The sequence below is a fragment of the Homalodisca vitripennis genome, unplaced genomic scaffold (genome assembly GCF_021130785.1).
Source record: "Homalodisca vitripennis isolate AUS2020 unplaced genomic scaffold, UT_GWSS_2.1 ScUCBcl_1033;HRSCAF=4142, whole genome shotgun sequence".
NCBI lineage: Eukaryota > Metazoa > Arthropoda > Insecta > Hemiptera > Cicadellidae > Homalodisca > Homalodisca vitripennis.
This window is the reverse complement of record NW_025777154.1, coordinates 19,254-91,342: the sequence shown is the minus strand read 5'-3', so window position 1 is coordinate 91,342 and position 72,089 is coordinate 19,254. Positions and strand designations below refer to the sequence as shown.

General features: G+C 33.8%; 1 protein-coding gene across 1 annotated transcript; it reads left to right on the top strand.

Annotated features, from left to right (window-relative positions):
- Positions 1-12,296: 12,296 nt before the first annotated feature.
- LOC124371172 (epidermal growth factor receptor substrate 15-like 1) lies at positions 12,297-67,875 on the top strand. The gene is given in 16 exon segments (XM_046829485.1): positions 12,297-12,354; positions 17,383-17,553; positions 19,292-19,467; positions 20,669-20,828; positions 26,357-26,485; positions 26,487-26,513; positions 26,769-26,861; positions 43,022-43,084; positions 44,703-44,900; positions 45,753-45,923; positions 50,878-50,965; positions 52,745-52,830; positions 54,771-54,828; positions 60,183-60,253; positions 65,268-65,519; positions 67,477-67,875. Coding segments are annotated over 16 exon segments (1,809 nt in total). The 5' UTR covers positions 12,297-12,312; the 3' UTR covers positions 67,501-67,875.
- Positions 67,876-72,089: the final 4,214 nt, after the last annotated feature.

The following is a 72,089-nucleotide window of genomic DNA, read 5'->3' as shown; positions in this document are numbered from 1 at the left end:
GCCAATTAGTGTAAGACCATGAATTCCTCAAACAACGTGTTGATTTATGCTTTGCCCATCTTAATAAGCCTTGTTGCTTTCTATATATAAAAATGTGTTATTAATTCAAATTAATTTTAATTAATGATGGTAAAAATGTTGAATAGTTTAAAACCCAGCTTGTGATAATTGGATAATTCAAATAATAAATTTTTAATACAATTTGATTTATAGTCTATCTTAGAGGAAATACTGTGCAATTGCTTGGTTTGAACAAATACTTTACTTAGTAGGAGTAATGACTTCATTAACATTGCTCTAGTCATACCTCAATCCAATTAACATCATCATTTTAGAAGAAAACCTACTTATAAATAAGTGAAGTTGTTCAATGGTTTGTGCAGAAAGCAAAATTTTTATGACTCTAATAATTGTATTGTGTGGTATGTTCAAACACACTTTATATTAACTAAGTATCGTAATATGTTCCTATTTTGTATAAAATTTACGGTTAATCGTATTTTATAAAAAAAAAATATAAAAAATAAAGAAAATAAATTTAAAAAAAAGGAATTTATTCAAAATTCAAATTTCTCTATATAGCCGAGAAAACAAAAAATTGCATTTGCCATGAAGGTGTAAAAATAAATATTAAAGTGCTGGTTTAAAAAGGTAAACATGTTTTAATTTATTATTCATTTTAAAAATGTTTTCAATATACATAAAATTTAATGTTATTCTTCATTCTCAAATATGAATTCGTGTGAACAGTGAAATTTGAATGTGCGTCTGGATTTCAAGGAATTGATTTGTTATTTGAAAAAAAAAAAAAATTAAATATACAAAGCTAATCAATGGCTCGTTTCTTTTATTCTAAGATGAATGCATGCAAAGTTTTAGAAAAAAGAAATGTTGGCACTGACACAATCAATTGCTTTGGCAATAAACAACCAATCATATTCTCTTCAGGATTCAGTGCATTGATTTTAAAATAAAAGAATCAAGAAATGTTATTGTTGAATAAGCATTTACAATAATTTGCAATTAACGATAAGTCAAGTGTACAATTGTGAAAGTAAAAAAGTATAATAGAATTAACAATGAACCTAAAGTGGTATAATAATAATTTAAAAAAGAAACAATCTGTAAACTGCTTACTTTAACAAGATAAACACAATAACATATAGATTTTCTATTAAGATAAAAAAGAAACAGATGAAAAGAAGAAACTTACGTTGACCATTAAAAACAGTTAAGGATTACTCATCATTTTTCTTTTAACCTTTTTCCCTAATGTCTAAATTGAAAATTTGTTTGTGGGTAACAGACCATACTTTCTCTGGGAAGTTGTTGAAAAGTAAAATTTTCCATATATGAAATATGGTGTTATTGGGGTTTTTGTTACTAGACGTAACTGGTATTAAATCTAACAAGTAGTTTTTTATAGTTGCAATTATAGGTGTTATTTATGTTTTCTAAATATATCCAAATCACTACCGCAATATCGTTTATTTCTGTTACGACAAACAATAATATATAAAGCTTGGCAAAGTTCAAACAACAAAGTTGTAATTCCTTTAAAAAAATAGGTTCTAAATGAAAAAAAACTTTTGCTGGTTGTATTATTTATGAATCAGATGCTTTTTTTTGTGACCAAAATCAAGACTTTCTTTTGAACCTTGTATTATTGCCTCATAGGAGTGATTCCCACTTATTTTTAAAATGGTGTATGTAATGAAAAAATGGCAAAGAAGTATAAAGCAAAATATTATTAACGTTCTAAAAGTCACATTGTTTTAACCAATTAGTGCCAAAGAAAAACATATTACTCTAGATAAATTTCTACAGGCTTGTTGAGTTGTGACAATGTCAAATTTAAATTTTTACTAACAAGATGTATAACCGTATAATAATTTAAAACTGTTTATCTTATCTACAATTTTTAATATAATAAATTTGTTATTACTTTAAAGAGATAATGATTTTTCTGGTTTTATTGCCTTATTTACATACAAAAGAAATCTTATTAATTTCAACATGTTTTATTAAATTACAGTATGTGATCGGGGGACTATATAACTTTGATTTGCAATCACTTTCTGGCTTACACTATAGGGGCATCAACTTTATACTGTGCACGGATTGTCTGTTAATATGTCTAGGTAAAAGGGTTAATATATTAACAAAACATTTTCTATATTTTAACGGATATTTATACTATTCCTCCCTTAAATTATTGGATCTTAATTTACCAAAATCATCTTCTAAAAAAAAAAAACATTTGAATAAAATTTCGTCTGTGTAAGAATAAAGATGTAGTTTAAACACAATATTGTAATTAGCCCATTATTTTAAGTCTGATTTAATTTGAAAATAAAGAATGTGACATTTTAAACTTTGTTTTTAGGTCGACGGCAGGTCTTATAATTCCATTATACGACGTCAAATATTACCAACTGGTAAAGCATGTTAATCTACTATACAAAAAATGTTTTATATGAGCTTATTAAAAAAGTATTGCTGATAATAAACATTGTTCATTGTTGAATTCTTATTTGGTTACCATGCATTTTACAGTGCTATTTGTTTTGGATTTTATTTAGCACACTGAGCTCCATAGTGTTTGTAGTGAATGTGTTATCTCTTGGGAAAAAACAGCTGCTTTAAATGAATAAATCAAAATTGCTTTTGTGAAAAAAAGGCGTTATTACTGTTGTCTTCGTGTGTATAGTTCTTTAAATTAATGGGGTTTCTCAAACGTGGGGAAGTCGCGGGAAGGACAAAATAGCTACGTTTTTTTGATCAAAGTAAAAGCTTACTAGTCTTATCCTTGAAATCCACGAATATCGCGTTGTGTGTGCATGAATCCAAGATATCCAAACAATTTTTCTGATTATTTTCATGAGGAAAGACAACTTTATCCATTACAACGGTTTAATTAACTCAAAATACATCAAAATTATAACACGTTAAAAAAGAGTAAAAATAAAGTTCCTGGTTAGACTTGGGCAGACAGAATACCAAGTTATGGTACCCTGAAGGCAGTTCATAAAAATCTTCCTTATATGTAGCAGCAACTAAGCTGAATCACTGCTCGACCTGCAGGCTTTCATAAACACAACCAATAAAACTTTATATTTTTATTTCGTTTTTGCGTTACATATTTTTTGATTTTAATGCTTGCGGAATGTTATTAATTGGAAGAATAAGAAAATTTAGTTTGGTATAACAATATTTAATGAGGGGAATACCATTAAATAAAATCAACACAGCAATTTAACTGTATATGAAACCTATTTAATTTTACTGCTTTTGCAAAATACTAAACAAAATTTAATATGTCGGAGGTCATCGGAAAATTTCAGACACAGAAATGGGATTTTAAAGAGGTTCAAAAAGATTGAGAAAAACCACTTGCTCCTAATTACCCAATTTGAAACTTCTGTAATTGATGTGAACATGGCACACTTTTTTAAAATTTCTTTATTTAAGAGTAAAAATATTTAAATTAAAACTAATGTTTGTGGATAAGTTTAAAAGGACCTCTTTTAATGTAACTAGATTTTCATTTAACTAGTTAATACATTTTCGTAAGTTTAAGTTTGACTAATCTTAATTTATATTTCCAGGTTGATCCAAAATAACCAAAGGTAGCGTTGGTGCTTTAGTCGCTGCTAGAAATTTCTTATAAGAAATCTGGGAGGATACTTTTCAGATGGTGTTCTTTAGTAAGGTAGGCGATTCATGTTTTATCATTACCCGTTTCCGAATTTCATATAAATGACTAAACAATTGTTTGAAAAGGTGTAAAAAAGGGTAAATCACTGTAACATTTTGGGGTTGGTTAACATGGGACAAACAATAAAACACAAATAAGTTCACAAAAATAATAAAGGAAATCTGGAGTCGCACAAGGTATAACCATATACTGAACCAGTTACTATTTTTATTAACATTCAATTTAAATTTTAAATTCACCATATATGCATGTTGCAATAAGTGTTAAGAAAATAATATTTGAATGGGAAAAACAGAAACAGCCTTGAAACATTTTATTGGCCACTGACACGGTTTAGTGGACTAAAGCCTATCAATCACCAGTAGTTTATAAAATTTTTCATACAATATTAAGAAACTTAACTGTTTCAAGAATGCTGTATGTTTTACTATAACAAATTGGTTTGTAGTTTATCATATTTGCAAACCCATGCAAAAACAAAAGTATTTTACTGTTACGACTATCACGGTCAAGCCAAACTCACTGCACAGTAGTAGTTTCATGTGAATACCACGTTTTCACGTTACAGATCAGCTATTTCGTTATGCAATCTATTAGTGGCTGTCTAAACTATTTTTAAACAGTTTGTTTGCCTCATTATGATTGGAGAAAACAAATATTCATTTCTATATCTTTTTAATTTTCTTAAACCCTGCGTTAGTCGCGCTCCGCCTGTGGAAACGTCAGTTGCTCATGCGCACGGTCTGTGAGACCGTGACTTTTGAATAAATCCCATTGGAGAAAAAAAAAACACTGGTTAAAAATTGAAAACAGCTTCATAAAAATTATAAAACACCTTTATTTAATAATGTATTTAGAAAAACACAAATTTTATGAAAGTGAATAAATTTATGAGTTAGTTTTATGTTTTTATATAAATGTAATTGAAATAGATGTGTACTTTAACTTACCATTACAAAATTATAAATTTCTATATCCAATATAATATAATAAAATAGTAAAAAAAACATTATTTAAAAATACTAATAGAACTTAATTAAAATAAAACTAATCATAGAATGTTTAAGGAATACTGAGTACAGTAACATTATTTTTTATAAGCTTAGTAAAGCTTAGTAGTTCAGTGAAGTAAATATAAAAGTTGGAGAAATAAAATTATAAGACTCTGATTTAATCTGATTCATCAGTGGATCATGGTTTCTGGTCAATCTAATGGGCAGTTCAGGACAACAGCTTTAGCCCGTATGTTCGCCGCAGATGTAGATTTGCCATGAGGCCTTTGCTTAGTTTCTAGCAAATAAAGAACCCACGGGTACCTCTCTCTTATTTTTCCTTAAAGCACCGAACAAGTGATAATCTATGCTGATCTCTTCAGTTCCCTTCCTAAAGGAATGGAAGGTGAACACAGTTTGGTCCACAGTGACATTTCTTTCTGTCCCGAGATAAGGTTGAATTAATAACTAAGAAACCAATTTCAGATGGTGAATTTGTTAAACTTGATATGGGCTCTGGAGGCTGTTTGGCCCCCAAAGAATTGAAAAAGTACATCTATGAAAAAGTAATAGTGTCTACAGTTACAGAGAGGAAGAGGAAAAGCCTGCAAAGGAATCGAAAAATGGAGTTCCTATTTTTAATGTTTGCCAATATAATATTTGCATTCCTAGATATAGGGTTCATAGGGGTTGTTGCAAATATGTGGATTTTCCTTAAAAACATCACAGACTTTCTAATTGAAAGATTCTCAAATTAAAACCTTAAGTACTACCTTGTTAAATCTAGAAACAACTGGAAGGGGTTGGCTGCAATGCCTGCGCTTAGTCTTATATCCTTAAAAAGATATGGACATGAAGTTGATACTTTTCTTAATTGAGCTGGAATCGATATCTTGATGAAGGAAGAATAATAAATAATTCAGTGCTTTTCCTGACCACGACACTAATTTATGTTACAAATGGACAATGAGGAAGGAAATTGGATTTGCCAAATGTAAAACCATAAAAGCTGTAAGGCAACCTGCCTCATATTCCCGTAATATATCTGGTACTTAGTCTGCAAAAAAGATTATGCACAAGTTCCCCCAAATTTTGGAGGTAAGAAAAAACACTAAACAGAGCAAATGTGAAAAGAACGAAAAATTCAATACTTAGTGTATCCAAGGAGATTAGTAGGCATAGCTAAAAACAAAGTGACTTTCCTTTGGCAAAATATGTAGTAAAACAATTGTGGGTTATTAAGCACACAAAAACTGTTTTTGAGGAGTGTTTTAAACCTGAAGCTGAATCAGAATATGGACCTAATTTATATAAATTTTCTGAATAAGTAATTCACAATGAATTTTTCCACCCTGTAATTTCTGGCCATACTTTTTATATTTTGATATTTTGCTCTCTAATTATAAGCAGTAAAATTTAGATAAATTATAGAAATGTATACAAATAATAAATGTGGTGTTTTGTATGGTTTTTTTAACCAACAAAGGCCATACTTTAAAGTTTCCACAAAAGCCAAAGTAATTTTTCTGATTGAATCTATTTTTTAGAACAGTAGCTGCATGATTTTTTGGGGGACGTGGTCTGAAGCTTACTAATGGAATGCTAAGTGTGCATACAGTAATTGTAACTTTAAAGAAAAATTTAATTTTGTTAATAAAATCTGACTTGGATTCTAAACAAAAACTACCTGCTGTAGAAAAAATAATTATAGTTGTACTTTGTGTTGGATTTTGAAACCCTGATTCTTCAGTCCACCCAAAACTTTTGGAGGCAGTAAGTTTTAGCCCTTAGGGCTGAAAAATTTGATGTATTCTCTCATCATTTTAGCAACTGTCTGAGGTGTGAGATTTAATTGTTACATTGACAGATGCAGGTGAAAACAGTTATGATAGATTATGAGAATTGTGAGTGGTCTCAGTTGTTTATTAGCTTTGGAGCAGGCAATTGAGATATTCCCAGATTAGAGGAGAGAAACACAGTTTTCGTTATCAGTGCTGATTAAGGCTTGAGATAAACAGCATCAGTTATCTGTTATTGTCGACTACAGGAGAGTGACACTCGCCCCACAAGTGTAACTGTGGACTAAATTGTACCTTGGTTTATTTTTTTAAAAACCCCCAATTTTTTAACAACTTTAAATTTATTGAAAGCTTTTAACAAAACAAGATTTTTTAGAATACTTTCATAATATCTGTTGTGTTATTTTACCAGCAGCAGAAATAATAATTAATTAAATTTTTTCCGTTAGTTAGAAAATGAATTAAAATTAAGATCAGTATTTTGGCAGCATCTTGAAAATAAAAAAAATATCTCAATTAATAATATATTACACCGTTAGTAAACATAATTGTTATTTTATTGTTCATTCTCATTTCTTTATTATATGGACACAGTTTTAATTTTTCATAGCGCAATTGTAACAAACCACTTACAATGTTCTAGTTTAGTGTGAACTTCCATGACTGCCATTTCATTTTAATTCTCATATTGGACCCGGGTTCCAATGAAGGCCAACTATTTTTTAGGAGCAATTGGATGTTTTCTCTGTTGCTGATCCATTTGTCTTTCCACTCAACATTTAAAAAGTAAATAAAGTAGAATAGATTTAAAAATCATTTGTTTTTTAAAAGGAAAGAAAATACTCTATAACAAAAGATACGACGTGCCTAAATATTTATTCCATTTATAAATTATGTGGATAGTTATTTTTTCTAAATTTGTTTAATCTGAAAAAATATTTTTTCAGATCCTGGGATTTATCTGAATCCAAATGGTAAAAGGATACCTCAATCAAGTGCTGGGTTCTTTGTGGCGTTGAAGCTGGTGTGTCACTGGCGCAGAATGGGACGAGGATACCAACATTAGCCAACATTGCTTATGGAATGTCCCTCCTACCCACACGATGGTATGTTTTTCTGTTGCTTTTTTGTATTTTGTTTACCTCTTCGATAAATTAAATTAATGTAGTTGAAAGATAAATGTGGTAAAAGTTAATAAACAAAACAATAAATAATTCAAATTTGCTTACTAACTCAGTTTTAAAATACAATAAATCAGGTTCATACTTACAAAATTAAACATGTTGATGGTATTAAAAGAAATCCAAAAATAGGAACAAACATAACAGTAGAGATCAGTACAATGGAGATTGTAAATACTCGCTCCATTGATTGTCTTCTCAATAACTTTTCGCAAACTATAAAAAAAAAACCTCCCTTAGCAGTAGACTCTTTTTTAGACCTAGGAGTGTCAGTCAGAAGTCAGCAGGCTGATTTTTGCCTTTGTGCATAGGTTCACTAAATTGTTTATAAATGACACATAATATGATAAACCCTAGAGTGCTATATTTTTTGCAATCTGTTTAGTCCATAGGTTATGAAACTGACACAAACAAATCTATTTATCATATATATATTAATAGTCACATTTCAATAAAAAGAAAAAAATCCTGCTTTTAAAAATGTCAAATCAATAACATATCAATCAATAAAACCAAAAACAATAATAAAAAAAATATAATCAAGTAAAAGATGTACAAAACTTTTGAAACTATATTTGTTTCTATAGGGAAGCATTTTGTTTTGTATAGTTCAGCCACAATTTTTTTGAAATGGACATAATAGATTTTTTACCACAATAATAACAGTTATTGAAAAACTTCTAAATTACCACAAATGTCACTTTTATTTTAAACACGTGGTAGAAATCTTAACTAAAGTATATTGCGTATACATTTTTATGTAGAAATACACAGGAAAACAAGTTAATATGATTTGTTTTTAATTGTTTACTAATTGGTAAAACCTAAATAAAATTGGGATGGAAGCATGAGTTGCTTTTACTTCACAAATTGCAGAAAAAGTATTAAAGGTAGTAATTAACTGATTATTAGAATCATCAAAATAAACTATATTTATAATTTCAAGATATCGATACATTTTGTATCAAATTTTATTAAGAACAAAAATATACATATTATACAGAAAAATTTATATATGGCTATTTTATTACTATATCAACATGTGCAGCAAACAATGAATATCTTGAACTGGCTGTGCAACAACCTCCTACAAATATTTGTTATGGTCCAAAAAGAAAATTTTTGGTTGAAGAGTTACTGACGGTAACATCTAGAAAAATTCTTCTGGAATAATGCTCATAACACTTTGTTAATGATGTAAAAGTTCTGTAGAAATGGAATAATTCATCAAAATTAACCCAAAATTCTTTGTTATCAAAATTGAAGTGCTGTTGTTTATAAAAACAGGATCCATTGTAATTTTTTTGAATATAAATTTACTAAAAGGAAGTATTTCTTTTTCTATTGTCGAACTTGCTAGATTTTTAAAATCTTAATGATAACCCAAGTACTATAAAGAGGAACTCCTCTCTGCTACCTTCAAATCCAGGCCTTGTGCACTTTATTTTTCTACCTGAAGTTGAGTTTATTGATAATATAACAAGCCAAGCTGAACAAAAATATAATTGTACAGCAATTTAAATACAATCTTACCATGAATTATTATGTTATTTACAAAGAAAACAGAAAATCACGATGGAACCCATCAAAACACTAAAATTGTATCAAAAGGAAACTACATAAAGTAACTTTACTTACATTAAAACATTAAACCAATATTTAACACTTTTATTATTTTGTTGCCTTTCGATATCAAAGATATCTTCTTCAGACACATCACAAAAGTTATCTTTGATATCGAAAGGCCTCACAACAAATAATAAAAGTGTTTAATATTGGTTTTAATATTTTAATGTAAGTAAGTTATCAGTACCAATATAAGCTCCATCTACAACATTACATAAAGTAATTATAAATACTAAATCAAACAATTTTATAGTGTTTTAAAAACTTCCAGAAGAAAATAAACAACAGGGACAGTAAGAGTAATGGAAGAGGATAATTTTAATTTAAGAAATTAAATCACTTTATTGAATAGTCACTCTGACAAAATAGGAACAGACAAATTGATTTTATAGTAACAAGTTTTCACTAAAAAGCCAAGTTACCTTTAACCACTAGTTGAAAAAGAAGAAGTTGGGAGGGAAGAAGAAGGGACCTGGATTTATCACTGTGTTTAGTGTATATAATTCCATATTATGTCTAAGGGTGGTGTAACACTTTTATGATATTGCTAACAAAGTATATTTCCTCACAGGCTGATGTGCCAGCGGTCATTCACAACAATGTGATTAACTCAGTGCCTGCGACTCTGAGTGACTGGGCCATCAAACCTCAGGAGAGAGCCAAGTATGACCAGCTGTTCGACTCTCTACAACCTCTCAAATGGTGTTATAACCAGGGAATAAGGTTTGTTTGTTTCTTTACTTAGTTTTCCACTTGTATATAAAAAACGAAACTAATTATTCAAAATGGGAACATGTATTGTTTATATGCATTAAAACTCATTCGGTTGTATAATAATTGCCTCATTATTGACACGAATAATTTTTTATGTAAAAAAAAAATTTCTTATGAAGTTAGTTTGTCAGGTACATTTTTTTGTACTAAATCAGCTTATTACATTTTCCCTTTCTTCTTCTACGGTTTCAATTTCGGCATTATTACAATGCATAGTTGAAAACCTGTGTAGTCTTTATTTTCAGTCAACCAACGACTTGTAGCGTCTGCTGCAGTTTGGGCAAATATTTCTTTCGAAGTTTTTTTGTTTAGGAATAAGTACACGTTTAAGTTATTATAATTATTTAGTTTTCAACAAATAAATGTTTAAAATGGAGTTTTCATTTTCAACTAAAATGACGTGAAAGAGCCAAAACGGTAGTGATGCAAATGTTTTGCATGATGAAGACCTTGAGGATTGCACTGTTTGATTTTGATAGTGATATGGGGATATTGATTGATTTGCTATTTCTGAGGATGAAAGTGTAGTAAGTGATTGCGATTTAGATGACAACAAAGTTGAACAATAAACCCTTCAGCACCAGGTAGGGTTAGGCCTAGGCCTAGTTTCCATGCAAACCTGGACTCCATCCTAAACTCGTGTTTTTGACAAGTATCATACTACAAAAAAACTATTAAGAGAAGGCCTAAGCATAACTGGGGAATGATGTTGTAAAATTTTGTAAATTAGTCCAAACAGTAAATGTTCTTCTGTTTCATTTTAAATTTTATGTAACAGTTCAAAAATCCATTGTTATAGTAACAACTTGTGTATTTTTTTACTCTCATACTGATATAATATTCAGTTTTGAAGTGAAAAAAGAACCCAAATATTTTATGTAGGCCTACTTATGTTTCAAGTTGCCTACTTTGTTCAAAAGAGCACACCAACTAATGCACTTCTACAGTTTTATCAATATAATTAGTTCTACGTACTTTCTAATGCTACAATGGGTTATTTTAATGAATGCAATACGTTGTATATATATATATATATATATATATATATATATATATATAGTAAAATATACATTTTTATTTTCAAATTATATGTTTCTTAAGTAATGAAATTAATTTTGTAGGAATTTATAATATGAATAATACTTATTATGGGTACTTCCTTGCAGTTTTGACTCAAAAAAGAAATAAAGTAAAGTAAATAGTAACATAATAAAGTAAGTAGGTAAAAAAACATGAACATAAAAATAAAAAAAAATAATGAATACAATTTTAAATTGCATTACTTAACTTTTTACGATAATGGTACAAGGGTTCTTTCTTGATAAAAACAAGAACTTATTGATTTATAGTGATGATGTTTATAAAGAATATTGATATATAGGCATATTCACTTGAGATTTATTAGACCTGATGAGTCAACCCCAGTGGGGAATAAATAGGATCTCCAAAAGGTTAAACATCTCAGCTTGGGTGTGCCATTTCAATTTTGTGGACATAAAAAAATTCACAGTTTTGTGGTATATGGACCCTAGAAAAATTAAGTAAAAAGTGTTCTGGAATGCTAATAGCATTTCCTGAACTTTTAAAAATAAACAATGTTTTTTGTCCTAAATGGTTTTTAAGATATTGATTACTTCATGTAAATCCTAAAAGAAAATAAATTATTAATACATATTTATGTTGTTACAAGACCTACCTACTTCATCCGACTGACCTGGAGGGACTATTTGTTCTATGTACACTCATGTGAAGGAAAAGTGTTTATCTGTAATTTGTTTTTCTTTGCAAATATTTCATTGTATATAGGTTTTTAACTGAAGCCAAAGAAAGTAACTCGAGATCTAATGCTCTAGTTTGCAAAAAGTGTACCTTTATGAAAAGACTACTTTTTTTTACCCATGATATCCATTGGAACTGAATTTTGTTATTTTGCCTCAAATCAATTTGGGGGAAAGAAGGGACAAAATAAAGGAAAGGTTGAGGTCTACTCTGCAAATACATTTGGGTTTTAATTATTTTTATCATGAGCACTATTTAAGTACTGTATTATTTGTAAATGTAGAGTGAATAGTAAACGTATCACTCTTGCCAAATTATTTCTGCTCAGATTGTAAAAACTTTCCCACTATTATGCTGTGTTCTGTTCCAGGTGAAAGGTTCTCTTGATAGATTCCAAATTACCAATTGATACGTTTAGGAAAAAAATTTGGGATCTCGCTGACATGGACAAAGATGGAAGCCTGGATAGGCATGAGTTTGTTGTGGTAAGTTTATATTATGTTTATGAGTATAATTTTAAAAATATTGTAACTGAACAAGGGTCATCGGGAAGTAAATCATTTATTAAATACATTTTTGATAGTAAATTTATATGTATACATGCAACAAAATCCTCGGTTGAGAGATATCACACTTGACCGAAATTAAGGTTTATCATTATCATACAATAATCTATTCAATGTGATTGTGGAGTAGAGAGATACAGGTATGTGGATTATTTTTTAAAAAAGTAAAAAAATATCTCTTAGAATAAAGTGTGAGGGATGTCCAAAAAAGTGTCCTTATTTTTGTTCCTGCAATATAAGTCAATAAAAAATATTACTTTACTTCTGAGTGATTTAGTATGGGTGTATTGGTATCGGTAATGTCTGTTTTGTAGGTTTGAACTGACCCACTGTCTTGTGGCAAGCCGATAGCAATGGATACACATAACATAGCAATGGTGGAAAGAGTTAATTCAATGTGAATGTTGAGTTAAGCTCTATTTTACCTTCCGCTCGGTTCAGCATCTGAAATCTAACACTATTACAAACTTGACTCCTGGAATCAGAAATCCAAGTACGGAGAAATTAAGAGATCCTAAAAAAGTCAATGATGAAGATATTTAAAACAAACTCTTTGCATTGTTTTGACACCTTGAATACAAAGAACTCTGTTTTGTTTACTCAGCAGCCACTCAGTGTAATTTAAATATAGAGGTGTTCTCATTGTCTTAGCAGGTGTACAGTTAAGTGCACTACAATATTTTATACACAATCTCAAAACATGGCAGAGCAACATGGTCTAAAAGGAACTATGTGCGTCCCTTTCTTTTTTTTAACCCTTAAATCTAAGGGGTTCTGCCCAAAACCAATTAGATTTGTGAGCTCCTGTTCTATGATTTCCTTTGAACTAAATAGATAAGATCCTAGGAATCATTTCCTGATTTAAAAAATAGTAGGACTGTTTTGTCTGTATGGGTTTCGTTAATTCTGCCTCTCCTGAAGACTCTTGAGTCCTGAGACCTTTCTCTAAGTCCTGGATTTGATCCTTATGTGCCAGACATTTACTGTAGAGGTTTACTGTAGGAGAAGACTACTCCACAGCTCATCTGTATCCTACCAAAAGGCTTTAACAGTCTATGGCTAGGACTTCTGCCGTTTAATTTCCAGAAATGTCTATGATCTGGCACCCAGCCAAGACAACAACTTTGAAGAATAAGAAAGTCTTTTACAGTTCCATTAGTGCATTATTGTATTCTTATATTACCTTGAGTCAAAGGAGAAGGCGTCAACCACCTTTAAAACTGCCCGATTGCCTAATAGTATTAGATATTCTGCACCTGTAGGTCTCCTCTGTGTGAGCTGTTTGGCACATGTTTCAATTTCCATGACATCTGCTAGGAAGTCCGTGGCATATTTTTCCAGCCCGGGGCATTGCCAGTCTGGCTCCTAACTCATATATACCAAACCATGCTCTGGAGTCTAAGTATGATCCATCAGTGTAAAATTTCAGTAAACACCTTCAGTAGGGTAGGCCTTTGTATTCCATTTATCTGTACTTTCTATGAACACGGAATATGGCTTATCAAAAGAAGTAATTTCTTTACCATGCACCTCAGAAACAGTTAATATTTTGGCATCAATCAATTTTGTTTGTAGTGGGCACATTGAATTCACAGTCATATGAAAAGCTCATTAAAATAAGCTAATTTGTTTCTGCAAAGTTTCTGGATAATAAACTCCTTTTACCTTTTTCTATAAGTTGCGGTCAACATTTTTCCAAACATCAATGCTTTTGAAATATCATAAACAAAAATAAATCAACAAATAAGGACGATCTAACTCATTTCTCTATCCTCTTGTGTCGCAAAGTGTGAGTTAATGGATGCCGGAGCTATCAAACCCAATTCTTGGCTATACCACTGCCCTCCCCCCCCAACAGATATTGTATCAATTTTGAGAATAGGTATCAAAGTCAGGATGATAAGGAAGATGGTTAAAAAATCCAATTTCTTGTTTTCCAGTTCTTTATATATTTTGGGACTTGAACCTTAGTGCAATCATTTATTCCATGTGTCTTGTTTCTAAATGATCTTAGAACTTTTTTTTATTTTTTTCTGTGAATCTTAGAAGGCAGAATGTTTTGAATATTAAAAGACTGAATACTAACAATGGATTTCACTCTAGTGGTGTTTTCTACTATTTTGGTAAGTATTTAACTAAGGCATACTTTACTTCCTGGATGTCCCTTGTAACATTTGTCTAGTCCTTATCACTGTTGTAAACTAACATTCAGTGTTAAAAATTGTTTGTTTTTTGTAACTGCACTAAGGTATTAATATGTAATATGTCTGCATTAATATTGTATTGTATTAATGTTAAAAATTCGGGTGATCAATAATTTCGATTTAATATAATAAAAAATTGCAAGAAGTGAATAAATAAGAACACCAAAAATAATAAAAAAAATAAAAACACAAAAAAAAAAACACCAATGCAACTACAACTTACCTTTGCTACAGATAAGAGCTGTGTGCAAGTTATTGTGCTGTGTTGGGGAGTGAAGTAAATTGAAAGCTTGAATCTCAGGCCATTCACTTGTTACAACACGCATTAAGAGTGGATTACAACCAATTGATTTTATCTGTGTCCAAGATGTTTACTGAACCTATTATGGGCTTATTATCTTAACACTGGAAAAAGTTTGTCTGCATTTAATCCAGATTACATAATGACATTTTACTGTCTGTAATCATTACTGTAGTATATGCATCACTCCTTGTAATTTCAGTTGCCTTAATTTTATTTTTTTATCCACTTAAAACATTGCAATCCAAGTCAATTTTATTTGTACACAGTGAAAAAATAAATTTGATATTATGAGAACTTCTCAAATTTGTAATAGTGATTTAAAACGCAACAATGTAGGTATTTATTACACAATTCTATAGTTCTAAAACTTCTTTGTTTCAAAATATGAGCATTGGTTACTTTTGTACAAGTATATTTCCAGAAATGCAAGACAAATCTAGCACAGTATTGAAACCATAATATAATATACATCTTATTTTTACATTAATTGAAACAACACCTTAAAACTATATTTTTTCTAATAAAAAATTACCATTTAACGTTTGTCTTAACCCTTTTTGTTTAACTTTTACCGCTTAATAAATATCAATTTTGGATCAATCTTATATATTCTGCATTTGTTTTTGTTGAAATATTGATTATGTTCAATAAATTCTTGTGCAAAATTGTAACAGAAGTTATATAATCATGTATAATGCAGCTTTATGCATACTTTCAATTTTACTCAAGGATCACAGTTAAAACTTGTATTTCCGTGATCTTATGATACACAAGCTTAGGATGTACAATGAAATAATTTAAAACTAAACTAAGTTGCTTGCTTGAGATCTAGATCTACAAGGAAGTACCCAACAAAAAACTGGAATTTTGTTTTAAGTATACATATGTTTATGTTTTTTACAAAACAAACTTAGTATTCAAAGTATTCTCCATTGCACTTTATACACTTATCCCATCGTTGTTTCCACTGTTCAAAACATGTTTTGTACTCCTCGTCGGTGATGGCTGTCCTGAATTGACATGTCACCATTTTTAAACCGAGAAAAACCATTCATACACTTGGGTTTTCCCCATAGCGCCGTCTTTGTAGGCTGTCTTCAACATTTCAACTGTTTTCAGAGCGGTGTTTTTGCCAAGCAGAAAACAAAATTTTACAGCTGCACGCTGTTTACTCAAACTTGCCATCGTAAAAAACGGCACGATCACAAACAGCACTAGCAAAACCTATTACTGCACGGGGACAGAACACATCAGGTCAACACAACAGGCGGCACTGAGCTGGCAAAGACCAGCGCTACAAGAGCCAAGTGGTGAGAATTTGTACTACGCAAGCTCCGCCTAAGGCAGAGCTATTCCGGGAACTTTTGGGTACCCCCCTCGTAAATAGGCCTATCTATAAAGGTGATAGTTGTTACCTTAATGTGTGTCCTTCTGTAATGGCTCCTAGTACTGTAAGAATATAAGGTGTAAGTATGCTTAAGTGGAAAGCAGGGTTTAAGCCGCTGGATGACAAAATGTCTGGTTGGAAAATGCCTCCTACTCTCAGATAAAAAAGTATAGATAGCCAAGTGTGAACGTTAACCACAAACTAACTAATGGAGCTAAAATTATAATTATAGGAGTTACATTAACCTTAAGATTGTTTATGTCTGCGTATAAATCAAATTATTTATAAATAATAACCAAGTGTTGTGTCTGTAAGAATGAAAAAAGGTTTACTACTAATAAACTGGAGTTTTGATAGCAGGCTTGTAGCATTTTTACTAAAATTATTTTATCTCAGCTTAAACCTGGGTGGGAGAACTTTATAAAAACTTGTCCGTTTCTAATCTGTCCATTGTTTTCAAAATCTTCCAACTCTGATGAAGCCATTTGAAGCTTATTAACTCTTAAATTAGGTTATCTAAATTCTAGTAACTTTTTTATTAATTCCAGCTTTGAGGCAATACGGTAGTTGTTTGACGAACAAAGCAACATTGATTGCTGACCCAATAAAATAACTTTTCAAAATGAGTCTCTCTAGGTAGGAAATAAATGATTTTGTACTGAGTTTAGCTAGTCAGGCTGAAGATCAGTCCATTGATCGTGATGAACATTACCCATGTGGTGAAAGACCTGTACCTGATTACTGTACCTAATAATTTTAGTATTTTAAACTTGGGGTTTTTATTCTCATATATATAAACATGTCTTACTTTTTAAATTTAACACATAAAAATTAACTTTTTTGACATACCTTGCTCAAAATGTCCTCCATCACACTAAACATGTAAATTTTTCCTGAAATGTGAACATAACAACACAGGATTTAATTGAATTGGTTACAACGAAAATTAAAATATTATACATTTTGTATTGGAAGGAGAGGATGTTGAATTTTAATATAAAAAAACAATTTGTCTTATAATATGTTTTGAGTTTCCAAAGCTTGTGTTTTAGGCAATGCATTTGGTGTACAAAGCCTTGGAGAAATATGCAATTCCGAACAGTGTTCCTCCAGAACTTCTGCCCCCAGGGAAGAGGAAAGACCCTCTCCCTCCAGCCCCTGTCCGTGCTGCCCCGGCCCCCATCATTCCAATAGCTCCTGTTATTAAACCTGAGCCAGTTAAGGTATAGCAGCAGTCTATTTTTTTTTATCTGAAAATAAATATGTTTATTTTCATTATTAGAAAATCAATATTGGGAATACTCAAATCCTCTGTTTAACTTGATTTTTCCATTTATTATTGTTGTAGTTGGGGATAATTTTGAGATAAATTCATTAAGCATCAGTGCTGAATTAACAAGGGGTAAAGGAAATTATTGACATAATATAAATATAAATTAAGTTTATCTATAGTAACCAGATGTACAAGAATAAAAAGATGTCTTAATATAAATATGTAATGTGTATTTTTGTGTAAATCTTATTTTTTGGTTCAACTCAGAACTAACTATGTTGTTAGTTCAAACTAATCATGTTTTCTGGTATATTATTATTTTACATGATTTTGAAATATAAATTACAATGAAAAGATATAAAATAATTTTTACAAGATGTAAATTTTATTTCAAAAGTGTGATGCTCCCTGCCAGAATACTATGTAATTGTGTTTATTACCTAATATTATATTTTGTGTGTACTTGTTTTATGTGGGTTTTATGTTGTTCTTTTATAACTAATGTTTGATGATGAAAACTTGTGTTGATAACATATAAATGTTGCATGTTGTTTTAACACTGTAGAAAATTTTATTAAATGTATTCTAAGTTAATAAGTAACTATTTTTAAGATGACAGAATATCTTAAATGTTTTATAATAAATATATGAACACAATGAAATTTAAACACTAGTAATCATACAACTAGTCAAAATCAATTATTAAATTATTAATGATTGTTTATTTTATTTTATTGTAAAACAAATTTTGTATTTAATAATGTAAAGTAGTATAGCTCAGTTCATAGTTTCTAAATTATTACAAGCAGAGATCTGTGTTGTACCAAAAATCTTGATTCAGTATGATATTAAAAAGAAAAAAAAAATTAATTCAGGACAATAATTTGTTTTTATGAGGTTAGTTTGACATAATAAAAAAATTATAAACTCAGACAAAGAAACCTGTTATAAGTTTCTATTTAAACCTTGTTTCAGACATTACAGGTATTAAGTTTAAATGACTGTCAACACAACATCTCATTTGAAGGCAATACAGGTTTTTATATTGTCCATCTAATGTCATTACGCTATCACAGAGCAACTTCAAAAGATTCTCAAATAATCCTAGTATAGGAGTAAACCAGAAATGCTATTGACTTCTTTTTAAAACAGTGCGAGCAAAAACATGTCATTTGACTTGCATCCTGTTTCTTGTTAAAACTAAAATATTTACCAAGACACTTTTGGGGCCAATATACTCATATTACCATGTAACTGCCAAAATTGTAATTAATTAATTAATAGTCATTAGATTTAAATTAAATTATAATAGGAACACTATATATTAAACTGACTGATCATACTCCTTTTCTCACTTAGCAAGCAACGGATTACTAATCTCCTTGTCTATCTGGAGATAAATGGTATTCAATACTTTGTTCAGTATTTAGTGAGCAATGAGATGTTAATTTCGCTATCCATCCATCTTCAGGTGATCAATAAAATACATGAAGAGATTGATTTCTATTAATATTTACTTGTTTTGTAACAAGCTAAACCATACCATACTCAAATTTTCTGTACTACAGGTGTTTAAATCACAATATAATTTTTATCTAAACATTATGCTGCAAAGATCTATTCAAGAATATAATTTTGACATAAATGTAATGTTGATAAAACTAATGTGAAGTTTATTTGGTATATAGCCGCCTGTGCCACCACTGCCACAAACACCGTGGGTTGTGACAGCCGAGGAGAGAGCTAGGTATGATGTGCTGTTCCACCAGACAGATGTGGACAAGGACGGCTTTGTGTCCGGACATGAGATCAGAGATGTATTCCTGCAGTCCGGAGTACCTCAGGGAGTTTTGGCACAAATATGGTAGGGGCTGGTTATTTTATTTGTTAGAATCAAGAGCTTGTAATTGAACACCTGTTGAGACTGCTAACGTACACAGGTTAAGTTTTATTTTATTCACGTCTAAATGGCCAAGGTTTGGTATTATTCAGCAATTGTATATATTTAATGAATAAAGGCCCACTTCACTAGGATTGTATAAGCTCACTTAACCCTCTGGTTGGCAACATCGTAAATTACGACTCATTTTTTCCCGCCGTGAACTGGCAGAGTCGTAATATACGACTCATTAAACATCGTCTACTAATTACGTCATAGTTCCGATAATTACCGCTCGAATCGCATAAAAGTTATATCACTTTAATCACAAGATCCCAAGCCTTCTAATAATGTATTCACTTTTACACATATATGAATATTTGTTATTTTACTGGCCGCTAAAAGCTCCCGACTACTTCTGCGTGACGCAACTCGGCAACTGTTAGTGCTTGTATATAGTTTTGTTTTTTTCAATTGTAATTTCATTTGTAAATAAAAGTGTTTATAACTATGTATTTTCTTTTTGTGCATAATTAAGTGAACCATTATGCATATTTTAGATTTTTAAATAAAATTAATTTTGAGTTTTTTTTAATGGCTTAATATAAAAAAGTGTTTTTTTGAAAAAAAAGTTTTGATTTCTGACCATCAAACATCCACCATTATTTAGGCAAGTCAAATTATAATTATGTTTATATTGTACAACATATTCTGCAGAGTAATTTGATGTATAAAGATTTTTTGTTTTCTCCAATAATTAATTGTACAGGATAAAAAATTAAAAACTCTGCACGAAGCTTCAAAACAGGGTGCCAGTCAAGGCTCAAATGCGCGCCAGCCGGAGAGTTAACAAAATTTAATTGCATCCACCCTTATGAACTAAGGAAAGATTGTATGCAAGTAAATTAATCAAATATAATTTCTTTATTCAATAATATTATATTTTTTGTCTGAAAGCAAGTGTAATTTTTTTGCCCTTATTTTTTTTAACGTACCAGATATTATAATTCTATTGCAACTGATAATAAAGAAACATAGATATTACTATGAATAATTTTTTTCAATACTTTCACATGCATCATTAACACTGAATAAGAGTGGATTGAGAGTGTAATTTTACTTGATAAGAATTTAGTTTATCAAGATAGTAAAAAAATATGAATAACACTTATTGTGATGGTTACAGGGGCCTATGTGACATGAAGCAGACAGGAAAGCTGAATGGAGAGCAGTTTGCACTGGCCATGTGGCTGATCAACCAGAAGCTAAAGGGGAAAGAGCCCCCACCTGCCCTCACCCCCGAGATGATACCACCCAGCGTTCGGAGTAAGGGCCCCGAGACAGTGGTGAGTACAAACGAGGTGATACATGTGCTTGGATTCTAAAGTAGTTGTGTGTGCATCAAACGATTGTGAGAATGTGTGAGAACATCAGAACAGTGTTATTTATTTTACCTTAGCCACAAAACGTTTCTCTTCTGGCATCAAACAAAAAAGTGTACTTGAAACTGACAAATGGCAATTTTTAATCAATAAATGAAACTAAACATTTTCACCATTTTGAGCCGCACTGGTACTAAGTAACTCAAAAGACGACATGTATTCTGACAACTATTCTAAATCTAACTCTTGATTACTGCAATCCACCAAAGAATGCATACCTGGTAAGATAATCTCAGGAGAGGATCTACTGTCGGCTCACTGAGTTCTGTCTAAGGGTGGTGGATTACCTGAAAGATGAAGTTTTTTATTTTCCTGAGGCATCAAATTTTGTTAGGAGTTGACATAGAATCCCAAGAAGGAAGAATCCTCCCTGATGAAAGAGACCACAGTCCTCAAAACAGTAATACTGCAAGTAACTTACATGTGTCTTATCAAGGCTGGTCATGAAAAAATCATTACCTTATTATCTATTTACAAAGGCTTAAAAATTTATGGATAATATTTATGGCTTGAATTTAATGTTAAATTAACACAGCAGGAAGGAATAGTAAATACTCTCCTTCAAAAATTGCCAATGGCTCTAACTTCTATTTAAAACAAAAAAGACCTAGCTCAGTATTAAATTACAAGCCCATACATTGCATAATTTTACAACAAGGAGGACTGATCAATAAAACGTGTTACAGATGTACAATGCATGGTTGTTTTAAATGTCAGCTTGTTTAAATAACATAATTGATAGGTAATTAAAGCTATAAACACTTGGTGTTAGTGTCAACATTAAAAAAATTAACACACACGCACTGTATATTATCTACCAGGTAGAGAGCCAAATCCAATCCTCTAAACGAACAAGGCTTCACTATTGGTTTTATGGAATTCCTCCATTTTTCCTGAAAACAACCGACTGGGGAAAATGCAAAATATGTTTTTCACCACAGGGTTTTTCTTCAGTCTTTGTCCAGTTAATCTTCCAAAAGTTTCATCAACCCATCCCAGTATGGAAATGGTTCAACAAAGACCAGTCTTAATGAGGTAGAACCATTTCATCAACCATACTTCAATGGTAAAGTAGGATTACACACTAAGATTTTTGTTTTGTCCCTGAAACATATCCAACTTGCTTGATGCCCAGGTGGGATTGAACTAGAAGGTTTGGGCAGCTGAAATTTGTGATGATTTGCCAAAAATTCACCGTTGCTAAATCGTACAGGCCTCTGGCGACAAAAATTCGTTTCATGCCAGCTGGGGGGTTAATAGTGCTTCCTCATATCTTATTTGTGGAGGAGCTTTATTACACACTATAGGAAGCTTTAGTAATGAACATCACTTTCTTTCACCATGGGCATTATTTAACCACAAAGGAGCACAGTACTTATTAGTAGAGTATACATGAACAAGACAAATTTGTGCAAAGGTTTTGCTTACTGGTTTATCCTAGTTCTAACTTAAGCTGTGGTTTTTGGTGTGTAGTTTTTAAAAAGTGACAGATCAATCTAGAGTTATTCTAACTGGATTTATCTGTAAAGTTTTCAGTCTTACGAATGAATAACAAGACACCAATAATTCACTGTAAAAAAATGCCCTGCATGCAAAGAATATTCATCAAATCTTTTTTGTAAGGTCTAGGATGTAAGGTTTTATGTATGAGATACGTAAAGTCCCTGTTGGTTTTTCATTAACATCAGTGACCTGGTATATGATAGGAGATATTTTCTTCTGGGTGATGTACAGATCAGAGTATTTAGGTGCCAGCTTGATACTTAGACTGCTGACCATCTTTTTTGGAAAGTAAGGAAATTTTCCAAAAACTACCTCCTAAAAATAAAAAAATAAATAGCCACAGCAAGATAAGTGATTTCCTCCAATATATTCTTTTTACATCCAAAAAGTTAGCTTTGGAGATAATACTGAATGAGCTAAAGCCAGATTTAATAATAGTGATCATAAATAAAAACAAAACTATTGAAATCAAATTTGTTAAAATTGATGATTGTTGTGTTAAGGTAGCATAAATTATTTGGAAGGTTAATACATTATTGATTAATTGAGTTTCTTGAAAGTAACAATCTACAGGGTGCGGCAGCATAACTTCCTTTTTTAAAATACGCGCCATTTAGTTAGTCGATGTCATAGCGGAGCGCTAGTGGTCTCATTCAAGAGGGGGTACTGTAAAGTTTTTGTCCCGACACGGTTCAGTCGCCATCCTGCGTTGGAATAGTCAGGAGCGTGCCTTTGCCGTTGAGGCCTACTTTTCAAGTGGATGTTCGTTATTGCAACACAGCGTGCATTTCGGAATCGCTTTAATTTAGCCCCGTTGGCTCCCGTCCCAGACCGCAAATCAATTGTTACATGGGTCACTACATTCAGACAAACTGCAAGTGCGACAAAACGAAGAACTGGAGTCCCTCGGCCCGTTAGATCACCTGAGAACATCGATGAAGCAGTGAGAACGTCAATGTTGCGATCACCACGACGTTCTGCGCGCAAACACGCATCTGCCCTTGGACTATCCGATCGTTCTGTGAGAAAAATTCTTCGTGATGATCTTCATTTTCATCCCTATAAGATGGCGATAGTGCAGGAACTTTCAGAACGTGACTTCAATTCTCGGATGAACGCGTGTGAGCTTCTTCTTGATGTCGTTCCAGAGGGTGGTATTGTTTTTTTTAGCGATGAAGCCCATTTTCATTTGTGTGGGTCGGTTAACAAACAAAACATGCGCTACTGGGCTGACATCAACCCTCGAGAATTGCATCAAAGGCCTTTGCATTCACCGAAAGTCACAGTGTGGTGTGCAATTTCCTCCACTGGAATTATTGGTCCCTGGTTTTTTGAGGAAAATGAGGTTACAGTGACAGTGACTTCGGACCGGTATGTAAACATGGTACAGAATTTTTTTCTCCCACGGCTAGAAGATTTGGATTTGGGGGACACTTGGTTCCAACAAGACGGTGCAACAGCACACACTTCGAGAGCATCGATGGCTGTTTTGAGGGAACACTTTCCAGAGCGCCTTATCTCAATTAGAGGCGATTTGAATGGCCGGCACGGCACGCTCTCGTCCCGATTTTTTTTTCAATGGGGTTTTTTGAAATCCCGTGTTTAAGTGAACCGTCCAAGAACCCTACAAGATTTGAAGACCAGCATCCGAGAAGAAATTACCAACATAACACCTGCTACGCTAACAACAGTCATGACAAACACCAGAAATCGGCTTACGCAATGTATGGAGAATGGGGGACGTCACCTAACAGATTTGATCTTCAAAACAATTTAAATAAAAACTTTAGACATGTACCTACATTATAAAAACTAAATAAATATTTTCTGATGCATACAATAGTTTTTTATTGAGTTTTGAAAAAAGGAAGTTATGCTGCCGCACCCTGTATTTGACAGTGAACAACATGGACTTAGAGCTGGGAGATCGGTTGTTTCTTTGGTATCTGAAAGTGCTTTTCATCATACACGTTACATAAATACAATAAAACAATATTTAATTTTAAACCAATTGCTCAAGATGAGATTATAAAAATTATATTTTCTCTAAATTCAATAGAATTAGCTGGTTGGGATGACATTTCTCCCTTTTTATTAGAAAAGTGTGTCAACGCTTTAATCGAAACCTCTTACAAACTTATCTCTTGAAGAAGGATATTTTCCAGACAGATTAAAATGCTTAAAACCTATTATATTAAATATTAAAACCTATATCCTGCGTCAGTACGGCTTCAGGAAGGGACAGTCAACGATCGACGCAATCGGAGAGGTGCAGCAAGCGATGAACAGAGTCGAGAGCTGTAACCGTTTCTCTCGCAGAGTAGTGCTTCTAGTTATGCTTGATGTAAGAACGCCTTTAATTCGGCGAGATGGATTGATATTCTGGACGCGTTGCATAACACCTTTCGCATCCCGGCATATCTGCGAAGGCTGATAGAAGACTACCTCTGATGCAGAACTTTCATTTACGAGATGAAAGACGGACCACGCACAGTGGATGTCACTTCTGGTGCCGCACAAGGTTCCATCTTAGGCCCGGATCTCAGGAACATCGCTTACGACAGCCTCCTTAGGTCCGAGATGCCGGAGGAAACGGTTTTAGTTGGGTACGCTGATGACGTCGCAGCCCTAATTGCTGCACGCAACGTGGAAATGGCCCAGCTTAAACTGAACCAGGTCATGCAAGTCGTTAACAGATGGATGGAAAATCACGGCCTGTCGGATGTGTTCCGCCTACCGTACAATGTCTGATCCTGCCGTCCTGGTTATTGCTGGAGTCATCCCCATCAAGCTTTTGGCAGGGGAGAGGAAGACAATTTATCAGCGACAAGGCAAAATCGGCAAGGACACTGCAAGGACTGAGGAGCGCTCTCGTACGTACCAGCAATGGCAAAACAGCTGGCAACAAGACGCCCGTGGGCGTTGGACTGCCAGACTTATCAAACTTCCGGTCGTACCTACACCTAATGGGCAAGGCCGTTTCGCCGGATTGTATTTATTGCTCAGGCGTTACCGACGACGCGGAACACACTTTCTTCCTCTGCCCGCATTGGGAAAGGCCCCGCCTTGAAGTGACTCAAACTTTCGGTATGATTTCGGTGGACACGCTCTGTGACCGGATGTCGGAGGGCGAGGACTACTGGTGCTGCTGGTCCAGCTTTGCACAGGGTATACTCCGCACCAAAAAGAGTGATCTGGACCGGAACGCGGGACAGATCCAAGATCCGAAACGTATGGCTAGATCTGAAATGCTAAGTTTTGTACGTAGCTCTCGAAAGACCACTCATCATCCAAGTAGAAAACCGAAGATTTACACAATGTTATCTTGTGTGAAAAAACTGGTCTGGTTATGAAACTGTAAATATTACATTACAGCAGGCACTACATATATGCAGGTGACAACAATATGTGAAAAATTATGAACTCATCTCCTACAAAAGATAGATGATGACAATTTCTAAACTCCCTTAGTGTTTCGTGACAAAACTGCTTTTCTTAAATGGCAAGAAACCATTACAAAGTAAGAAATTGAGGAACAGTGACGTGTTTATGTAGACCACGTGAAAAACCTCCAAGGTAAAATGTTTTTTTTTGCACTATGTAAACAACTTTCATATATTCATATACTACCACTGAGACAGATAGAATGAGATGTTATATTACATGTTCTCTCTATTAATAAAAGAAATTTCATTCCAAGCTGTAAAAATAGTATTTAAAAAAATTTTAATAGTACATTCAATCTCTATGGCACAAACATATTTAAAGTTAAGTTTAATTATACCTGATCCAAATTTTAATTCCAGCCCTTTAATAGTTAAGTTTATTTTGTACTAACACAATTCATAAACAGTAATGTTAAGTTAATGTTATTGTAAAAAGTGTTGTATCAATTTCAATGGTATGAGCAGTTTTTCTGATGTTTGTAGGAAAACAACAACACAACGCCATATTCCAACCCTGAGCTAGATATGATCAGCAAAGACATTGAGGAGTTGGTACGTGAGAAGTTAACTCTAGAAAACGAAATCATACAAAAAGAAGCTGATATTAAGATAAAAAAATGGAGAAGTTAAAAGTTTACAGGTAAGATTTAGAAAATTTTATTTTTGCGTTGTATTTAAGTTAATTAATAATTATTAAGATATGTAATTTTATACAAAGAACATTAACACACTCCTTTTCCGCTACAATATTGAAGATTCTTTGCTGAAGTAAGCATTGTAACATAATTTTTACCATAAAAAAAACGTGCAAGTTTCTGAAACTGTTTCAATTTGCCAATTCTTGACTGAAGATTATTTATTTTTGTACCTCCCTGTAACATTTTTTATGTTGTAGGGTGAACTAGATACTTTGGCTGCTACACTGAAACAGTTGGAAACACAAAAAGGAGAGGCTCAAAAAAAGGCTCTGAACGATTTAAAAAATCAGGTAATCAACTATAATCCGGAAATGTCCTCCAATACGTGTGTAACAAAAAATGATTTATGTATATAAATGTTAGTCATAAATAATCCAATGTTAGATTTTTTATTTTATTTTCTTACCATACAATTTAGGATCTGTATTATCTTTTTTTACAAGGATTACATTTAAGGAGTATCAGTATAAACATGTGCCATTGTATATACAAAGACATATATTACAAATGTAGTATATGTATACTGAATTGAGGGTTTTATTGGCATGTTTGTGATGAAACTACTTAGCTGCTACTGGTTATGATACTATAGTTGCTAGTATACTATATATCCAGTGTCTTAACTTCCAAATGTATGTTACACATTGATTGGTCTCTTCTTCAAATCTGAATGATATTATTTATCTATAGTATTGGTTTTTTTATGTTACACATCCATTGGGTGACACTGTTACAAACTTTTCATTGATAAAAATCTTTTATGGTAATTTCAACTTGTAACTGATCCTAATTCTATAATTTATTTCATAGAAATGTCAACAAAGAGGATTTGAAGCAACGTTCAATTTGTAATACTTCCAAATATTAACTCACAGTAAACTGTATTTTATGTATTTATTTATTGATGGAAGTAGTATACTTTGGCCGTTGCTGGGACAACGCACCCGAGACCGGTTCTGGGACAAACCGTGTGAGACCGAATCTGGGACAGAAAATTGTTAGAGAGCGACTAAGAGTGTGAGTACGGGTGGTCAGAACCGCGCCGCGCGAATCACCACGCATGTCATCGCTGTCCCGCCACCGACACCACGCGTTGTTACTGTAAGTATGCAAGCAATCGGCACGCGCCTCGTCAGCACCGCGCCGCGCGACTGCTGAACCGTCACCGCCAAGCAATTGGCACGCGCCTCGTCATCACCGCGCCGAGCGACTGCTGAACCATCACCACCACCGCGCCGTGTGAGACACCGCGTGTTGTTTCTATAAGTATACAAACAATCTGTACGCGCCTCGTCACTGTCCAGTCACCACCGCGCCGCGCGAAACACCGCACCTTATAAATTACTAGTTTGGTATAATGTAAGTGTATTGTGGATAGTATTAATGAATCAGAAAAGTCGGAAAGAAATCCTGCTTCAAGCTTTAGAGGTTCATAAACCTGTGGTTAAGCGATTCCCTAAGAGAAAAATTGTAACTTTGGGTATTGATGATTTGTGGGCTGCAGACCTTGTTGTAATGATTAGGTTTTCAAAGGAAAATGATGGATTCAGATACATACTTAATGTAATTGATACGTTTTCAAAATATGCGTGGTCAGAACCATTAAAAACTAAAAGCTCACAAGAGGTTACTAAATTGTTTGGTAAAATATTAAGAAGAGCGAAATTGGTTGGTCACAAACCCCCGAACCTTCTTCACACGGATAAAGGACGAGAATTTGTTAATAAGGAATTTAGAGAGTTTTTACACAAAAATCAAATAAAGTTATACCATACTGAAAATGAGGAAAAAAGTGCCATTATAGAGCGTTTCCATAGAACTCTCAATGAAAAAATGAAAGTGCACTTTGAAATTCAAAACTCTTTTAGATGGGTGTCACATTTACAGAAGCTTCTACGTCAATATAACAGTAAATTTCATAGCACTATAAAGATGAGCCCATCAGAAGTGAATTCAAGCAATGAACAAACTTTAAGAAACATGTACGCAAACACTGGACGATGTCTAGTATTCAGACCCAGACTTTCGGTTGGAGACCGTGTAAGAATTACTATAAAGAAAGATGTATTTGGAAATAAATACCGCAGAAATTGGACAAGAGAAATTTTTCGGATTGTGGCTGTCAACAAAACTTGCCCTGTTACCTACAAAATCGCAGACCAGTCTGGTGAGGAAATAATAGGATCGTTTTATGAAAAAGAGTTACAAAAAGCTATGTTCTAGTTCAGAGTCAAATGTATTAATAATGCTCTCATCCTTCCTTCCACTCATCCCACACACCCACCCTCTTCCTACTCCTCTTCCTATTCTCATCCATCCATACCTCATCCTTTTCCATCGTCAATCGCCCATACAATAAGAGAGTAGCCAGCTCTATAATAATGGTGTTTTCTCCTGCTAGCAAGCAAACAGCATTTCTCAATGCTACGGATGGTCTTCGAAGATCATCAGTCAAGAAATGTTCGAATTGTGGAGAAGAGGTTTACGGCATCTAACCTATCCCGCCACCAAAAAACAAAGAAGTGCATCCATACCTCATCCTTTTCCATCGTCAATCACCCATACAGTAAGAGAGTAGCCAGCTCTATAATAATGGCGTTTTCTCCTGCTAGCAAGCAAACAGCATTTCTCAATGCTACGGACGGTCTTCGAAGATCATCAGTCAAGAAATGTCCAAATTGTGGAGCTGAGGTTACTGCATCTAACCTATCCTGCCACCAAAAAACAAAGAAGTGTATGTCAGCGTCAAATCCACCAGCTTATGCTTCTTCCAACGGATTCAATGAAAAAACCTCCTTCGATGAAACAAGTATGTTCAAGGTGTGGTGTTGAAGTCAGGAACTCCTCCATGTCCCGCCATAAAAAAACAAAGAAATGCATGTCCACGTTAGACAGACAAACTCCGGATTTTGATATGTCTATGTTGGAAAACTACGCTGATGCTGTGAGTGACAATCAATTCCAGAACGTGATTGCTGATTTTGATATGTCTATGTTGCCAGAGTCCTATTCAAATCTCAGACCTGAAGAACAAGACGCGATTGCTGATTTTGATTTGTCTATGTTAGACACTCCAGATTTCTATTCCAAAATTAGAGCTATAATTGGTCCATCTACAGCTGACGCTCCAAAGTTTGAACCACCAGTAAAAAGGATACACCCCGATTCATCGAAAATTATATCAATACTTGGTCCACCACCATTTGAAGCTCCGGATAAGTCAGACTATTCACTGCATATACCATATAGTCCTGTATACCATTCACCACTACATATCCCAGAGAGTCCAACATACAACGTGCTTAGTCCGACCGATGTACGTGCTCAAATAAAACCCCAGAAGAAACCGTGTCCAAAATGCAGTAAGGAAATAACGGTTTCCAACATGGCTCGGCACCAAAAATCTCAGAAATGTGCCAAAAACCAGCATGGTATGACATATAACGAACGTCTGAAAAAGATGGAAATCAAACCAGCTCCTAAAAGTAAAATGTGTTGGATTTGTGAAACACCAATAGAGTCATCCAACTGGAGCCGTCACAAACAATCGAAACGTCATATCCGTTTGTCAGCACTTCATGAAGGTCCTCGATACAGGAGTGAAATATTACCCATTACGAGACTGACACCAAGACTGCCGGCACCTACTCCAGACATCAACATGCTGGTAAAGAAATACCCAAAACGACCAAGGGAAGTCAAACAAGTACCGAAGGTCAATACAAACGATATAGCTCTTGAAGCGATGATCCGAAAACCGACTAGACCGCAAAAGATTACTACAGGTGTGAAAAAGATTATTAGTGAGACACCGACTAGTACAATTAATAGTGAGAATTCGATTAGTCCTACCATGGAAGAGAGAGAGCTTCTGTCTGAAACAGAATCACCTTCAACACCTCATCTGGTTCCGGTACGTACTCCAGAGGAGTCACAGACAATACTTGATGAAATATCAGAAGTCCAGTCGGCATTCACGGGAAGATTGAAAACGTATGTGATTATGAACAAACGTGGGATCAAAGATCCAAAAATGTTTCTTGAGATATGCAAACCACTCGTTGTTGACAAACTTCAGGAAGCTGTAAAAGAAAAGAATCTTAAGGTAAACATGGTTTATCATGCTGAATTCAAGAAAATAATAAACGATGTGGAGGTGACTCAAGTCATGAACTTTAAAACGAAAAATGAAATTCTTTACTCGACAACGTCTCTGTCTGACTATTATAACTCAGCAAAACTTAAGATGTTGGTTGAGATGGAGGAGTTTGAGGCAAACGGTTCTCAATGGTCACTAAAAAGTGTGAAAGACTTGGAGATCAGAGTCAACCGATACGTTCCTTTTCACGGATCCAGCTATGTGGTTCTACCAAAACAGATTCAATCCAAAAAGGCTGTTATTAATGTAAAAAACGAAGATCAGAAATGTTTTATGTGGTCTATTCTGGCAGCTTTACATCCAGTTAAGGTTCATCCAGAAAGAATCAGCAATTACGAACCTTTCAAACGAGAGCTGCTTCATGCACTAGCAACTTGTGAATGCCCCATGAAACTTGATGATATAGCAAAGTTTGAAAGACTTAGTGACATTTCTGTTAATGTTTATGCTTATGATGACAAGTTCGATATATTCCCGCTGAGAATAACTGATAACGAGATGGAAAAACATGTTAATCTACTGTTTATCAGAGAAAAAAACAAACACTCACTACTGCTGGATCAAAGATATGTCCCGTTTGGTTAGTTCACAGATCTCACGAAATGGACATAAGATGTGGATATGCAATAGGTGTTTGCAACACTTTACGAGAGAGGATTTACTCATCAAGCATAGAGAAGACTGTAACACACACGATGCTGTGAAATTGGAACTACCAGAGCCAGGAACTGTAATTAGATTTAAAGATTTCAATTGCTCAATGAGAGTGCCCTTTGTGTATTACGCAGACTTTGAATGCTGTCTAGCACCTATTTCAACATGTCAACCGTGTAAAGTGGATTGTAATGGTAATCATCAGTCGTTCACTATCAAATATCAGAAACATAATGCCATTTCCTTCTGTATGTATGGGGTGTCAGAGGACGGCTTTTCCAAACCACCGATTAAATACTTTGGAGACGATGCTGCACATGTATTTGTAAAATCATTGATTGAGGAGTCGATAAGGATTAATGAACTTTACAAGAGTGAAGCAATAGTCCCCATGCAGTTGATGACAAAAGAGCAACAGGAAATGTTTGAATCTACAACTACGTGTCATATCTGTGGAAATTATCTTGGTGATGATCGTGTTAGAGACCATAACCATTTGACGGGTTTGTTTAGAGGAGCAGCTCACAACAAGTGTAACATCAATTTCAAAAAACCTAGGTTCATTCCTGTTTTCATTCATAATTTAGCAGGTTACGACACTCACCTATTCATTAAAGAATTTGGTAAGTTCGAAAATCGCATATCATTGATACCCAACAACGAGGAGCGGTACATTTCCTTTACGGTCAGTGTGGAAGGTGGAATTGAACTACGATTCATCGATTCATTCAAGTTCATGTCACAAAGTCTCGATAGGTTGGCAAAGAATCTGACTAGATCTCAATTCAAACACATCTCAACATATTACAATGGTAAGGACCTCAATTTATTGCTACGAAAAGGAGTGTACCCTTACGACTACATGGACAGTATAGAAAAATATAGTGAAACATCACTACCTAGTCAAGAAGAATTTTACAATAGACTGAATAAACAACACATAACAAATGAAGATTACAAACATGCGTGCGATGTATGGACCGCCTTTAACATTCAGAACATGAAAGAATATACAATGCTATATAACGAAACCGATGTCTTGCTGCTTGCAGATGTTATGGAAAACTTCAGGGATGTATGTCTCAATACATACAAATTAGATCCTGCATGGTATTTCACAGCACCTGGGTTGGCTTGGAACGCAATGCTAAAAATTACAAAAGTCGAACTGTCTCTATTGACTGACATCGATATGGTACTCATGGTTGAAAAGGGTATTCGTGGTGGTATTTCACAGTGTTCTCATCGATATGCGAAGGCAAACAATCCCTACATGAAAGACTACGACAAATCGAAACCAAATAACTACCTCATGTACTTGGATGCAAACAACCTGTATGGGTGGGCAATGTCTGTAAAACTACCATATGCAAACTTTCAGTGGAGCAGTACAGACATCGATGTAATGAAAGTTAGTGACGATTCACCCACAGGCTACATATTAGAAGTTGATTTGGAATATCCTGAAGAACTACACGACGTACACTCTGATCTACCTCTCGCTCCAGAACGTAGAGTCCCACCAGGATCGAAAATGGCAAAGCTTCTGACAACTCTCTACAGCAAAGAAAAGTATGTCGTACACTACAAAAATTTAAAGCTTTATTTGAGTCTGGGTATGAAACTAAAATATGTTCATAGAGTTCTTAGTTTCAGTCAAAGCAATTGGTTGCAACCGTACATTAATCTGAATACCATGGAGCGTACAAAGGCGAAAAATGATTTTGAGAAAGACTTTTTCAAATTAATGAACAACTCAGTTTTTGGAAAAACTATGGAAAATATGAGAAATCGTGTGGACATTCGTTTGGGTACTAAATCCAAATTAGTGGAAAGATGGGTTAGCAAACCGAACTTTAAGAGTCGAACCATCTTTACAGAAAACCTAGTTGCTGTACATTTTAGTAAGAAAAAACTTTTGTTAAATAAACCTATTTACGTAGGTATGAGTATTCTAGACATATCAAAGACACTGATGTATGATTTCCACTACAATGTAATGAAAGAGAAGTATGGATCTAACATAAAAATGGTGTACACTGATACCGATTCCCTGATATATGACATCAAAACGAAAAACTTCTATGAAGACATGAAACATTTAATTGGATTATTTGATACAAGTGACTACCCCAACCCCAACCAATATGGGCTTCCCCACGTAAACAAAAAAGTTCTGGGTAAAATGAAAGATGAACTTAATGGTCGAATCATGCGAGAGTTTGTAGGACTACGATCCAAGATGTATGCGAGCAATATAGAAGACAACCATTTCATAAAGAGGTCTAAGGGTGTGAAAAAAGCTGTAGTTGAAAATGAAATTACCTTTAGCAACTATAAAGACTGTTTGTTTAGTAACATCGAGCACTACAAAACGATGAATACAATTCGGAGTCAAGCACACAATCTCTACAGCGTAGAACACCATAAAGTGGTACTTTCATCAAAGGACGACAAGCGTTTCGTACTCGAAGACAATATCCGAACCCTAGCATGGGGTCATTATAGAATATGCGAAAACTGTTAAATTGTAAATGTATGTAAGAGAACAAACTATGGAAATTCAAGTGTATTGCAAAGATAAATTCGAAGACCAATGTTTACCTAGACCGTTACGGTGTCTTATTGTAGGACCGTCTGGGAGTGGTAAAACGAACTTGTTATTGAATTTCATTTACAACAAAGATGGAGTTCCGTTCAAGAATCTATACGTGTGTTCAGTCGTTCAATAGAACAACCTGCATATGTAGATCTGCATGAACAATACAGTAGATTAGAAAAAAAACATTAGAAGACAAATAGCGTTTTTCTATTCGTCCTGTCAAGATCTCATTTCTATCGATGACTGCAAACCAAACTCACTTGTGGTATTCGATGACTGCCTCCTAGAAGAGCAAACTAAAATCAAAGACTATTTCATTAGAGGACGTCATAAAGGGATTTCTTGTGTCTACCTGAGTCAGAGCTATGGTCGAGTTGATATGCAGGTCATACGAAACAATGTTAATCTGTTGTGTCTGTTTACAATGAACAAGTACTATACAAAGAGAGTGTTCCAGGACTTTGTAGGTTCTGACATGACTTTCAACCAATTTGAGGCTCTCTGTTTTGAGTGCTGGAAAACACCTCATGGATTCATATCTATTAATACTACAGCTAAACCACAAAAAAGGAAATACATGTGCAATTTAAAAAGGAAACTAAGTGTTGAATAATATTTCGCTGTACAACGTACCAGTATAAACGTAATTTGACGTTTAAGTATAAACGTAATTTGACGTTTAAGTATAAACGTAATTTGACGTTTAAGTATAAACGTAATTTGACGTTCAAGTATAAACGTAATTTGACGTTCATAAACGTAATTTGACGTTCAAGTATAAACGTAATTTAACGTTCATAAACGTAATTTAACGTTCATAAACGTAATTTGACGTTCAAGTATAAACGTAATTTGACGTTCATAAACGTAATTTGACGTTCATAAACGTAATTTGACGTTCATAAACGTAATTTGACGTTCATAAACGTAATTTGACGTTCAAGTATAAACGTAATTTAACGTTCATAAACGTAATTTAACGTTCATAAACGTAATTTGACGTTTAAGTATAAACGTAATTTAACGTTCATAAACGTAATTTGACGTTCATAAACGTAATTTTGACGTTCATAAACGTAATTTGACGTTCATAAACGTAATTTGACGTTCTCTAAACGTAATTTGACGTTCATAAACGTAATTTAACGTTCTCTAAACGTAATTTGACGTTCCAGTGTAAACGTGACTTGAAAGATTTGAAGAATAACGCTGTATCTATTACTATAAGTATACAACATGGCGAATAAACTAGATGCAAAAGAACCAAGGCGACTTGAAAAAATTCAGACTGTCTTGGCTGCAAAGTTCAAACGTGCTGAACAGGATGAATTAAAAAACTTCTCAAACAAAAATACTATATCATCAAATGCTAATGAGACGTCTGCCAATCGTAACATATCAATAACACATGATCGACCGCTCACTGTTTCTAAAGCTAGAAAGTTGGATGAGTTAAACCGGAAATTACAAAGTGAGTTTGCTCAGACCCATTTTAAAGAGTTAGAAGATGTTCGTGAAAATGAGAAAAAGTACGAACCAATCACCAGAGCCATTAGGGAACAACAACATAGAGAATTGGAAACACAAAAGATACGTAGTCAAAACCGTATGAAACAGTTGGTAAGATTTCAACCTCAAGCATCAGATCGTCGAACGTTTGAGGATGTAGATTACGATGATGAGCCAGAAGTACAACCTCAAGAGCAATCGATGAAACAGTTGATGGATTCTAAAGTAGTAACACTTGGTTCTCTAGGAGCCCGATACCTTCCAAAATCCAACGACAAACAGTTTGGTATTTGGTACGATGAAAATCTAGAGCAGCCGATGATCGGTTCCGAACCGATTACATTTGATTATGATGACATTATATTAGTCAGCTCTCAAAAGAAATACAAAGGGACTGAGGGTCTTTGGAGATTGTTGACAAAAAACAATATAGTAGAGAAGGATCTGTACACCGATGAAGACTGGAACTCTTACAAGGACATGTTGGTGAGGACAAACTCGCTTTTCCAAAGAAACAATCCCAAAAGTAATCGTCCCAAATCAAGTCAAGGACTAAAGTGGAAACATATGATAAAACCTATTTGGGATGAGTTGGTGAATGGAAAAGTGGCAACAATTGGTTCAGGGTTAAAGGTTTACAATGAAAGTCCGGTCGAATATAAGTACATAAAGAACTTCAAAGACCTCATTGACAGGTTACACTACATTCAAGCGCAGGAAGAAGCTGGAAACAACAACTTTCATAATGAAAAACTGTCTGTGGTTGATTTCCTTCACGATGAAATGGAAGACCTAATTGCTACACCTAAAGGGTTGAAGTACCTAGTCAGATGTTTGTCTGTTTTGCCTGAACATGTTATAGAAGGTAAAGGGCTTTTGAACGACATTATTAACAAGTTACCATTCGAGTTACATGCGCCCAAGAACTGGAATCTTGATACATACAACTACTGTGGGCCCGGCACCCAGCTTGACAAGAGACTTGCTAGGGGAGATAAGGGAATTAATCCCCTCGATGAAGCTTGTAAGAAGCATGATATATGGTATAGGGATCATAAAAACACAGAAGACAGGTGGGAGGCGGACAAAATATTACAAAAGAAAGCTTGGGAGAGGGTTACCTCAGATGATGCTGACTTGAATGAGCGTATGGTCGGCCTAGCAACAACAGGAGGAATGTGGTTGAAACGTAAACTCGGTATGGGGTTAGGAACTTCAGGATGTATCTACCCATCAGATATATAAAGCAATGAAAGCAAATATTTTTTACCCTATATATAAGAGAGGATATAATAGAACAGTGATCAGTGGTAAAACCAGTGATGGAGAAACTGTATATTGAATTTTCGAGCGGTATAGCAAGAAGTGAGTATAGAACTGCAATGCCAGTTTCAGAGCTCAACTTCAATGCACCCAACAACAATACAACATTCAAACTGGATCATGGAGACGCATTTTATGATTCACGCATAATGTACCACATTCAAGGAAAGTATGTGCAAAAATCTGATGGATCTGATTATCAAACTAACTCTACTGTCAAACTGGTAGACAACTTCGCGGCCTTCTTGTTTTCAAGAATAGAGCTGAGGAAACACAATACATTGATCGACACAGTAGAACTCCCCGGCATCACCAGCACTATAAAGGGGGTTGTTAGTTACAGTAACACTGAAAAACAAACACTCTCAAGTAGTGGTTTCTCATCATCGTTTACAGGAGGTGGGAAGTTTGAGGCACTCGGCACACTTGGGCATTTAGGATTAGGGTTCTTTGACCACCTACGTTACCCGATGTACAAGGGAGGTTTTGAAATCACATTTACTAGGAATGAAGATAATGATGCGTTGTTTCACTGGAAAGGGGTAGGGTCCACAGCAACGTATCCTGGTGATGGAAAAATTGTGATAGAGTCGTTTGTGTTACGAGTCCCCATAGTCGATTATACCAGCACTTCCAAAATCCAGTTAATTGATGGTTTGAAACATCTGAGTGACAAGGATGCTTTAGTCTACAACTTCTTTCAATGGCAATGCATCGACAAAAGAGGGGTGTTCGGTTCATCGTTCAGCTTCGATATTACAAGTGTTTACAGAAATGTGTACAATCCTAGATTTGTTATAATCGCACTTCAGACAAACAGAACAAACACCCAGGCAAAAGATCCTAGTAGATTTGACAGCTGCAACATCAAAAATGTGTCTATGAAAATTAATGGAGAAAGGTACCCTCAGGAATTGCAGAATTTTGATATTACTAATGGTATATACAGGATCATGTACGATCAGTACCTAGGGTTCCGAAAAATAAACTTCGGAGACAATAACGTGTTAGTAAACCTGAAAGAATTTATTGATAACTCACCTTTGGTTGTAATTGACACACATCTACATCAACCAACAACAGACAGATCTCGAAGTGACATTCAGATTGAATTAGATTTTGTAAAAGCTATTGCATCTCCACAGGGGAGCAGCGGCACCACAGCATATGTTGTCGTTGTATCTGAGGCACATTTCTCATATGACATTACTCGAAACATAATCAAATTCCTGTAAAAACAAATAAAAAAAAACAACAAAAAACAAAAAAAAGTAAAATAAAAATGTTTTTTTTTTTCATTAGTAGGCGGCAATTATTGTTTTCATGTAAGTGTTTTGTATATAAGAAAGCGTATAGAATGGAAAGTCAGCATAATTATACAGTTCGGCTATCCGAAGCTCAAAAACGTAAGCTTCGTACAGCGTACAAAAGACGGAAACCTACAGTAATCAGATTATCTAATGAACAGCTGTCTCACGGAAGTGATTGTATACTTCTTTCTGGAGAGCAACACAAAGCCGTTTCTAGAGCCGTTAAGAACAAAAAAGGTTTACAATTGCTTCTAAGTTACAACCAACTCGTATCTAATAAACAAGGAGGGTTTTTGAAGGAAATTATGGAAATGGTGGATTCGTCAGTTCCTGGAGGTAAACGTTTCATCTCTCCATTAATAAGAAGAAAGGTGGCTCCTTTACTGAGAGAAAAATTTATACCTTGGTTAAAGAGTTTAGTCGATGAGGAGTTAGACACCATTATTGAAAAAGATCCTACGGGTAGAGGGTTGAAACGACGTATTGGTCGGAAGCTTGATGCATTGTTGTCTGTGAATAAAAAAAAGAGATCTTCCCGCTGTCTCTTGGTGAAATAGAAAAATTAGCAGGTATATTAAACATTAATGAGTTTAGAGGTGTTTTCATGCGACAGTTACTTCCAGACAAACCTACAAATATCGAACGTGGTATTGTAAATCTTGGTGACCTTTCATCTGGTGGTACTCACTGGACGTGTTATGTGAAACGTGGTGAAAAGAAATTGTATTTTGATTCATATGGCGATGTCAATCCTCCAATAGAAGTAGTCAGGTACTTGGGGCCAAAAGGGTTGGTTTATAACTCAGAGCGTATTCAGGGGTTTGACGATCCTCCTATCTGTGGACATCTGTGCCTGGAGGTTCTACGACGAGATTCAGCTGGTGAGGACTGGGAACATATTCTTCGTAGTATAAGAAACAATAAAAATGCATGGAAACCGTGGTTTTATTTTTAACAGATTTGGAGACGAAATTGAAATTGGATCAATACCAACTCAACCCAATTCAGACCCTTCTCCTGACGAGATAATTGAGCTTGCAAGTGATGTATCAAAAGTCTCACAAGGTTTATCCGAAGTCAAGAAATTATTGGAATCGCATTTGGTAAAATCGGAAAAAAATAATAAATGCGATCGAGATTGTCCCCACTAGTACCGTAAATGGTGAAAAGATATGGGGCAGCTTCCTACTGAAAAACCACCAGAGAATTGGTCAAGTGAGCAAAGCAGTGGAGCCATATGATGTGGTTGTCAAAGTTCAATTGAGTGAATTAGAAGGCAAGATATACATCATGCAGAAAAAATTCAACAACGAAATAAAAAATATATGGAAAGAGGTTTTGAAGACTTCCATGATGGTAGCAACTTCATCTAAAACTTGTATAGAATTATAAGTATATAAAAAACTGCAACCATGCCATTACTCAAACTAACTGGAACTGAGTCTGTACTGACTCTCCATCTAGAACACCCCATCCACTTGGATCCGAACGTAGAGTATTATATGGCTCTTGTTGGATTTTACTCTGAGAACAACATATACAACTTGTTGCAACATGCAAAAGTCTATTTTTGGGATTTGGAAATACATTTCATTCCGAAACCACTGATACTTCAATGTAGTTACTGGACCATTGAAAAACTTGAAAAGAGTTTCAGAGATTGCATAAAATCGTTGAATCTTAGTATAAATTCTGACGATTTCAAGATCTTTAAAGATGGTGACAAAATATCAATTAATTCTCCAATTAAATTCTACTTGGATAAAACCGTTAGTGATCTCTTAGGTTTTGAAAAATCGGATGCAACAAACTTACAAAAAAAATCGTCTTACTTCAACTCAAATGAAAATGTAATTGCATCGAATCCACCGAATCTCAGAGCCGTTGATGTCATCGAGATACACTGCAATATTGTCAACAACAGTCTTGTCAATCATGATGTTCACTCTCACAAACATTTGGAGACAGCAATCCTCTACTCCTTTTCCCCTAATGTACCACACGGCTACAAAATATCTCAATCACCTCAAGAAAAACACTACATACCTCTTCGGAGCGGTTTACGAAAGATTCAACAGATCACAATCACACTTGTAGATCAAAACAACCAACTGCTCCAGAACAACCATGTAAACAACATCGTCTATTTAGATCTGATCAGTAAATCACAAACACATACATACTCACAATTGTGGTAAATAACAACGCGTGGTGTCGGTGGCGGGACAGCGATGACATGCGTGGTGATTCGCGCGGCGCGGATCTGACCACCCGTACTCACACTCTTAGTCGCTCTCTAACATTTTCTGTCCCAGATTCGGTCTCACACGGTTTGTCCCAGAACCGGTCTCGGGTGCGTTGTCCCAGCAACGGCCAAAGTATACTACTGATGGATCTTTTATAGATATTTGATGGATTTGAGATTCAGTTTCAACTAATTCCATAAGCCCTGAATCTTGGAATGAAATTTTCATTTAAAATTATTTTACAATCTTTTACAAGATTAAATATAGATCTTCTACCAAATTAGATTAGAATTATTAAAGCTGAAAGTCAGGACATTTTCTAATGGATAGGAAAATTAGCAGGCTTGTCATTAAAACTTCCTTTTAGGGTCCACTAAGTAAAAAATATAAAAAAAACAAAAACAAAAATATATAAAAGAACAAATATTTAGAAATTTTGTATTGAACTGCAATTTTTCTCAACACCTAGAGAAAATACTAGTTATTTGTGTTATTATGATGTTACTTTTAACTTTGTGGATTCTAGAAGTGTACAAGGTAAGTATCCTATGAAATTAGTGTTCAATCATCCAATTGCTTCCAGGAATCATTGACACCTTGTTTATGGAAAAACATGGTATCAGTTTAGAAACAATCAATTTCTAATTTTACATGGTGATTTAGGGTTGATTAAGGTTGTGAACCTGAACGTTTTTGCCAGTAAAACTTGGTTTCACCATATTCTGTTTTCAAGAAAATTGAGAATTTGTTACATGCATGTTGTCTGATACATTCCACATCTATTTAGGGATTTATGAAGGAAAACACAATCCTATATACACAAACTAAAATTTTGTGCTTATGTAGAAAGAAATCATAATAATGAAGAATGAAAGTAAAATTTAATAATTACAGGAAAAGACTCATGCCCATGCACAGGCTTGCCTATGTGGGTACTTTTTCCTATATTTTAAGAAATTTTTATGTTTTAATCATACTTTTAAAATTACTACTGTATATATTAATCTATTATGGAATTGTAATTTCTTTATTTGAAAATAAATAAGGTTTTGAACTGAAATTGAGATCAAAATTTTTCTATTTGCATTGATACAAAGCTGGCTCTTCTTACTATTGATTGTTTATCATTTACAAATATTTGTGGTTTCCCCCATTCTGTTGCTGCAGTGACAATATGTGCTCTGAGTATTTCTACACCGCTTACTGGTATCTTGTACAGTCAAGCTGTATAAGATCAGGGGATCTCAGAGGCCAGTGGGTAGTGCCATTTCTTCCAATCTATCAACTTTGTTACTGCTGTACAAGCATATTTATTGAAACATCACTTTTAAAACAGAAAAGATAGGATAATATGCAGTCAGAAGCCCTCCGAAATAATAAAAACCTTACATAACAGAAAAAGTTGGAAATGGACTGTGCTTGAGGCCGGTTCGGACACAATAAAACCATGTAAATATACAAACATGATATGTAGGATAAATTGTCTTTCTGCTAGCGTGTATCACTTAACTCTCAATTTCCTCAATAACAGTTCATTGATGAAAACATATATACTGTATTATCAGAAATGTTCTGTTTCACAACCTCTATCTATCCTAAAAGTATGCACACTTTTATCAGAACCACCCTGTTTAAATTTGTTTGTTTATTTTTGTTAGAAGTTAAATTATTTGTGTTATTCTTTGTCAATGTATGTTAATTGTGTTGGAATTTTTTAATGTATCCGAAAATATTTTTGTTATTGTATTGTTTGATGTTGTATTATGTAAAACATGACTTTTGCAACTAATTGAAAATTGTTTGACTAGTTATAATAGTTGTTTGACTGTGCTTGATATTACAGCAAAATTGTCATGCTCCATTGCACAATTTGGCTAGCTCATTACTCATTAGCCGTTAGTTATCACATTAATTTGTAACCTAGTCTTGCGTTTAATAAATTAATAAAACAGCCATTTTCTTATTAGCTTTTAGTTTCAGATACCATGTTTGTGTTTTTTTTAGCATTTCTATATTTTTTATAGTTTGTGTTATTGTAAGTCTGACCACAAACGCAATATGACCCAGAATAGTGTGTGATTTATGGTTATGTTCACAACTGGTTCAAAAATATAGTGTAGTGAAAATTTGGTTTTTTTGTTTGGAAGGGGGATATGTACAATCTTTAAAATTAATTTATTGCTGAATTTCTTTTTGTAGTTCTATATTTAAACTTCCCTTGGCTAAAAACTTTCAAAATTGTTACCTTATAAATCTTTGTAAAACACCCGATTTAGTACTGATATTTAAATTGCTAAGTTTGTAATATAAGTATATTAAGGGTGTATAAACTACTTCCTACCCATCTCCTTATAACTTAAGAACTAAAGAGGAAAACAAGACTTTAGTAATGTTTTTGATCATATAGAATTTTAAGTTCCTTCTTGAAGATCTCCAAAAATCCATAATATCATGTCATGCTATTGTAAAGAACGTTGGTAATTAGAAATGTTTCAAATAAAAAATAACAGTTGTATTTTTCTCTGGGAAAAATTGTTAAACACAATTAGAATTTAAAAGAAATTTTTCCAAGTTACGAAAACTGTGTTTGTGGTCGGATGTAGCATGTGCTTTAGCATTGCTTGTGTTGACTTGTGTGCATGTTTAGACAGCCTTGGTTGAGTCTGAACTCAGTGATGTCAAGATGGAGTTGGAAGCTGAGCAAGCACAGGTACGTTTGTATGACTGTAGCAGTGGCAAGTGTTTCAAATGTGATTCAAGTTAATGTTGTTGGTTTTTAGTATTATGGGTTATAGTGATCAAAAGAAATTTTGGAACATTATTATTTTTTGGATTAAACATTAGTATGTTCTCATGACTAGTAAAACGTATTACTTACACAATAAATTTAAGTTTTCCATATTTTCAAACAGGTAATTGAGGAACCTATATGCTGTGAGCCAAGAGCCGATTTGCTTTGTATAAAGAGTTTCTCCTAATAAAGGAATAATCAGCCAAGTTAGTATTAGTGGACGTTGAGATGGAAGGATATTGCAAGGGTTAAAAATAATACCATGTATGATCAAGTTTTTATAGGTCATAATTGTATAGCTTCACATACTTATAACAAAATGACAGACACCTAAATAATAGTCATGTCAGTCAATCAATAAGATAAAGAGACTCTCGATTTTCAGCTAATGTAACTCTATCTCATTGTGATAAGATACACCAATTAAACCTTTACATAAGTATCCACTAGTTGGCTTAATTTGTATCTAGCTGAAGGAAATTGTTTTTTATTTTTTTAACCCTTTTAAAGTGTCACATGTCAACCCACACCAAAACTAGTGTGGCTGAAGGTAAATTCTTTTCTTAGAGGAAATTCCACTATTTCCCAAGAAAATAGGTTGTGTGTTTATACAGTGCAAATAGTCTCTAATTGCAGACAATATGATGTCAGTTTATGGGAAGAATGAGTGTAAAACCTTATCTTACAGCAAACTGACTTATTTATATTAATTTTATATAAATATAGTATATTTAGGTACCAGTATTGGTAAAATTTAAAACTTCATCTGATTGTAGAATAAAAATATTAAGTAAAATAAACTTTCTTCTGGAATTTGATACCTTCTTAGAATCTTATAACAAATGTTTATGGTACATTTTTCTAGCTACTGTACATCAACTATGTCCATTTAAACCATTTTATTTAGTTACTAATAATGTGAGTTTTTAGTGAAGTGTTAACAATGGTTTAAATGGATAACAACTTTGTAATTTTACAACTAATATGGGGAAATTATTGAACATTTATTGGCACCACTAACGAAGATGTCACAGTCACTTACATACATTTATATATCCTGCCGAATTTTTCAAGTGAAATAATTAAAATCGGTACATTTAAATACTGAAATTTTTTTGTCATTGCTGTTTTGCATTGAAGTGGTGTTATTTATTTTTTAATGATAGAACTAAAGCTCAGATAGATTTTTATTCTTGTAGAAGTTATTAATATGATTTTTGTTTTAGATTTTGTACTTTTTAGCTATGTAATTATTAGAAAACAATAATAAACATTTTAGATTCTTAATAATTTTGTAATCACGTGTAGGTTTTTATTTTGTTTTGAATCCTAAACGAGTCAACATGTGCTTTGTTTCCATGGTTGGCTTACACCACTGTTCACGTTTTGCCATTTTTGGTTGAAAGAACTATATCCTTTACTGCTTCTCTCATTTGTATTTAATGTTTTATTGGTATATTTACTGTAGTTAGCCATTTAAAAATATGTGTACTTCGTAACCACTACAATGGTGAATTGCATGTTTAAATCGTTTTAGGTTGACAATTTAAGGAGGCAGGCGGAGGAGCAAGAGAGTAATTTAAAATCTCAAGAAGAAGAGTTGACGAACAAAAAACAAGAACTGGAGGGGCTAAGACAAGAAGAGACGAGATTAGAACAACAACAAGAGGAGTTTCGCCAAAAACTGGACACACTTAGTCAAAATCTTCAAGAATCCCAACTACAAATCAGTCAGGTACTGAGAAAAATCCTCTTTGTAACTCTTCTTATCAGATACGTAAAGGGAACCTTGCTGCCCAAAAGCCAGATGTAGTGAACTATCCTTCTAATCACAATATAGAAAATTTCTGTCTGACCTGTAACTTTTCAAATTAGTTGGGTTTAACTCTCTGTATTTAAATTTTAAAATAAATCATTTACAATGAATCATTTATCCAAAGATAAAGAAAATTTTCCTTTTTAACTTTTCAAATTAGCAATATAAAGAGAGGCTATCCTGTTCACCACTCTTGAAGTTAGACGGATGCAGTAGTTTATCCTGTTTGCAACTCTTTATCAGCTAGTAACAGAGAACAAGCCTGTATGAAACTCATAAAACCGATCAGTTACAAACATATACAATGAACATTTATCTAGAGATACAGAGGATTATCTCATTCATAGCTTTTCCAATCAGCCAGATATAGAGAACTATCAAGTAGATGTATTTTTAAAGTCATTCATGTACTAGGGGCATAAAGTTATCTTTATATGTAATTAATACTCTGGTTTTTTAATGTCAGGACTATAAAACTTAACTGATTATGTATCCGTATTCAAGGTATGTTAATTTATAACACAGCACAACATAACACACATTACATTAACATTAACTTGAACATTTAAGATAACTATTTCTGTAGGCATAATTACATACCACTATCAGTTAATTTGACTTTTGTGTAGTAAAATTACTGTTAAAAAATTACAATTTTTAAGCAGTCATACGTGCTACAAGTATAAGCAGATTTTACTTGAAACAAAGAAATTTTAATTTTAGAATTTGTTATTTACAAGTTTTTACTAAGCTTATGATTTTAACTGTTAGGTGAAGGCCAGCATTACACAGTTAGAGGAGCATCAGAGACAGATGAAGGACGCAATAGCCTTAGCAGAGAGTGCAGCCTCTAGTGGGGATGCTTCGTCAGTGCCTGACACCTGCCTTAATCTGCAGCCTGAGTTTCGAGACCCTGCCTACTCGAGACTTGTGGCAGATCAGGTAGCTGACTCAGAAAAACTGCATACATAGGCTAACATGAAAGAGGAGAAATTGTTTTAGATAGAGAAGTCCATCTCTCACAATGTTCTTAGCTACCTACTAATCGTAAAAAAATAGAGAAAGTTAAAGAATATAAACAATAAAAGTTTACCTCAGAACTTTTATTTTATGTACTGAGAAATCCCTCTCTCTTCATCAGGTGACAACTGAAGATGCTATGTTAAGGAAAAGGTACGAAATAAAAAATGCAACATTGACTTTGCTGGATTGAGATGAAACACATGAAAGTAAGAAAGTAGATTTTCAAACCTGACATGAGTTTACTTTAACAATGATGGATAAAGTTGTAGGCTTATAAAATTTATCAAGAGAGAGAGAGCAAAAGAAATTACAATTGATGAGTCAATATCACTTAGAAACATAACAGTTTAAATTTAACTTTTGAATATTCACCTTTGTGAATATCCTTAGACAACATTAAATAAAATTAGCTAAACTAAAATGAGTAGTCCTTCCGGCTGAGTGGGAAAAAGTAGTTAGATTTTGGAACTTCTAAATTAATAATTTATTTATCATGTGATTCACATGTACTCAATATCTCAAAAACCGTTCAAGATACAACATATTGTTACTTCCACAAAGTTTAGGAAATTTTATATTCATTCCAAAACACTTTTTGTTTTTTCTCTAACTTCATGAATAACAGAATTATAAGAATTTTGAAGAAGATTTAATTTTTAAGAAGCTTGAATGTCTGCCATAATGGAATGAAATGATGCACCAGGCTGGCCAACAAGTAAAGTCAAGATATTTATAAGATTAATTCTTGTACCAATTTTCAACTTGTTTGGGCATCTTTATAAGACTATCCATTAGCCGTATTATACTCGTATAGCATAATATACATGGTGTTTCAGACTACCTATATAAAATGTCTAATGGTCAAACAGCTAATTGCAGAGATTTAGTTTAAACGGATTCCCCACCAAATCAACCATAAAGAATTTGTTTAGAATAACTTTAACTGTGTAAAAGTACAGGGTTCCATGTTCAAATCTCAAAACTTTTTAATGCATACACTTTATGTTGTACGTCATTTTCAAGATCCTTGCATCCTAAACATTTTGAAAAAGAAAACATTTTATTATCTATATTTGTTTAAACATTGGATCGTAAACTGTATAGAAAACAGTGCTTTTTTTGTTTTTTATTAGCATTCCTGTAGTATGAACCAAATTAAAGTTTTGTTTGATAATTCATGACACAAGCTTTCATATGATACCATGCTTGTCTGTATTTAACCCTGGAACTGGCAAACGCCCGATATCGGGCGTTTTAGTCGCATCCTAGATGGCAGCGCCCGATATCGGGTGTTTTAATACGTCTTTTATTTCTCAATATTACGTACTTAAAACACGATCAAAGAGTATCGGTATTGATACCAATCGAAAGAGGAAGGTTCAATTTATGTAAATAATACACTAATAAATAATTTATCGTTTCGTTACACGTCCATACGACTTATAATCTCTGACTGTTTGTTTACATTCTCCCGAGTACCACGCTAGTTGCGCGCGCAGCGATGAGTCAACTGGTTCATTCGGCTATTGTTATTTCGTTAGCTGCATGGTGTCCTGTCTGGTTTATTGTTTGTTTGAGTTCTTTGTAATGATGGTTGTGTATATTACACAATAATAGTAAGTTTTTTGTGCGTGTTTACGTAATGGATCCTAATTTCCGCGATCGTTCAAGTGACATTCGAGAATTAGTTGTACATTGATACCAATCGAAAGAGGAAGGTTCAATTTATTGAAATAATACACTAATAAATAATTTTATCGTTTCGTTACACGTCCATCATACGTTTTGTAATCTCTAAACTGTTTGTTTTACATTCTCCCGCGTACCGCGATAGTTGCGCGCGATGCGATGAGTCAACTGGTTCATTCGGCTATTGTTATTTCGTCAGCTGCATGGTGTCCTGTCTGGTTTACTGTTTTTTTTTGAGGTCGTTGTAATGATGATTGTGTATATGACACAATAATAGTAAGTTTTTTGTGCGTGTTTACATAATGGATCGTAAATTCCGCGATCGTTCAAGTGACATTCGAGAACTAGTTGTACATGAAATAAGCAACGATGAGGATTCCAATTTAGACATTCAATCAGAACATAATTTAAAAAATATATAATAAAAAATTAAAAAATAGAAAATTAATATAAACTAATAGTTACAAGATTGTAAGAAGTCCAAGTGAGCTTTGAAGTTCTTACTTTTGTTGGTAAGTAGCACTTTCGAATGTCAGTGTATGATTTTTGTATCGTTTACCACATGTAAAAATAAATACCTTATAAACTATGTGTTGTTTTATTTTTACTCAGAATTAAATGCTCTTCCTTTTGCATATTTTGGATTTTGCGTATCACTAACAACAACAATTTTACAAATCAAAAACTTTGAACTAACTTTTCTTTTTTATAAAAAACATTTTTTTCCTGAAGAGGTAGAGTAAGGGTATTTTTTTTTTATTTAATTATATTATGTGAAAAATGTTCCTTGAACAATGCTGAATAAAGAAATATATAATAAGTTATAGGTACTTTATAGTAAACATGTAATAATAAAATAAATATAAGGCAATGTATGAAGTACTAAAACACTCTGCCACTGAGAGAAATATGACCGCCAGTTCCAGGGTTAAAAAAACATTTCTATTACTGTATAGTTTCCTTTTTTGTAAATATATAATTGCACATAACCTAAATATGGTAAGGGGAGTTTCCACCTCATCAAAACTTGTAAAAAACTGAATAACTTTCACAATAAAGTTCTTTTTTATCTTACCATTACAAAACTGTGGCAAATAAACTGTATTTTTGGTACCACGTGGTAGTTTCCATTGTCTTTTTATAATATATTAAGCAATTAAGAGGTCAAAAAATAAAATAAAATATTACAAAAGCTGTATTTGCTTCGCTAATAAATATCACGTAATTTCCTTGCCTTTTTAGATAGGTAAGATTATGATTCTATCTTGGGTGAAAGACTTCCAAGACGAGGACATTAAAATCAATGTATCCTCGGCTCAGTGGGAGAAGGAACTGTTAATTAAATCATACACCATGGCTTCCTGAGGTAGATTATAGTTTATACACAATTATGTCCGACATTCTAATCCAAGCTGAAGGAAACTTGCAAATCTTTAAAATACCAAAACTCAACATAAGGTCAAATGCCACCAAATACCTGTAGACAGAATAAACAAAGGCAACCACAAAAATTAACTCATAGGTGTGACATGTTACTTGACAAATGACTGATAAAATGCATTTAGAACAATATTTGTAGATATCGAAGTCAACTGAACCACAAGTTACACAACTGACAATATTGGTGCAACACTGGACAACTGGTTGTTAAGTGAATTAGAATAGTATTGGAAGATGTGCAGAAGTTTGCAGCAGCAATTTTACATATGTGCTGCTCTCTGTATTAGATATTCTACCTTATCTGTGTAGCGTAGTATATACTGAGAAAATTCAAGATTTACACAAAGATATTATAAACTTCAGAATTGACTCTGAGTACAAATGGAAAAAATAAGTTTGAGTGAATTGAAAAAATTACCCTATTTAGTTTTTATGTTTTTTAATAGCATATTAATAATGGTTAGGTTTACCATGTCCTACAAAATATAAAGAAAAAAACTGTACACACTATGTACTAAGTATTGTACACATATCGTACAAACTAACCCAGAATACCGATTTTGTTAATTTTAACAGTATTAATACACTTAGAATTCACTGTTTTGCCACCACTTTTGACTCTCACTTGTCAAAGAACCAATGATCAGGAAGACATCATTGTGTGATTTGCCAACAGCACTGAAGATTTCCAGAAGGTTTTTCATATGTTTTGAGTTCACTGATCATGGCCTTGAAGGTCTAAAACCACTATAATTCAAATGTATATATTTTTATTTTTTGGGCTAATGTAAAATAAAGCATTCCTGTGAATATACTATAACTACCATAGTTTCTAAGTGCTTTAAGTAAAACTTAGAACAAAATAGTACTTACAATATCTTGGAACAGTTTGTTAACCAGTCTCTACTAATGAAAAGTTTAAAGATGTGGCTGTTTCCGTGTATGCAAAATGTCATCAAGACTGTTCTACAAATATAGATATACATTGACATACATGTACATTTTTCATTATTTCATGAAGTTTTAAGATGGCAGACATTATTAAGAATGATCTCATTTATTAGACAGCTTATAGCAACATGGAAATTAGCTATACAGTAATTCTCAAGCCATTTAGAAGATTTGTTCTTTAAATTTGAGTTTTAAGATGGCAGACATTTAAGAATGGTCTTATCTCATTTATTAGACAGCTTATAGCAACATGGAAATTAGCTATACAGTAATTCTCAAGTCATTTACAAGATTTGTTCTTAAAATATTTTGTTATCTTATAAGATTTTCGTATTATTGCCTTACAGATATTTGAGTTGTTTAAGATAATATCAAAATAGTACGAGTGAAAATATGTTTACAACCAGTAATCATTTATGTAGTTACAGATTACTTATATTGTACAGCAATACAGTGACAAAAATGAAGTACTGTATATAACAATTTCCAGCTTATAGCAACCAAATGCAGTTCTCATTTTAGAAACCATTAAAATTCTTGACAAACCATTAAATTTCAAGACAACAGCCATACATAAGATCTACCATTTTCCCGACTGCATTGGAAGGAATAATTAAGTTTTAATAAGAAATTGGTTTGCAAGAAATTTTAAAAAATTTAGTCCTTTGACTTTTGGAACTACCTATTATTTAGTAATTTTTAAATAATTATTGATCGACTCATATCAAAATTCTAAATAATCAGATCTTAAAATAGGTTCATTGTTCCATTAAATGTATTGTTACTGTTTCAGTTACAAGAATCAGACAAAGAGCCATACACAAATGGTCCTACAGATAGTGGTGGGGACAATTTCATGAACAATAACGCATTCGGTAATGGTAAGTATAGTGTAGTTTTTATACATGTAATTTAAAACAGCTTAAGAGATTAGACTAATTTTATATTGTACCAATTCTTGAAATACTTATCATTTCTAAACATATCTAATTCCGGACTGAATTTAATTGCTGTTGCTGGAGTATTGTCAACCAATCGATTCTTTATTGCACAACACATTTGACAAAATAATACTATTTTTGCAATAGGCAAATAGGTGCATTTTAAGTAACTTAAAATAATAATTAAACAAAAATAATATACATATTATCATATAAAATCAGTTAATACAATGAATCGCCAAGTAATCTACATAAACATTAGATTATTAAAATTCTAAATAAGTTTGGAGATATTTATAAACAGAGTAATAACATTTATTTGTGAAATATCTTAAAATTTCTCTTCTGAAATTTTCAGATTTCTGCAATAACTTAAAATGCTCAGGCAGTTTGTTATTTAGCCTTATAGCAGCATATTGGGGAATTTCTCAAATTGTCCAGTCCTGTAAAGTGGGTATTGTAAAAAGTTAGTACCTATATTATATCTATCAAAATGATTTTACTGTCTATAAAATGATGGATTTTTCCTCACGAATAAAGTCAATGGAAAATATAAATGGATGGAACTGTTAATATGTTTAAGTCTTTAAAAAAAGGCTTACATGGTGTTGTGTAGGTGTGTTTTTTCGTCTATGGTTTGGATTATTATTTTGCAATACAAACACTGACTTACATTCCACTAAATTACTTCAGAATATTATGTCATAAATTACTGTAGAACAAGCATAAGCTTAATATACCACTCTAAGAGTGTTAAGGTTAACTGATTGAGACAGAGTGACTGTAATAAAATAGGCTTTACTTAAGGTTTTATTTCGATTTGAAATATGCTCAAGCCATGTAAATTTATAGTCCAGATTTAGACCCAAAAACTTGTGGTAGATGATAGCTGTAAAATATTATTTAGATAAACACTATTATAGAGAAAATTACATCACTAGCACTCTATCACTATTATAAAGAGGTAAAGAAAAACACTACTAAGTTAGAAAATAATTTTGCTCTGAATATTGATCATGGCACTAGATCTACATTAAGCCTTGACACTATTCATGTTGTCATTTTGTAGCAACAAATGAATAAAGATGATTTGATTTGAAGTGATGTAAAAATTGGAGGTAGTCAACCAAAGTAAAAAATATTATGCTATAAACAGTATCTGACTTGAAATTTGCATATGGTATTCTATGTCTATTCAATCATTGGATCACTTCTATTTGGGGGTGACAGCTGATTGTCAATAATCAAATTTCACGTCACTAAAACATGTTTGTGTCATATTTTTGTGTATAAAAACCTGTAGATAGATAAACTAATGTTTTGTAACTAATGATTTAATTGCAGTTAGTATGTTCTATATTTATATTTGTGCATCACTGTGTACTGCTATTTTTATATTCATATTCATGCATCACTGCATGTATGCTATTTCTATTCATGGATGACAGTTAATCAGTTGTACACAAAGAACCAAATTCCGAATATCAAATCCAAACATTTTATTAAAGTGATTATTGCAGACTATAGTATAACCTAGCCATCAAGCGGTCAGATTAGAGAACACCACCATTCCAAAGATTTAGTCTTTAGTACTTTTTCTTACAGCACTGCATATTTGCAACCAAATAAATTTATAGATGAGTATTCAAAAATGTGATAAATCATGATTTTAGTTTAGCAGTCTGATGAAACTAATAAATTTTTCATGGTTGGTTTTAGATCCGTTTTCAAATCCTACCTCTAAACCACAAGATCCTTTTGCAGCCAACGACAGTTTTGTAGCGGATTTCGGTTCAAAGCCTGTGGTAAGAAAGCGTTTTCTCTTTTTACTGTTTATAGATTTAATGTTTCACGGGTTATATTGACTTTTCTATTACTCTTTTTCAGATTATTAAAATGGAACTGTATTCGTTAACATTTGGAGATATTTTAATCTACTGAGAATTGAGTGTTTTGATGTTCTCATTATGCTCTGTGTTGAGAAAAATGACATTTTTGGAAGATATTAATAAAACTATTATTGAATATTTTTGCACTATTTGTATGATATGAAATTTTAATTTAATATTGTGAATTTTCATACTTCATTATTTGACAACAAATTTAACACCAGAATTATTTTTTTAATCTACATGAAAGTGCTGTTGATTTTAAAGACTTTTGGTAGTCGAATAAATATATTTTAAATCCTATCTATTCTTGCCAAACATTTGTGTAACAAATCAGTTCCTAGATTTAACCTTTCCAGTTGGAAAAGCTATTGCTATTGAACCAAATTTTGATGCTCTAGACAGCTCTGTTTCACTGTAGTGGATGTGTAATACAGATCAGTTATCATTGGAGATCAAAGTAATAAACTAATTTAGCATTTGTATGTATAACTTTGGATAACATTTTAATTACCTAATATGATAATAAGAATAGTCTAATGGTAATACACATATTATGAGTATTACACAGAATTTTTAAAATATCTGACATTATTTTGTTTTTGGACTTAAATGTTCTTAGCCAAATGATGTACACAAGTATAATAAACTGTGTGGATTGACTGTTGCACTTGATGAATTTTTGGAAAAACCAGGTGCTATTAACCTTCTAATAAACATTCTTTCTGAGCAACCTTAGTATGCTTGAAAGTTCCAGCATTTAAAGATTACAGTCATCATTTACATAGCAGTTTAATGAGTAAATATTTCAAGGAACTTTCAGACTGTTTCACAAACCTGATTGATAAGTATAGGACATTAAAGATGTGTTTATTCTCCTTATTAAGGAACAGTCAGATTGTTCTTTAAATTGTGTCATTGCCCGTCCGTCTGTGTGTCTTGATTGAAAGGCCCTAGACACTTGAAACTAGGTACATAACTTCCTCCTGGTCTAAGAAAGAACACTATTAATTTTGAGGTCAAAAGGTCAAAGGGTAGTCTATCCATCTCATCTGTGCGATAACTCTTACTTTATATTCTGCCGGGTCCTTCGGTATTCCATTGCTTCCGTTTATTGTATACATTATTTGTACATTGATAATTGTCAGTAAATATTTGTTCTAGGTAGCGATTTTAAACAACTTTTAAATTAAAAAAAATATCAAAAACTCATGAAACAAAATACACCATAAAAACCGCAAACAAGCTGTAAACTTAAAATCCCAATATTAAAAATTACTTTTAAGATGAAGAGAAAACTCTTGGTCACTGATAAATATAGGTCTGCATGATGCAAAATTCAAGGTCACAATAATCCCGAATTTGTTTTGTAATGGAAGTAAATGATTGATTTATCATTAAAAATAATCAACAATGTGCAAGTCAATGGCACATATATTTGTTCCATATACAAATATTTGTTCTGTTCCAAAATTTCTCTTTTCACATAGACCTATAGTATATTACTTTCTGTGTTTATATTTAACTGTTGGTACCTGTGCTTCTACATCTATATCACTAGTAGATAAATTGTTTATTTATTTATTTTATCTTTTGAACTCTAGGGGACGATTTTATCGCTGTTACACAAATCTACAAGAAGCCCACAAAGGACAATTATTCCATTGCCATCATACTGTCAGCGTAATATTTTAAAACCAAACCTTGCAAAATTGCTTTAAAATGCATGGGGTTTCTCACTGTCCTACGCTAAACATTGTTGTTACAGTACCAGATAAAGAAATATGTTTACTTCTGGTGTTCAAAAGGCTAATACATATAATTTAATTTTTAACTTATACATAATTTATTTTCAGGATTCTTTTACATCAGATCCTTTTGCTAACGCGTTTGGCTCAAGTATATCAGGCAGTGGTAAGTATAAAGTGTATGTGACAGTATCTGTTGACACCAGTTATAATAAATTAACCCTTTGAGTGCCACGGGTATTTTCCGAAGTCATGCATAAAGTGCCAAGCTGTTTTTCACATATTTGTTAGCTTTTGGGAAAAAAGCTGTTGTAAAATAACTACTAAACAGATTTCCATCATTTTGTTGTTGTTTTTTTCTTTCTTATTAAACGCAAAATATGATACATATCGTTACAAATAAAATTTGATTTATAAAAATATAAAAATTTCAGTATTTATAAAAAAAGTTTTATACTTTTCTATAAAAAGTTATGTTTCGACCTAATTTGAGTGTATACAGTATTTTTAAGATTTTTTTTCTTTATACCATGATAAAGGCCATATAATTGTAAATAAAACCCATGTGTAATATCTTATTATAGAATTTTAAAAACATGGCATTATATGTATTAACAAAATGCTGACGGTAAGAACATTTTATAAACTGTACTTCATTTGTCAGAGTTTAGAAATTACTTAGTAATGATGTAGTTTTCCCAATAAATCTAATAAAACATCAATATAACACAAATAAATATGATTAGTAAATGTAGAAACAAATACTTGCTAACATATTTACATAAAAGTTTACATTTACTAAATAATAACCCTAATAATATTTACACTGAAAATTCACGTTTTTCGCTTGGATACAAGTCAAATCACTACATTAATTTTGTAAAGAAATACAGTAAAATACTGTATAAGTTACTATTTTATTTTGTATTTACTCAAATGCTTGGTTATCGGTACATAAACAAAAAGAAAGGCCGTTATGAAACACGGTACTTGTCCACTACGTCGCGTGACGGGGAAGACAGAATCATCGCACAGGTACTTTGGTATTATCACAGCCCACTATTTTTGGACGAGTTTTCCTTATCAGGGATCAAAATAAACTTCAACGGTTCTTCCATAATGAATCGAAAAATACTCAATGAGTCATACTTCCTATCTCCAAATAGACACACGAATGACCTGACATTTTCAAATAATGAAACGTAGTTCTTATTATTTTTGATTTCATCGATTGTCGTAATAACTTGTAAATTCCAAAATAGGTAAAATAAAGTCAGTTGTTTTTTAAACTGTAATTTATTTTTTTCCCCAATAAGGAAAACTCGTCCAAAAAAGTTTTTTTTTTTTTTTTTTTGGGCTGAGGATGGGGAATCTGCAATCAGATACATGGAGGGTTCTCTCTTCTTCCCTTCACTCCAGTGCATGCGGGGTTGACTACGTTATAAAGATCGCCGACCCGCTAAACCCCACCCTCGTCCTTCCTGCCCACCAAGCCGGGGACCACTTTTAGCATTTCTTCAGCTGGGTGAGTGTCTTGCACTAAATGCTTTCCTTCTTCACCTCAAGTCCTCACGGCTCATCTTCCATTTTCTTCCGTATAATGGAAAAGGCCATCTTACTGACTGCGTTCCACATGTCTTCCGACTGCACCATGTGAGAGACCAAAGTCTCAGGTATCAGTTGTCCGGGTTGTTTCCCAGCAATTGGCTCTCTCTCTGTCCACCTCTTACAGAAAAAGAAAGTGTGCTCAGCAGTATCTTCCTCTCTGCAGTAGTGGCATAGATACTTTTGAGTTACTTCTGCCAATCCTCTCCAAGTAACGGCGGAAACACCCATGACCTGAGAGGATCTGAGTCACATGGAAATTTACCTCCCCATGTGTCCTTTGAAGCCATACTCTAATGTCTGGTATGAGCCTTCTGGTCCCAGGAGCCCTTACTTGAGACCTCCCACTCTCGTTGCCAAGCATCCCTCAGTCTTTCCTGCAGCTCCGCCCTGTCTCGTTCTCCCAGGTAGCTGTCAGTTCTCTCTTTCACCAGAAGATGGATAGGAGGAGTCCTAGCGAGCACCAAAACAGACGTCGAGAGATATCGTCCTGTAGGCTGATGTGATTCTCATCGCAGCAAGCCGTTGAAACCCTTAGTGCAGCTTCCTTTGCTCTTCCAAACTGCATTGCACTCGCCCACACCGGTGCACCATACAAGAGTATGGACTGTGTTGCTGAGAAAATCAGCCGCCTCTTTGACTCCTTGGGGCCCCGAACATTCTTCATAGTCCCACTTATTGCCATTGCCGTTACTGAGGCCTTTCTTGCTGTTTCCATAACATGGGGAACGAAAGTTCTTGACTTATCCAGCCAAATGCCTAAGTACTTGACCTTAGTCTTCGGTGTGACAGTCGTACCCTGTACCCGAAAAGTGATCGGTCGAAGTCTCCTCCTTCCAGCCATGATAATTGCCTCAGTCTTTTGTGGGCCAGCTCAAGTCCCAGTTCCTGCAGATGATCCCCAACTCGTGCAATGGCTTCATTGGATCTCTCCATTAGCACATGTTCCGTGCTTCCCTTGGCCACCAGGGCCAAGTCATCAGCATACCCGACAATTCGTACCCCAGGCGGGAGAGCAAGCGAAACACAGTGTCGTACAGGACATTCCAAAGGGTTGGGCCAAGCACTGATCCCTGTGGAACTCCACTGGTAACTTGCCTCCTCATTCCATTTCCCAGGTCCAGTGTTCTCTCCCCCTAAATACGCCTGAATCATGCGCCTAAGATATGGAGATACTCCAATCGCTTTCAGCCGCTGCAATATCTTCTGCCAAGAAGCACTATTGAAGGCATTTTTCACATCCAAAAGGACCACCGCTGGTATTTCCCGGTATTGTCGGCCTCCACCCACAGCACGTCGTACCAACTTGATGACCATGTCCACAGCATCTACTGTTGAGCGTCCAGGTCTAAAGCCAAACTGGTTGTCAGACAAAGCATTGGTTTTCTCAAGTTCTTCTTGTAGTCTTCCTACCAGCAGTTGCTCAAACAGCTTCCCCACAGTACTCAGCAGACACAGTGGCCTGTATGAGTCTGGTCTGCCTTCTGGCTTACCCAATTTTGGGATGAGGACCAGTCTTGCCATCTTCCAGCCTGCAAAGGAAGCTCTCCTCTCTCAGGGCCATATTTAACATTTTAAGGACCTTGTCTGGGACTACACTCACTGCCACCTTTTACTATCTCTGGGGGAATGCCATCAGGTCCCGGGCTCTTGTTAGACTTGATCTTTTTTCCCGCCACGATAAGCTCATTTTTGGTGAAAGGTGGAATCTCCAGAGCAACAATTTCCTCATGCACTACAGGTGGGTGCTCAGGGAAAAGTACATCTACGCACTGTTCAATTGTTTCTCTATCTAGCACTGGTAGGTTGCGTCCAAATCTCTTCATGACAATTTTGTAGGCATTTCCCCACGGATCTGCCTCAAGTAGGTCACATAGGTCTTGCCATTTGCGTCTCTTGGTTTCCAAGATCTCTTTCCTGTATCTTTGGCGTTCTTGTCTGAGCAGCACCACCAACACATCCACTTCAGCTGCATCTGGTCGCGATCTTCCTCTCGCCCTGGTAAGTCGCCTCCGCAAGACTTACATGATGATCTTAAGGGCTGCCACCTCCCGCGGTCCACCAGTATACTGATCTCCTAGCACCAGGCTTCCTTGGTTTGCAATACTTCCCCACACACTTCATCCAATGCTTGAGTCAGTTCATGCGCTGATCTGCCATCTATCTCATCAAGGTGACGCCTCAGAGCCTCCTCCAAAGGTTCCATGTCACTCGGCCGTACTCTCCACCCTTTTGGCAGTAACGGTGCAGTCTGCTCCTCATGGTCCATGCACAGCTCAAAAAATATCTGCTCATGGTCGCTTAGGGTTTCCTCCTCACTGACATGCCAGCACCTTACTTTCTCTGCCAAAATCTTCTGTAACGAAAGTAAGGTCGAGTATGGAGCGATACTCTCCTCTTCTAAATGTTGGCACTTTCCCCTCATTTAGCAGGACCAAGTTGTTTCCTGCAGCCCAGTTCAACAACTAACCTTCCTCTTCTTCCTGAGCACGTTTCTCCCCATTCTTTCAGCCTTGGCATTAAAATCACCACCAATGATTATTCCTTTTCTACAGTTCCTTCTAAAAGCCGCAAGTTCTTCTAGGCTTTCTTTCAAACTCCATGATTGGTTTGCCAGGAGGGAAGTAGCAACTACACACGATACACCGCTCGTATTCAATCCATGCAAAATTGTTTCCGTGTCCTCTTCCTTTTACCATATGTCCAAAAAAAGTGACTTCATGATAAGTACCCAAACAACATAAATTTCACAGATAAAATAGTAGAGAAACAACATAAAACTCGTATTTATTGATAGTTTGGAACCTATCAATAAATAACCAGCTGTCTGGTTATTTGGCCAAAATAATCTTGTACTGTATAAAATATTATATTATCAAAATACGAAACGTCAAAATTGGCGACACTGGCACTTTTCGTACCGTCAAAATTAGTGACGCTGTGGCACTCAAAGGGTTAATCTACAAGTAAAATAATTATGTATTAAATTTTGTTATATAAAAAAATAAATCAATATTTAATTTATCTTAGTTACATTTAAAACATACAAACAAATACTTAACATTTTTATTTTTATATCAATAGCAAGGCTATTTTTGTCAGACTCTCACAAAAGTCTTTGTATTACATGCAAAAAATGCCAATGGTCTTTTTCCTAAAAATGCTTAGTTTCAGAAAAGTAAATATACATTATTTTTAGTTTTCATAAATAAAATTATCTAAATAAACCATTGGATGTAATTTAATAATTTTAAATAATTGAAATAAAAATAACTTATATAAAATGTTTTAAATTAGTTTTAACTTGCCTAACTTTAAAGTGGTGCTAACAAATTTATTAGTATATTTTCAAAATACATGTTACAAAGGTAAACTTTATGATATTATATATAAAACATGTTATGGTCTTCTCTTTAAAAAAATTCTAAGTTATGGAAAATGTTCTACAAAATTTATATGGCTTTTTGCAGTTTATGATTTTACATAATTTCTAAAGATGTGAAAAAGCTTATTTTATAATTCCAGAGACGTTTAAAACTATTTTGTTGTGAAACCAGTATATTTTTTAATTTTTGTATAATTTCATGGCAATTGGACACATATAACTTATTATAAAAAAGATTGTTGTTATGTATATCAAGTCTTTTTGTGATTTTGCTTAAAATATAATAAATGTTTAAAGTTGATTTTTCAATTCCAGATATGTTTAAAGCTATTTCTTCATAAAGCAAGTATTCTTCTGCATCATTTGATGTAGTTTTTTGGTAATTGGAGGTATATAACATATGTTAAAAAAATGGTTTACAATTGTGTGATGTATTGGATGTCAGTACCAAAATGGTTCAAACAATTGAATGCTGTTTTCAGTTCCCAGTCATGACATGCTCAGTTTTACTTATGTGTTAATGCTTGCAGGCAGTAAAGCAGATCCTTTTGATCCTTTTGGTGATGGAAGCCGGAACAGGCCTAAAACACCCCCGGAAGAAGTTAGTATAACAACTTTATTCTCATTAATTATCTCCTAACTGTTAATTTAAATATACTAGTAATATTTTATTTTAATTGAGTTTTTGTTTATTTAATTGTAGACTTAAATTCTTTAAATTACATGATGAGTATTTTAATGGGTTTTATGGGTAAAGTGGTAGACCAATAATATAAAAAATGCTACAGATAATTAAAAGTTTTACTACAACACACGCACACGCGCGCGCACACACACACACACACACAAAATACAATTTACATTTAGCAATGTCAAAATTAGATGACCAAACAATTTTTGTCATAAATTTAAACACACAAAATTTATATTAATATTATTTTGAAAGTTGACTATTTTTTGACAAATGTTGCAGATATTTAAGGAAAAAACAATTGGTGATTGTTTCCCCCAACATTTTATTTATATTGTACAGTAGTTTACTGATCCTAGTAAAGTTGTTTTCCTAATGAGGAAGAGATACTGACCAATAAGTAGGGAAGACACCAGAACCTCATCTTCTTGGTGGTAGCACAAAATAATTTGTTAAGTCCTGATGTCCAACATGAATCCCTAAGAGCGGCAATAGATCAGATTTTTTTATCGTTTTACTGGTTTTTTTAATGTTGCACTGAGATTTTTAATAAGTAAGTTTATGTCACAAATATCTTTTTTACGAATTTTTGAAAATATTCTTGCACTTTGCGTAAAATCTCCACGCTACTGAGCAGTGTTTAACACTGTCAGTCAGTAACATGGGTTTCCCTTTTTATTCTGCTATTGTGAGATCTAACCACACCTTCAACTGCTGTAACTTATGCTAGTGGTTGAACCGTCCTCCTAGTTTAGAACCATTCTTATTTTCCTTACTATTAATTCAGATCACCAACATTGACAGATTAAAACCCAACAACCCGGACAGCCTGATGTTTGACAACGAATTGGCAACACACAACATAAGAAGGCTCCCTTTGCCACCAACTCGCATTACAGTTGACACAAGCACTTCAATTGACTGTATATGCACTAATATTCCAGAACATGACCTTAGTGCAACAATTTTACAAACTGGACTATCGGATCATACCGCCCAAATATGTAGCCTGGACTTTTGTAAAAATGACGACAACACGCAAACTCTTCGGCGACAAATGGGAAGGAGAAACCTTGACCAGCTCAAGTCACTGCTTTCCATAAAAAACTGGGATACTGTCTATAATGCTGAAGATGCGGAAACAGCATATAACATATTCGAAGGAGTGCTGCAAACTGCCCTTGACATCTCCTGCCCTCACAAGAAGAGCAAAAATAAAACTAAGAGTAAACCAATTCACTACTATGACCAAGAATCAGCTGAGATAAAAGCTGCCTACTTAAGAGCCTCAAACACCTATGAAATTACCGGAAGGGCACAAGATAAAGAAACTATGGTAAACATAAAAAAGAAGTACGACAGAAAACTAAGGATGTTGCAACAAAGTGCAAATACACAGAAAATAATGACATCTGACAACAAATCCAAAGCTGTATGGGACATAATACATACAGAGACCAATGCCAAACAACTTAGCAAAACATGTCCTAAGCTAAACATTGACGATGTAGTGGTAGACAATCCTCTTCAGGTAGCTGAACAACTAAACACTTTCTTTACTCAGATAGCAGAAGTGACATTACAGCAAAACAACCAACAGCCAGGAGACAGCAGATTAGAAGAGGACCTAAACCTCTTAAACCACCCTTTAATACAACCATTTGATCTGACCGCCACAACATGGGAAGAAGTAAGTCAAGTAATACACAACCTAAAAAACAAATCATCGAGTGGTACAGACGAATACTCATCAAAAGTTGTAAAGCATTGCGCAGTGGAATTGATTCATCCTCTTGCATCAATTATAAATAAATCATTTTCCCTGGGCCAATTCCCAACAAAGCTTAAAGTCTCCAAGGTCTATCCCCAGCACAAAAAAGGACCAAAAACTGACCCAAAAAACTATAGACCCATTTCCTTAATATCAACGTTTTCAAAAATTATTGAAAAAATAGTATTGAAGAGACTAATGACACATCTTACACAACAGGACTTAATTACTGACTGCCAGCATGGCTTCCAGAAGGGAAAATCTACTTTATCTGCCATCATAAGTCTGGTCGAATCTATAATTGACAGCATAGAGGAGGGACAATTTGTCACTGCCTTATTCCTAGACTACAGTAAGGCCTTTGATTGCTTAGGACACAGCCTCATCTCTAAAAAACTTGCAGCTTTGGGAGTAACAGGTCTGGAAAACAAGTGGTTTGATAGTTATCTCAAAGGGAGATCCCAAATTGTGGAGATTCAGCATACTACATCTGGCGTCACTAGCATGTTCAGATCTTGTCCTCAACCAATTACTAGAGGAGTCCCACAGGGATCTGTGTTGGGACCCATTTTGTTTATTCTGCTGACTAACGACTTCCCAGCTCTAATTCAAAATGAAAGTACGAGCTGCATAATGTACGCAGATGATACCACTCTTCTTCTAAGAAATGACACAGCTGAACAATTGTACAGTAACTCTATCACATCATTAGAAAGCACCATAATCTACAGTAAATTAAATGACTTAGCAATAAACCCTGACAAAACTACACAGGTACACTTTAGCAGGAAGAAAGAGGTACCAGCAAGCATTCCCAATATACCAGTGGCTAACCAGATCAAGTTTTTGGGAGTAACTCTCGATAGCAGACTCACATGGGCAGATCATGTAAACAACATATGCAATAAAATTAGTACAGGCATCTACGTTGTTAAACGTATTAAATGGGTAGGCTCTCTGGAAGCGGCAAAAATAGCCTACTATGCGCTAATAGAGTCTCACATTAGGTATGGCCTTATAGTCTGGGGAACCTCCCAAGGAAACCTCAAGAGAGTTCTGGTACTCCAAAAGAAGGCAGTCAGGACCCTTGCAAACCTTGAGCCACTACAAACTTGCCGACAGGCCTACCAGACCCTAGGCATACTTACAGTACCTGCACTTTACATTTATGAAGCCATCTTGCACGTAGATAAACTACATCTGCAGACTCACATGGACCTCCATAATTACCCCACACGCCATGCCTCAAGGCTCACCCTACCTCAACACAGAACAGCTTTATATGAGAAGAAACCTTCATACATTGGCCGGAAATTTAAAAACCTTCTACCAGACTACCTCCGCAGCCTGACAGGAAACAGACTAAAGAACCTACTTCGAGAGTTTTTGCTGAAGAGACCTGTATACACCATTGAAGAGTTCCTGGAATCTGCTAACACTGGAACCACGTGATTTTAAAAATTGAAGCATAAACCTCCTAAACTCACAATGATGACACTATTAAACTGTAATTATCTAACTTTGCATTATGTATTATATTTTGACAAATTACTGTACTTAATGTTCACGTAATAAAGACATTTTGATTTGATTGATTTGATTTGATATATTATTTAATATACAATTTTACTTCAGCAAAAATTTATATTATTTTTTTTTTTATTGACTATTAAGTGTATTTTAATTTCATATTTTAATCAAATTAAATTCATCATCTAATCGATATATAGAATTATTAAAATTATATTCACATTTAGTGATAATTTATGATCCATCCCCGAAAATTGTTGTTTAATATAATAATTGATTGATCAGTTCTATACAAATTCCTCTGTTTGTTGACAAAAGTTTAACTATTTCAATTGTCATTTGGTATTTTGAGTCTGGCACTTAAAATTGTCATTATAGTATTGGCTAAATCATTAAAGTGACAAACTATAGAATATCATTAAATGGGATAAAATAAAACTATTTTAATGATAACAATAACATAATATCTATTTTACGAATTAAAACAAGATTGTTAAGAAAGTTACTACGAGGCACGTCCAGAAAGTAAGTGTACTGGTATTCTCACAGTTGCAGGGAATACATTTTTGACATGTTAGCAATACTGCCGCGTAGTCTGAATCCTCCCCTTCAAAATGAGACCAAAGTGTGTTGAGAACTCTTGACACAGTAGCATCTCTCGCGAAAAATGTCAATCGTATCCCCTGCCAAGTGCGAAATTCGCGCCGTCATTCGCTACCTCATTGTGAGGGGAAAAGCTCGGGTTGAAATTTATAATGAGGTGAAAACTGTTTACGGTAATGGAGCTATGAATCGTATGAGCGTACAAGTGGTGTCACGAGTGTCAAAATGGCCGTACTTCCGTGCATGACGATCAGAGGAGCGGAAGACCTTCAACTGTGACTGACGAACTTGTGGACAAAATCGAGAATGCGGTCCGTGACGATTGCAGATTGATGTTAGATGAACTTTCTGCAATGTTTCCATAAATCTACAGATCCCTGATACACAGCTGACAGAACAGCACAAGTTGAATCGAGTGCAGAGCTCTATTGTCACTAGAGACGAAACTTGGGTTGCCCACTACACGCCTGAAACTAAGAAGCAGTCTAAACAGTTTTCACCTCAAATTTCAACCGGAGCTTTTCCCCTCACAACGAGGTAGCGAATGACGGCACGAATTTCACACATGGCGGGAGATATGATCGACATTTTTCGCGAGAGATGCTACTGTGTCAAGAGTTTTCAACACACTAACCTCGGATTAATCTCGTTTTGAAGGGGAGGATTCAGGCTACGCCTCAGTGTTGTCAACATGTCGAAAAAGTGTTCCCTACAGCTGTAAGAGTACCAGTACACTTACTTTCTGGATGTGCCTCGTATTTAGTTTTAAAGGAAAGTTTTCACTTTTCAAGTTATAATCTCCTATCAACATTAACCCCTTTATTGTTGTTCTATACTGAGTGAAACCTATCTATAGCGTGTGGTTTCATACTGTGACTGTGCCATAACAAGATGTTTGCTGCAGTCGGTATGTTAATCTACCCTTGTAAGGATTTTAATTTTTTAGTTCAAAGAAAACCAATCCGTACTTACTTATATTTACAAAAGTTTGGTTCTAAATGTATATTCATAATTTTTCAGAACACAGATAAAGATCCATTTGGTTGCGATCCCTTTGCCGTCTTACATGCCCCCACAGCTGCGTCTGGACCTCCTCCACGGCCAGAGTCTCCCAGTCCTGCCCTCCCACCCAAGAAGAGCAAGCAGCCTCCACCTCGGCCAGCCCCACCACGTCCCTTGCAGCCCCCTACCCCTAGCCCCACCCCGGCTGACACCTCTGACCCTTTTGCTGCCAACAGTGGGTTTGCTGACTTCTCTAACTTCAACAGCAAGGTCAGTTGTCTTGTAGCTCTGCTGACTATCTGGCATCTGCTCGTAGGTATTGTGATGTTGAGTTGACTATTGTATTCTAGTTCGGTTTTGAGTGTGTATATGTACCTATATTGTTGTCTACAGTGCAGGGAGTCTTATAATTGAACAACTGTGTAGCACATTCTTTATCTTTAAACAAAAAATTACATCAAAATACTGATTTTATACCTCATGAAAAATATTCTAGTTTACATACGAATAATTTGCCAAATCATTTACTGACTAAATTAATTTCACACAATATATGATATCATGTTTATATATTTTCTTGTAAGTTTTAATATTCATGAAACTGCAATTAAAGCAAATTATTCTCTGTCAGTTATTTTCTTTATACACATATTTTTCTGTATTTACACAAACATTTGAATAGCTGGTACTTGATTGGGTATTTTGTTCACTTTTTACCCGCTATTTTGAACTTTATGATAACATTTTATAAAAGCTGAATTTATTCCATCTTGTTTCCATTCATTCTCAGCTATGAATATGAACACAGCCTGTAGAAGATAGCCATGGGTAGAAAATAGAATATATCAATAATTAAGATGTTTTTCTATATCGTGATATAAGGAATGTGTTCACTACATTTATGTTCAATTCAGAGACACCCATTGCAGTATAGATTTTATTTTTGAACTATTCTTGAGCTTGAACTATCAGTTTATTTTCTATAATGGGTGTAAAGTTGTCTACTACAAAGGCTAAGTTTTAGATTTTAAGCTAACAAATATGTTATTCTAATTACAACTAACAACGACTAATTAGGTGGGGAGCATCACTTAACCAAGTCAAAGTGTATCCTTAATGCAGAGGTTATGGTCAGATTATTATGTAAACATTTTTAGAAAGTAGGATTTAGTGTTTCCGTCGTATTAAAATAAAATATATTTAAGTAAGTTTTTAAAAATCTGTATACTGACAAATTTAATTTTTGTAAAAATAAAAAAATGTGTTTAAAACGATGAAAAGAAATTAAAATTATTTTAAATAAGTTTTGTTGTTATTTAATTAAATTCTTAAAAGCTTATCATGACCTATTTTAGTGCAAGATTTTCTGAAATATTTATAAACTTATTTATCAATAGAATGTTGATACATTTTTTGAGTTGTTTGGCAAAAAACATTATATTTATTTCTTATGTAACATGTAGTAAATTGTTCTCATTAAGCATGGTAAATAATAAAAGTTACGTTCTTACATGCAACAGATATTTTCTTATAAATGTACATTTTTTTACTATTTTGGTTCATCAAAAAAGTATTGTCATAATTGTGGTATTAGCATACCACAATCATAGTTGTTCTTATTGCTTACGCTATACATACTGTATATAAACGCTTTGAATAACATTTGGAATAAACAATTGTTTTTCTTTAGATAATGTTAATACATTTAGTTTATGTAATTATGGTGACTCCATTTCTATAAATGCATTACAGAAAAGTTAAAAACAGCTAAATAAAAGCTGTGTTTTTATAAATTTTAATAAATCCCCCCCATATAACAAACAAAATAGAATTAGTAGTAGTTACTAATCCTTTCAAATCCATTTATTTGTTTGTCAAATTTGAATAGTATTCTGTAGAAAAGAGAGCTAAGTGACTAACACTTCAAAAATACCTGCTAATAATAGCAGTGAAATAATAATGGAATTACAGTTCTGTCATTAGAATATTAGGTATTTTGTTATTGACTTTGCAATCTTAGATATTTCTTACAAGGATAAAGAGAATATTGAGACATTTTGATTAATAATAAACTTAAAATGTCTAATTTTAATTTTTATCTAAAACTTGGCATTTTTATAACTAATGTTCCTTTCTTTTAGTGCTTCATTTCACAGTAATTTTGTGCAACTGTAAAGTGTGCAAAATACACACAGTCGTTAGACTCAAATCTGTGTGTCTTTGACAGGAGCTCAGCCTTAGGAAAGAATGATGATAAACAACATCAGTGGAAGTCATGTGAAATACAGGGTGAGGATGTCGCACACCAACATTGCTTCAGTGCATGATTAGGTGGAGGAACTGCTGTTGAGACACTGTTGTTTAATTACTCAATTAACCGCAAGGGTTATAATGCAAGGTGTTACAAAGAGTAACTTAAATCCCATCTCAGATTATACCTGGTTTGCAGAAATTTTGTTCTAGAACTCGGTTTGAGAATAAAATTGTCGTTAAAGATAGGTTCATAGTGTTTGGTACATAGCTCAGTTTTCTTAAGGAAATGAGGAAAATTTCATCCTTGTAGCTTAAAACAATTCTGTGTATGCTGTTATAACAAATATAAAGTGTGATAAATACAAGTGAAAAAGCAGTTAATTGTTACAATGGGATACAAAGAAGTTTTTCTCCTATATTTTGAGTAATACAAAAAAAGTATTTTTTTATTGAATCACATTTTATGAAAAATAAAATTATTGAAGTAAACCTCAAACCTTTAAACCTCACTCTATGTGGCTCAAGTAATTATAATAACTTACTAAAGATCTTAATAAAATAATAATAATCATAATAACTTGAATTTTAACTTTACCTTTGAATTTGCATTATTTATATAATATGGGATTTTCTATAATTTTTTGAAGATTTTGTTCTTAATTCACTTTAGTAATAAACTGTACAGTTCTGGGCATAGTTGGTAGAACTGAAACTTGAGAGTGCCAGTTGTGTAGTGCATGTGGTTGCATGTTCCCTCTCCTTTCTGCAGTGCTGCCACTCCTCCCCTGTGCCCGTCCCAGGTTGTGTTGTCAGCATTACTCAGTCAGGCGACAGCACACAGCTTGTGCTTGCCTTCCCTAGACACTCATGGGCTTGCTTACTCGCCCAGGTATGGTATTCAACCTTCATTCTTTACGTTACTAAAGTCAATTAATGGTGATAATAATTTCGTGTTATTGTAAACTCATTTGTTGTTACTAAAAAATTAATTCAAGACTTGAAGCAATAAAAATTCCAAATAATAAAGGAAGTGATGATACTCATGTATAGTATTGTATTATGAAAACATAATTTTTGTACAGTTTTTGGCAATATAAGGTTTAAATAAGTAAATAATTATCATTATCAGGTTTTATTTAAGCACATCACTGCTCTGGAGACTATTTCATAAACATAGTAAATATGATATTGCTTCATTCCTAGCTGTTAATGTCTCAGTATGTTAATTTTGAAGTATTTAAACAAAAAAACATTTTTGGGCTTATTAAGTCGATTGGTACACATTTTCACAGAAAAGAAACCTGTCTGATGGTGTTTTAATTCATTTGTGAGATGTCATCTTGAATATGGCTGTTATTAGGAATACAGATGAGAGCTCACCCATGATGCTGGAGGGAGTTCAGAGGTTTCTTCTTTTTTTGATGGCCTTTTAATTTCCTGGGGCCTATTTGAAAAACCTTTGAAAAAAGTTGTAAGGCAAGAATTTGGACTCTTAACCATAGAGAATCTTCATCTTCTAGTGGATTTGTATTTTTCCATAAAGTTCTCCATGGTAATTCAAAGCTCAATATTGATATTTGGCCTCAGGTTTCCAGCATAACCTTTACAATTCAGGACAATTTTTGTTGGTGGCAGTTATCCTATGTTTTGTTTGATATATGTTTTTTAATCAGCTGACATGCCTTATAAATAGAGGAAAATACTGGCTCTCCCAGGATGAACATTTGATCCGTACAGCTTTGCACATTTGTTCTTACATGATACACAAAATGGATGGTAGTATTTTGTAATTTCTGTATATGGTCTACATCCTTTCTTAAAACACTACTTACATATGCTAATAAAATAGAATCATCTAATCTTAGCAGAAAACTAGTGCTGTGGTTTCATCCAAATCCTGGCAGCAGACTAGGGAACAAATTTTTCATTTTGATCATTTTAATGTTAAACCATAGTACAATAGCCTAATAAAATCGACTTAATTGGGCATGTTGTAAACCTCTGAAAAGAAAATTAAATAATGATAAACAGTTGGTTACCCAAATTATATTAACTACCTTCTTCTCTTGCTGTAATATATACAAAATACTGCACGGCTGAAAAATAACTGTAAGTTTTCTAAATATCTGTATATTATAGACACTATTAGTCAAATGTTGGAATGTATGTTTTAGAATGTCTTCTCTTTGCAAGAAATAGCACATAGCATTTTTCAATTTAGAAGTACCAGTGTTTGCTATGCATAATTTAGATTTCTTGCACTTTAGCCTTAGCTCTGGCAAATTACTGGACAATTCCACAACAGTGTTTTGATCACCAAACATGAGATTAGAATGTGACTTTTTAAATTTTGTTCCAGACATCTCAATGTGAGATTTGGTTTATTTAATGTATGGAATAGTTATTTCAAAACTATTTTTGCAAATATGGTGTTCCATTACTTTTAGTCCTGGGCAGAAAAAAATATCCAGTTTACTGTTTTATCAGTTCTATTAAATGCTGAAATTTATCTAAATAATATATACAAAATACTGGACGGCTGAAAAATAACTAAGTTTTCAAAACATCTGTATATTATAGACACTATTAGTCAAATGTTGGAATGTCCTCTCTTTGCAAGAAATAGCACATAGCATTTTTCAATTTAGAAGTACACGTGTTTGCTATGCATAATATTTAGATTTCTTGCACTTTAGCCTTAGATCTGACAAATTACTGGACAATTCCACAACAGTGTTTTGATCACCAAACATGAGATAAGAATGTGACTTTTTAAATTTGGTTCTAGACATCTCAATGTGAGATTTGGTTTATTTAATGTATGGAATAGTTATTTCAAAACTATTTTTGCAATGATGGTGTTCCATTACTTTTAGTCCTGGGCAGAAAAAAATATCCAGTTTACTGTTTTATCAGTTCTATTAAATGCTGAAATTTGTCTAAAAAAGCTTTTAGAGAATGTATCCATAAGATTTTTTTGAAAACAATATATTGTTCAGTGTCAGAATTTAATAAATAGCAACTAAAGTCTCATATAACAGCATAATCATTAGGTTCAAGGCCATGCACTTTTGTAAAATGATAAGGGTAGAATGTAGTATTATATAAAACTTTCAAAATTGTACTTTTACTCACACCAATGTCACCAGCAAGACCACTGCTACTAATCTCCGCATCCTATCGAACTCTGTCCAATATTTTTTCTTCTCTGTTCAACGCTGCTGCCTCCATCTCGCTCCCCTCCTTGTGCATAGATCCACGTTTTACCAAATACTGACCCTTTAAATACTTGTGTGCTGGGAACTCACCGACCAGGAAATAGGACAGTCCTTTGAGCACTAGCATTGTCAACACAGAAACAATACACAAAATGCATTTCTGCATATTCCTGATTTGTAAACAACATATTGAAATCACTGCCAAGTATTAAATGACCCAAATCCATTACAAATAAAAAATATTCAAACCAAATAGATCATCGGTGTCAGCCCTTATCTCATGATAAGATGGAGTAGTCATATATGGTTAAGTAAGGCTAGATATGATTAATTTTAATCAGGATCTAATTGAAAAATATGCCTCAGTGTCATTGTAAGTGTGACGCTATTAAAAAAAATCTAAAACGAGTTGTGCTTTGCTAGTGAAATGTTGATCATATTGTGTTTTACACTATTGAAATTCGCATAACTACAAGGTGTGTTCAAAAAGTATCACGAATTTTGTCTTTTCAAAAATTATTTATTTATTCGTGAATATCTATTTTGTCCCCTTCAAAGTAATCCCCCTGGGATATTATACACTTGTGCCAACGTTTTTCCAATCTTCGAAGCACTTCAAAAAATCATTTTTTTTTATCTTGTTCAGCTCCTCCTTCGATGCCGTCTCTATCTCGTCAATCGTGGCGTAGTGTCGTCCTTTCATGGGCCTCTTCAGTTTCGGGAAGAAGAAAAAGTCACAGGGGGCCAGATCTGGGTAATACGGTGGCTGCGGTATCATTAGTGTGTTGTTTTTGGCCAAGAAGTCACGTATAAGCAGCGACGTGTGAGCAAGGGCGTTATCGTGGTGCAATAGACAATAGACAATGTACTTTATTTGCAACAATCATAGAGAATGGCATTAGCGTCAGAAATATAACATCACATTATAAGAACAAATATTAGTTGTGTCAATATTATTACATGTTTACATGTCAAAAGTTCTCCATGATAAAAATTCATTTATGGAATAGAATGGGTGTTTCAACAGCCAGGTCTTCAATGTTTTCTTGGGACTTGATGTCAGCAGGCAGGCAGTTGAACAACTTCGCTCCCATATAGGATGGCTTTTCTTCAAATTAAGCAGAATGGTGTTGGGGAAGAGTGAAGTTTGCAGCATAGCGAGTGTTGTGTTGGTGTACGTCACGGCCACGGGTGAAGTTATTCTCATGGGCATAAGTTATTACACTGAGTATATAGAGTGATACTACAGTTAGAATTGAGTGATCAACAAAAGCCGCTCTACAACTGTCTCTAGACTGCAACCCAGCTAGTGTTCATATGCACTTCTTTTGTAAGATTAGGGTTCTTTGTTTATTTAATGAACTAGATA